Genomic DNA, 55,780 nt, shown 5'->3' with positions numbered 1-55,780 from the left:
AAAAGTCAAATTATTAAACGTGACTCCAGTTTCCGGCGTGACCATCATCAGCAACGGGGCCCGGAGCGCGAGGAGTCCAAGCGTTCCCTTCGAGACCGAGCGCCCCTCGCGGCGTGCCGGGGTCCGTGAGACGGGCGACAGCGCCACCTGGCGGCCACCGCGGCCCCGTGGTGGTCACTGCTACGCGGGGTTTTCTCCCGGTCCCTCCGGGTTTTCTCAACTCCACATTAAAAAGCAACGCCACGCTACTGCTTGCTACACGATGGTGGTAAGCCACTTCGTTGAGCTATCATTTGTGATCGCCAGGTCGTTTCTGAAAAAAAAGAGCTATTTAGGTCAGTGGGGCCTTAACCTGGTAAAATAAAAAAATATTTATGGGGCCGTCCATAAATGACGTCACGCGATTTTGGAAGATGTTTGACCCCCCCTTCCTTCGTCACACGACGTCACAAAAAGTCAGACCCACCCCCCGCCAAATATGACGTCACAAATATCTGCCCACCCCACCAAATATATATATAAAACATGCTTCAAATCGCTTTAAACTATTGTCATTGTAGTGCATATTTAATGTGGCGCTGCACTCTGATGTTGTAGGAGAAAATATTTTTCTAAAAGTCTATTAAATTAAGTAGAACGTGTTGTCTATATTTATTTAAAGTTGCGCATTTTGATGTGACGTCACATTTCTCAACCCCCCCCCTAGGTGCGTGACGTCATTTATGGACGGCCCCTAATGTATTTTTCATCTTAATTGTATACTACTGAAAATAAATTAATAAAGGTGTCCAGTTTGGATGGGGGGCGGGGCATTGCCTCCCCCCGTGCCCCCACCAACTCCTCCCCAAACTCGGCCCATGACTAAATGTCAGTGCCGGATTATCCCCGCGCTAAATGCTTTCAAGCTATCAATTCCGGTTCAGTGATTCTGCACTTGCTATATTACTATAGTACTATACCGCCTTCAACTTTTATGAACGACTGGGTGTTAAAAGTCAGCGATCTGTCGTATTATCTGGCTGTATAGCAAATAAAAATATACAATTACTTTACTATGAAAGTAAAAAATTAGTTTTTTTTATATTTAAGTGTGTTTTTAGGGCCCCTTTATAACATATGCTACAGGCCCCGCATGAGCTTAATCCGACACTGCTAAATGTGCGAGTGCTTTCGTCGATTAATTCAACGAGACCCGCAGACTGAGACGAGACTGGCTCGAAATGTTGACTCACTCTCTTATCCTAAACCACAATACCACGACGGACAGAAAGTTCTGCCTCGTTGTGAAGTCTGTCCGTTTTGTGTGTGTTTAGTGATGTTCACTCGCGAATGTTGTCATCGTATGATTTGTATTATTTACGGGAGTAGTAACACATTAAATTTCGATTTAAAGGTTTCGTGACTGCAGGGATTCATCTTCTTGGTTCTTTCTGTCGAGAAGACCTGTTCTCCACCTGAGGACGGCTGCTTGCGTTGTGGCCGAAACGTCGTGAGAATTATTTTATTATGTTTTCTTTTTATTATTTTATTATTTCCATTCTACGTGACTTTACCGAAAGAACCAAGAAGATAGTAACACATTCTCGCGCGCATCGCGAGAGTCAGAGGGCGCTTTAATCTCCACGTGTTTAATGATCAATGAGACACGCACCCGGGTCTTTTATTGTAACCGTGTGAGAGAACGCCTGTGATTACTATCACGCGTGCCAACGTGAATACCACGTGCAAGTGCTGTTGGCGAGCACCCATGAAGGCCGGCACGGCACACGAGGGGGTGGGTGGCCAGCACCACGCCCGACCGCCTTTGTCTCCCTAGCGGCGATGTTTACACACGCACCAGGTACTCATTTGAGGCTGAGTCGACCTAGGGGAGGCCCAGGACCGGTTCAGATTATCGTCACTGGTGTTTGCCGTGAGCGAGGAATCGAACCCAGGTCGCCAAGTTCGTAGTGCAGCGCGCTAACCGCTCCACCACCGCTCCCCACAACTCCCCCACGCCACGATTTTCCGGCCATACTTCACGACGCTGCTCCGTGCGGGTTGTTGCTTGAAGGCGGCCGGGCACAGAGGAGGTGACAGCACAGAAGTGCAGTACAACACGAAGCGACTGTGGCACTGCAGCGCGCGCCTCCACCGGCGGGGTGGTCGACAGCTGTCCCCCCACTCGTGACGGGTGAGGCCACGTGCGGTCGGAGAGAGATCTCTGTGGTGGTGGTGGTGGTGGTGCAACCCGTCAGAGTGAAATACACCGTGCCCATGTGAACGTGATTATGTCCCCACCCCATCTGAGATGAGTGCCACATGCATGCACGGAATGCTGCTGCTGCTGTCGGTGTGCGAGGGTGAGCAGCGCACTGCAGAAGCCGACGCTTCGATTTCGGGTCGGCGCGGCAGCTGCAACGATGGGGAGGTTCATTAAAACCTCGGCAGAGTTAAATGGGCCTCACCACCACCATCATCACCACCACCACCATCATCACCACCATCACCACCATCACCACCACCATCATCACAACCATCACCACCACCATCACCACCATCACCACCACCATCACCACCACCATCACCACCACCATCACCACCACCATCATCACCACCACCACTACGATCACCACCACCACTACGATCACCACCACCACCATCACCACCACCACCATCACCGCCATCACCACCACCATCACCACCACCACCATCACCACCACCATCACCACCACTACCATCACCACCACCACCATCATCACCACCATCACCACCACCACCACCATCATCACCACCATCACCACCACCATCACCACAACCACCACCATCACCACCACCACCACCATCACTACCATCACCACCACCACCATCACCACCATCACCACCACCACCACCACCATCACCACCACCATCATCACCACCACCATCATGACCACCACCACTACGATCACCACCACCACAACGATCACCTCCACCACTACGATCACCACCACCATCACCACCATCACCACCACCACCATCACCACCACCACCACCACCACCATCACCACCATCACTACCATCACCACCACCATCACCACCATCACCACCACCATCATCACCACCACCACCATCACCACCACCACCACCACCACCATCACCACCATCATTACCATCACCACCACCATCACCACCACCATCATCACCACCACCACTACGATCACCACCACCACTACAATCACCACCACCACCATCACCACCACCACCATCACCGCCATCACCACCACCATCACCACCATCACCACCACCATCACCACCACTACCATCACCACCACCACCATCATCACCACCATCACCACCACCATCACCACCACCATCACCACCACCACCATCACCACCATCACCACCACCATCACCAACACCATCACCACCACCATCACCACCATCACCACCACCACCACCATCACCACCATCACCATCAACACCACCCCCATCACCACCACCACAATGTATTCGATCGGCAGATCGCGAGTGGTGAGGTCAAGTATGGGACCCCCCCCCCACCCACCACCTCACCACCTTCCAAGACATTTGACCAGCGTGGAATAGTAGGCCAAATACGATCTCGTGGAGCTACTCCAGAGCTCCCTCTAGCGGGAGGTCCTCCCGCGAGGAGTGGCGTGAAGAAAAAAACCACAACCCACTTGCTGCACTGCCACGTCCAGTCCACGTTGCTGTAATGCCATCGAGGGCGACGTGACCGAGGGCGATATCGGAACGTCAAACTAAAGTTCGACTCATTCACCGATTGACGGCGGGGCGGGGTTTGAAGAGTCGAGCCATCAAATCTCGGCGTGAGCCGAGGAGGCGCAGCCGCTGCGGTGGTGGTGACAGTGCCGGATCATCCGCGTAGCACAAGTAGCTACAAATGCAGCTACATAAGTAGCTACTTATGTAGCTCCATGTGTAGCTACGGGCCCAGCACTTTCAAGGGCGTCCAAAGCTAAATGTTTTCAAGCTATCAATACCGGTTCAGTGATTCTGCACTTGCTCTATTACTATAGTACTATACCGCCTTCAACTTTTATGAACGACTGGGTGATTAAGGTTAGCGAATTGTCGTATTATCTGGCTGTATAGCAAATTTAAAAAATCAATTACTTTACTGTGCAAGTTCAACATTTGTATTTTAATATTTAATCTTTACGTGTTATTTTTTTAGAACATTTGCTACAGGCCCCGCACTCGCTTCATCCGGCACTGGTGGGCGATGTTGACGAAGACATTTTGTGTGCGCGTTCCCTTCACTCCCAATCCACTCCGTTTGCGTGGCTGCACGTGGCACTGATCACCGTCGTCATCAATGGCAGCTGCAGGTGGTGGTGGTGCCCCGATGAGGAAGGTGGAGGGAGCGGTGGCGCGTCGATGATTGATTAAACATCGATCCTTACGCATTGATGGATCGTGCGTCGATTCATGCGCGCGCACAATCGGTGAATTACCTTTCACGCGAATTCTTTTAAGGTTTGACCCTCAGGCAAATTGGAAGGAACGAGACGAAGGACAAGGAACGAGACAGACAGCGCCAATGAGACACGGACACATCGAGACTGAGCAAACGATGCGGACAGTGGTGCACCCATCAGACTGAATCCACAAACCATGCGACGACAAAACTGTTGATTCATCAAATCGATATCTTGGCTCCAAGCCGTCCAAGCCATTTAGAATTCCTTAAATGCGCGGGAGTGGCTGGCGCTGGCTGTGAGCAGTCAAATCGTTCCGTGCCAAGGGATCGGAGCACGTGGCATGGGAGATGGAGAGGGATAGGGGGGCGGGGCACGACCCGTGGGTGGGAGCGGGATTGGGGGGGGAGAGGTGGGGGTGGAGGTGGGGGTGGAGGTGGGGGGTGGAGGGAGGGAGAGGTGGGGGAGGGGGGACCGCTCCGCCCTATATAAACCCGCGTGCGCGCCACGCTTAGCCCAGCGTCTCTTTAGTGCTCTCTGCTGTCGCGTATTCATTCCTCCCGCTCACACACCGATCGACTCGCTCAAGTCAGAATGGCGGACGCTGCTCTGGTCGGCACGTGGGATCTCAAGGACAGCAAGAACTTCGACGAGTACATGAAGAAGCTCGGTAAGGCGCGGACACGCGCACGAAGCTCAACACGTGGGCGGCTGCGGCGGCATCCACGCGTGAGCCCCCACCCACCCGCTCTCCCCGTCTGGCTTCAGCCATGCGGCTGTCGCTGCGTGTCTCGGATTCTGCGTTGCGGTGTCTCCCCTTAGGGGCTGCCCGTCTCCGTGTAGATCCAGCCCCCCCCCCCCCGCTCGTCTCTCTGTACCGATCTCCGTGTGCCTTCGGTGTCTGTCTCTTCCCCAGGTATTATTTTATGCGTTCACAGCTGCCGTGTCTCGTCTGTCCGCGATATCGAGATCGGTGTTCTTCACACATTTACAGAGTGGTGGTGGTGGTCGGGGGGGTGGAGAGCACGTTCGCCGATGAGACGTCCTGTGCGAGGCCACCACACGCCTTGACACCGTTGGGGTTTGACGGCACGCTGGGGGTCTTCACGTTTGTTGCGCGTTTGTCGCGCGCCGCACTCGGGGCCACCAGGGGCCGCAATTGGCCCGCGGGCCTTGCACCTGAAGAACGCGCTGGCCGTGGGTCCGTCCACGTCTGTCGGTCCGCGCGTTGTGGATTCCTTCCGTCCTTTCACTCTGTTCAAGCGATCCGCATTCTTCCCCCCCCCCCACCCTATCGATATATCTTCTGTAATCTCCTCGTTCTGCCTTGGCCCGTTGCCTCTGCTGTGCGTGCGCTTCCCAGGCGCCCCCCCCCTCCCGTTGTACCGAGACGGCTTCACGAGTCCTTCACATGAGGACTCTCATTTATTTATTTAATTGTGACCGTTCGAGAACCCTGGGAAGGGTCCACTCGAGCGCACCCGCCACGCTGTTGTTGTCACGCTTATTTTAGCACCCAAGGTCGCCACCCTTAAGCGCAACTGCCACGTTTTGACTTTCGTCATTAGTGAAAGTCGAAGTCACGGCCCAATGCGATTTTTTTTTCTTTCCGAGAACAGAATTCCTCGTGTGTAGACTGGTGGAAACTGCAACCGGCCACGCTTGGCTTGGGTTTCTCGCAGAGTTTTATTTCCCCTCGGTTCGCCGATGACCTGATTGTTGTAGGTGGCGCGTGTGACCTTGGCAGCCACAGCTATTGGGAGGCATCCACTGGATGTGTGCCGGGTGAGGGGGGGGGACACTCTCGTGACCCCCTCCCAGATCACGATGGCACTTTTTTTAAAAGTTCTAGACTGTCAAACTGTCGACTTTTTTTTAATATAGAGCAGTACTTTAATTTATCACGAAATATTCGCCAGCATCGTCGGTAAGGCTGGCAGAGATGCCCATGGTAGGGAATCTACTGGATGTGGTGTGCCGGGTGCTAAACCTACTACATCCGGGTCATCGACCCGGATAAAGTACTTTAGTTTGGTATGTATGCATAACTTTAGGGACACCGAGAATCAGGTCTGGGGTTTGTGCTTTTTCCGGAGCGTCTTCGTAATCCAGAGACTGCCGTAAAGCTTGCGAAGGGATTCCAGAACTTTCCTGTCTGCTGACGATACTACGACTTGCCAAAGCTGCCCTCCATCAAGCGAACTTCAGATCTTCCTCGTAGTGGCCAGTCTCCCAGCAGTGGTGCGAGCGTAATTGCGGGGCTGCACCTTTAACTCTTTATACGTATTTGCTAACCATCGCTCCCCCTCCCCACCCACCCCCTCTCCAGACGTGAGCTTCGCCACCAGGAAGATCGGTGGCGTGACCAAGCCCACGGCCGTCATCAGCATCGACGGGGACAAGGTGACTGTGGAGTCGCACAGCACCTTCAAGAACACCAAGATCACGGGCAAGCTGGGAGAGGAGTTCGACGAGGTCACCGCGGACGACAGGAAGTGCAAGGTGAGGAGGAGCAGGGGAGGGTAGTGGGGAAGCCGGGAGGATTGCGTGGTGGTGCTGGGTGGCTCTGGTCACCTGCCACCTCAAGAACAAGTGTTTGAATCCCGGTGTTGGCCGCCCGTTTTTTTTTATACCGGTGCGTAAGTGCGGCGCGTTGAGTCTCAGCCCGTCACCAAATGACTGCACACGCACGAGAGACCCACCCCTACAAGTTTGCGGTTGCACTCGTTGCAGCTCTTGAGACGGTTTGTACATCGCGGTGACCTTTCACGTGGCGCTCGCAGTGCGGGTGGGAAAGCGTTGCCCCTTTGACGGGGTGGGCCAAGGTCGCTTCGATGGATGTGATGTCCGTGGTAGCTCTCTCTCTGTTGCTTTGGGCCGCTATCTAACACGCCAATGTGTTGCACTGCTCTGCGAGAACTTTCTCCTAAAATGTTGTCAGTATTGACAACACAATTTTAGGAACAAACCTGTGAACCATTTTCAGAAAGGTGGGTGGGGGGGAGATGACGTGGCAATTGCTACCCCCCCCCCCTCCGTGAGTGACTCCTGTAATCATTCCGCATCCTCCCAGAGGCTGAATTTGGCGGCTGTTCCAGCTACGGTGCCTGGACACGTTTTGAGCTTAAAAAAAAAAATTCCGAGCTTCCTTGAGCGACTCCGACACTAAAGCCACGCTGCCTCGGTTTATTGCGGATGGGGCCGTGGTGGCTCTAACATCTCTCGCGCTCCCACCCCACCGTCTGGTGGTTACGCAGGAGCCCTGGCTGTCGCATAGTGGAGAATATAACACTCAAAGATCTAATGCGAAGACGACTTTAATGTAAAAAAAACACATGGAGTATGACTATTGGATAATAACCGCACTGAAACATGATTCCATGCCTCCGTTAAAAAACCTCTCTTGCTAATCCCTGCCCCCCAGCTACGACCAGGCCTATCCCAATCTCTCTCCAACCACTCCCACCTGTCATCACCATAACTACACCTTTATTACTCTATTTAATTATCTTATGCACACTGTTTACATTAGTTGTAAAGTGGCGTGCCTTTGGCGCTATATAAATCAAAGTGGACAAGTTGCCCAACTTTTGGGCTTGAACCCGGTAAATTGGAGTTTGCAAATGGGCAAATGCCTGTTTCTTCTCTTCTTGCCAAATGTTTGGTCCTGGAGGTGATTTTTGTTCTGACTTTGTTGGCTGACTATGGCCTTTTGGCAGCCAACCCTGAGTGAAGCACAAGTCTTTTGTAAGCCCGAATTGATTTTTGGTAATCATCCAGAACATCCTTATTGACTATTGAGACCACTCCTAGAAGTGCCCTCTAATGTCGTCACATTTGCCCAATTTATTTATTTTAAAAAAAATTGGAGGGGAGTAACTGGGATGACCTGGTGTAACATCTCCCATGGTTGCATTTCTTTTTTTATCGGCATGGATGGCTTTAAACCCCATTTTTACTGCACGCCCACCATGCAGCCTTTGTAAGCCACCAAACCCGGCTGGCTCTTGAGGTGTGTTGGCGCTTGTTGTTGACCTTGCGTTGTGTGCCATTGCTTCATGTGGTGTGGTGGTTTACCGGAGTGGGTGGCTGACTGGGGGGGTGGAGGGAGGGGGGCGCTGCGGCTGAGTGTTAAATCCACTGCTGGAGGTTTAACACGTATGCTTTCGTTACCAATATTAGCGCACTGATGTGCTGAAGTCGTAACTAATTGACACTGTTTACGTGACCAAGCCTTCCTATAATTGGCTATGTCGGGTGGTGGGTTAACGACCATGTTTTATATTTATGCGACCTTACACCTTATTTTTTTTTTACTATGGCCACTGCTGTAGTTTTTGGTATTGACCGCTAACCGCGTGGTGGCATGTGCCCTCGCGCGCCGTGCACAGACCACGCTGACGGTGGACGGGAAGAAGCTGGTGCAGCTGCAGAAGTGGGATGGCAAGCAGACGACCCTCGTGCGGGAGGTGGTGGATGGCAAACTCGTCGTGGTAAGGGCCCCCTCGTCCATGGGAGGGGGATGGGAACTCTGGGCTTGCCAAGTACACGGGCTTGGACACGTGCGTTGCCTAACGTGATCGTCACTGCGGTGTCGTCACAACCCTATAGAGTTTCGGCGCCGACGTCGTTGAGACCATTATAACCTTTTTCTCTCATTCGGCAAGCTTGAGGCTCGTGTGAGAGCCCAGGATGGGGACTACACGGGAGTACAGCCAGGCTCTTAAATTATCGAATGTTTTGCTGGAATCTCTGCTTAGAACTGGTCTAAGTGGCACACTTAAATATCCATTTGAGTGGTATACTGGATTTAAAATATTTTCCAGCGTTGCCAATTCATAATTGATTTTCACCCACCATGTACTTGGCTATGTTTGTGGCTTTAAAGGCCCATCACTGCCAAACTACATTGTCATGTGTTTTCTTGTTTTGGCTTGCCAGTAAACTGACCAATTCTTGCAGACAAATGCATCCAACTGGCTAGGAATTGGCACTATTTTAAGCATCATTGCTACAATCCAGACTGTCGAATCATGTGGGACTGGCTTTCCCGATTTTCAATTATGGCTCTCCAATATTGGCAGTGAACCTGGGTGTTGGAGTCGAGCCGCCACTCAGACGGACCTGGCCGGCCCCAAATCCCACCTGGCTGCGGCTTTGAATTTCAAACTCTTCACTGCGACTTGGGGCCCACCTGGGCTCCTGGCTGCCCTGCCGCCTGCCGCAACTCTGAAACGAAACTCCGGTTAGCGGCGCTTCTCGTGCCAAGGGTAACCTAATGCGCTCCGTAAATAGTCGTCAACGTGTGCCCAGCGTCCGCTACGTGCGGAGGGCAGCGTCTGCACGCAACGCCGACGAAGCTACTCGGCGGTGCACCGTGTGTTGGTAAAGGTGCAGCCTTTGCAATTGCGTGCATGTGCATAGGTTGCAGAAACGGTTAACCCCCCCCTCCCCTTCCAATTCTATATGGTCAAGGTTGGTTGCTTTTTGTATCTCCTAAATAATACAAGATGTTCATTTAAATGTTTTTTTTAAAGATAAGAGGCATGTATGAGGAGGATGGTTGGTGGGGGGGAGATTACATTAAAAAGCGCCACACGGATGGACTTTAGAATCTATTACCGCACTTGACCCCCCCCCCCCCTTGCAACCCACATCCTTAGCTCTTGTTGCGGTCCACGATCCAGCCTGCTGGGCTTGACATCCGGAGATGCCTCTGCAGTTGGGGGGGATGCGTGTGGGCCGCGTCCGTCGCTATCCCGTGCGTGTGGTTAATGCGTCTCCCCCGTGTCGTTGCAGACGTGCACCATGGACGACGTGGTCTGCGTGAGGACGTACGAGAAGGCGGCGTGAGGGAGGGGGGTGTTCCCTGTGAACCCAGAAGCCACTTCCTGCCCCCTCCCGCGACTTGTTCCGTTAAAAACGATTTCCTCCTCCCACACTGCTGCTTAAATCGACAATGATGAGCAAACGGTTTAAAATTCACTTTTTCCCACCGAGCGAACTTGCGGTGTGATTTTGCCAGTCCCAATTGCTCTTTTGGCGTTGGGTGGCCCATATCGTGGTTTATTACCAAAGAGACCCGTTGCCACACGGTTTGAAATGAATAATTATTCACCCGCCTGCTCTGTTCAATAAAACTTTCCGCTGCCAAACTCCTCTCCAGTGTGTCCGTGACTCGGTGTGTGGAGAGCAAGGTGGAGCACAAATTGCACTTGTTCCTGTGACACCGTTTTTGGCCGAGTAATTCCTGTCTTCTGGACATTGGTGACATTGTCACGTTCCTGGGCTTGCCTTGGGTTGACTGGGCCTTTTAAATGAGTACGTGCTGGGGTGTGTGAAATTAGCACTGGGGGAGGCGAAAGCTGGCTGTGATGCTGGTGGCATCTTGCATGCCGTGTTGACAAGTGCCCTAGCAGCACTTGTCCCCACACAAAGCTACAGTGGGGGGAGGGGGGGGGTGATCTTTGGAGTTTGTACACAAGTGTATGGCTCTGCCATCGACCAAGAACGTGTGGCCCGAGGTTGAGACCAGGTAAAGTTCAAAGGTGATGGGAACTCGTGGCAGCCAAAAACGTGCTTTTTCGTGAACAAAAACCGTTAGCCTTGGCCAGACCAGTGCATACATAATTGAAAGCGTGACCGATTTCATGGTTTCAACCAGCGCAAGGAGTCCAAGTGTGACCGTTCCAACGTTGCCCAATTTAGCACCGGCCACGTCATCTCAAGGCACGGGTCGACTGCGCCTTGAACGGTGCGTGTGGTGTGACGTGCGCACGACATCGCCATGCGGGGGGGGGGGGAGACGTGGGTGGCCGGGCCTTGAGTGCACGTCGTCCCACTCTTGTGCCGAGTTTCTGTTTACGCGATTGCACACGAGGGGTGGTAGCGCAGTACGTACGTTGGGCGGCGTTCCTGGATTCTGTTCACACGCACAAACTTTCCTCTTGAAGAAAAAAGGGGGGGGCCATCGAAGCCGAGCTTGTGCTGCTACTCCCAAGGTCGACTGCCTTTAATGGGCAAACCCGGCGCGTGGGCTCGCCACCCCAGAACTGCTGAGTCCGGGACTTGTGGGTATGAAATGTGGCCGTCCCTAGCAGGCACATTGCCCCCTTGTTGAGACTACGTGCACGCGTGTGTGTGCACGTTGGGTCTGTGCATTGTTTACAGGAGCGCATCGCGATCGGATACTTTTTTTGCCCCCCCCCCCCCTCCATGAGTGAACGTGGACGAACGAGCTCGTGACTGCTCCTTTGTGTTCATTTGCACGTGGGCGCATGGCCCGGGGAACGAATTCATCACGCGGCCTTCCCCATTCACGGCGAAAATATAAACATTGACATATCGGATGTTTCTGAAGAGAATTACAGGAGGAAGGGCGTGGGGGGGGGCGTCTGAGGACGTCCCTGGGAACGCGAGAAGCTCGGGAAGTCGCTCCACTTAGCGCCACGCGCTCACGTCCTATGGACATGATAATTGGACCCACGAACGCATCCCTAATTATGTATTCGCCTGGCAAAAAAAAACTTGTGTTACTCTTAACCAGTAATCCGATGTGCCAGCAACCGTGATAAAATGCTACTTTAAGTATAAGTTGGTTTGATTAGAAATACTTTTTGATTAGTTAAGCGTTTCGGTCTGTTACTAAGTAGCTGCTTAAATTGTAACTATATACCTATTTTATTTAATGTGGTACTCGGAAAAGATATTTTTTTTAATGAAATTGTCACCAGGCCCCGTGGTGTAAACGAGTGCCCGTCTCCAAATCTCACGAATCCACGCTAATCTCTTCTTGAACCTATCCAGTTGTGCCCCGAAGAAGGGCCATCGGCCGAAACGTCCTTTGATGGCCGCAGTGTAGGTGACGGATCGTGTTGAGTTGCGTTGTCATCGGCAGTGACGGCGAGGATGTGTATCTCATCGCAACTTCCCCTTGAGCCACGTGCGGGGGGGGGGGGGTCGCTCTTCCCATCGCCCCTTCCACGTCGCGTGACCGCGTCGCGCTGCCCCCCCCCCCCGGCTCTCGACCGCCCACTCAAAAACAACAACAACAACAAACAACAAAACTCGGGCCGTGTTCATCTGGAGGGCAGCAGCGGAAACCATGAGACCCAGAGCTTCATGTCTCACTAAATATTTGCTGGGTCGCTGGGTAGATCTAAATAGATACGTGTATAGATATCGATACATACATATTGGAGTATGTGGGGGGTGACAGGTAGTAGACACAGCCGTAGCGAGAGGTATGTTGGATGTGGTGTGCCGGGTTCGGGAATTATTTGGCGCGTTTGCCGACCAGGGCACAGAGGCGGCTGAAGTGAGGCCTCCTGGTGCTAGAATCGTGTTAATGGGAACGTGACCTCGGTCTCCCCTCCCGGAACGGCTCGGGTCGTGAGGGCACAGAGGGAAGACCGACGCACTCGCTCGAGAGTGGCCAGGGAACGAACTCTGACCACGTGCGCGGCGAGTCGGGCATCGCGGGCGTGACCCAGGGCACCCTGCGATCCGGCGCTTCTGGAGGCGAGGGTTGGTGGGTCACGTAAAGACGCACGTTCAACTCCAAACAGGCGCGGTGGTGCGAGGTGATAGCAGCGGTGAGACGGGCAGCGCTGCAAGCCGATCGAATCGGTCTGTGCGCAGATTTGAGTGTCGCGCGCTTGCGTGTGCTGGGTTCTCTCCGGTTTCCTGCTGCATGGAGACGAACTCTCGCTGGTGGGATTTGTCTCGACGCCCCATTGTAAACGGAGTGCCCTGAGGGTCCCCACGTACGACGTGGATAGACGCTGGTTTATCCAGGATGTTTCTGTTGCGCGTCGTCGCTTTAAGATGTTCTCTGTTCATATTTTGTTTGTTGCGGTTGCACCCGACTCAAGAGCCGTATGGCTCACAGGGCTATACCTAAAAAAAATTACTTGAAAACTTGAAACTAACACTTCCCCTAGCTGGTGAGGCCATCGTGCTTATTTGGCGTCGCGTCTCGAGACTTGAATGTCCATTCGGATCGCTCGCAAAGCCGTGCAGGTGGATGCCCCGCCGAGGTTCGCACAGACGGGCTCGCCACGAACCCCACCGCCGTCATCTGGCCAACACCCGCGCGTAGCTCGTCGGGTTTTGGAACTTTCGTAAATCTTTCGTTGATTCGCCGACCCCTGTCTCCAAAGCGCGCTGGACCACAGACGGGGGCCACCACGCCTTTGGACCGTAACAACAACAACGAGGCGAGATAACCCGCAGTGGTTATCACATTGCACCGTGAACCCTGACACCTGAGATCGAGTCCCCCCGGGCTGATAATGTCAGTGGCGAGTGATCTCCGTGACCGGTTACGAGCGCCCAGCACTCTCGACCCGGACTGCACCACCCGATGGCGTGAGATCTCGGATAAGCCAAGCGTCGTTGAGTCTGCGAGGAGAGTGGATGGGCGGCTACTGCGCTCACGACCGCACTCCATCGTGCTGCGCGCCGTCGCCTGCCTACCGTAGTCGACGGATCATCAGCGCCGCGTGAAAGTAACACGCGGAACCCAGCTGGTGTCTCGTGACAGTCAAGTTTTACAGATCTGGCGACGCGCATGCACGCACGCACCTACCGGATTATAAGACGCACCCTTAACTTTAACTTTAATAATAAACTGGCAGCCCACACGTCCTCTTGAACGTGACCGTCCGTCCCTCCAGCCAGTACAACTTCTTTTTGAAATATAGTATAGTATGAAAGGGCGGAAGATGCGTCTTGTAATTCGGAAAATATGAAACGTCAGTCGAGGGCATTGTAGCAAAATGCAATGTTGTACTGTACTCTAGCTCAAACGTCTATGCTCCCCGCGGCGTGGGCAGGTGACGGACCCTCTCATCCAGCCGTGGATTGCCCAAGCAACAGGCGAAGCGAAAACAAACAGAATCACGAGCTCTGTGTGGGGAGACGTTAAAGATCTTGTTGAGTCATGCAGTCTGGGTTGCGGGAGGATGTGGGTTTGACTGACGGTGGCTGCAGCTCGTGTGTGGGTGAGCTTCGGGGGAGTCAATGTCGCCTCTCACGAGTCTCTTGCGTGTCCTCGTGTCAACTCGCCCCTCTGTGTACACTTCGCCCGGAGCCTGCCGATTTATGAGACTCAACAACGGGAAGTTTTGCTTTCCGTGCGAGCGTGTGAGTTAAGTTTGTGCGTGCACGCACGCGAAACTTTAGCCGACGTTGTTTGTACCATCAAGGGATTACGTGGGGATCCTTACCTCTGTTATTAATTTATGCGCGTGTGTGTTTGTCTGTTTGTCTGTGAGGTCAACACCAGTGACGAATATCTAAAGCAGTCCTGGGCCACCGCTAGGTGGACTCGGCCTCAAATGAGCACCTGATGCCATGTGTAAATATCTCCTCCAGGGAGACAAAGGCGTCCGGGCGTGGTGCAGGCCACCCACCCCCTCATGTTCTGTGCTGGCATTCATAGGTGCTCGCTAACAGGGCTTGAAAATAATAGTTTGTTAAAGTCTCCACGGGGAATCTTTGTCTGTGGGGAGCTTTGCAGTGGATGGGTGAGATCAGTTCGTGTGGAGCCAGTGGATGAGCTGAATTATGAGCCGTCCCTAGGGTACGGCTCATCGGTGCGCCAGCCCCGGGCCCCGCGATTTGGGGGGCCCCGCGCTTCGAAGTAATACTTCCCGTTTAGTTTGAAGGCATCGGGAGCCCAACCCCCCCCCCCCCCCCCCCCCATTAACGGCCCTGGCTAAGTGGATCGTCACTTCGCGAGATCGCGAGGAATGGCGCGCACTTGCAGAGACCTTCACCGAGCAGTGGATCGAGCATGGACAACGACGACGATGCTGATGATGATGATCACAAGCCATGATTGCGGGCCACCGGGCCACTACAGTCCAGCGCACCTTCGTGCTCTGACAAGTTGAACAAAGGACTTCAGCACCACTCCAACGGCCTCGCTGTTTGGTCTTGCAAACAGAGCGGGAGTGGCTGGCCGATTGCGTCTTAGACATTGCTCAGAGTAACCCGCTACCCCCCCTCTAAAAGAGCCAACACGGCACGAAAAAAAAGATAACAAAAAGACAAAAGCGTCTTATCTCGCGGCTACACACGAGGAGCGGTGTGTCCAAGGCTGCCCAACAGATACCAGTTTTATGCCGAGTCGATGATAAACCAGAACTTGTTAATTGACTTTCATTGCACGCTCCAGTGACGTCGCTCCTGATAAGTGAGATTTCCCTGATAATGTGGAATCTCACACTCGCATCTCTGCGGTGTGACGCGCAGAGCGGCTGAACCGTTGAGATGTTTCGTTATTCAAGGCGCTCTCAGATGCCCATGCATTTAAAGGCCCACCAATATATGCAAACCATTTTTTTACCTTTAGATCCATGTGAGTCGATGCATCTCTGTGTGAGTCTATGGGTGTGTGTGTGAGTTTATGCGTCTCTATGTGAGTATGCATCTCTGTGTGAGTCTACGGGTCTCTGTGTGAGGCTTTAACCTGCTCCTTGTGCCGCATGCGGACAGCTCCCAATGGGGTCCCCTCGGCTAACTGAACGCCGTAATCGTGTTATCCCCTCGCATCAATCGGTGTTCTCCGAGCCACTGCTGTTGGAGCGCCGCGGTGTGGAGATGTCATCTGCCTCGCCTGGTATGCAGAAGGTTGTGGGTTTGATCCCGACCCTGACGCCTGCTCTATATTTAGAGTTTGTGTGCCACTCTCCACGTGGTCGCATGGATTTTTCTTCGGGTCCTCCGTTTTTCCCCTCCACGTTTAGGAGCGCGCGTTTAGAGTACTTGCCTGCTATAAATATCCACGCGATAAGCCACTTCGTTAAGCTATCATTTGTGAAAGCCAGGTCGCTTCTGCAAAAAGCGATACAGCTCAGTGTGCCTTTCCTGGTCAAATAAAACATAGTTTAAATCGTTTATAGTAACACCTCCTACAATAAAACAAAAAACCACGTATAATGTTGACAAGCATCCAAGCATAGCAAGAAGCTTCTCAAAGGCAGCCTCTCAAGACTAGGTGAGGCTTTTCTGGTGTGAACACCAGAATGCAGGTGGCCGTTGGGCATTGTGTGTATCGGTTGGCCTCCCTCTGCCGGCAGAACCGGTTTGCTTTGGAGAGTCAAGCGGCGAGTTGTGACCAAAGGTGAGGCAGCTTTATGAGTCGGGCGTGGTGGCGGTGCGCGCCTGTCACCCCATGACTTTGGTAGGCAAGGGTTGGTGGGTTAGGCTCAGATTTGTGCAACTCACAAAGCTTCCGGGCTGCGAGATGGGCAGGGAATGGCAGTCCATCAAGTGGATTCGTAGAACCGTCTGTGCGGACTTCTGAGTATTGTCACATTTAGAATCAACATCACGCGTTTCGAGTAGTTGTCTGCTGTACATTTTTGCACGTGATAAGCCACTTCGTTGAGCTATCATTTGTGGCCAGGTTGCTTCTGAAAAAGAGCTACATAACTCAGTGGGTCTTACCTGGCAAAATAAAAACGTAGTTTAGTTTTGGTTATTACACCCGCAGTAATATTTAGGACGGCCCCTGGATTCCAACCGTGAAGCTGCAATAAGCGGCGAACGCGCTAACCGCTGGGCCAGATGGCATGGGTCCGCACCCGGGGTTGTATTTTCATTCCTTGGCGATGCGTGCCTTGTGAACGTGACCTCCACTCGCTCTCACGGCCTTCGGAGGCTGTGTGCTGTGGACGTGCGGTGTTTACTGTCGTTCTGCGCTTTTGTGTTTCTGTGTTGTTCAGTGTTCTCGCATGCAAGTCCACAAGCAGACCACCCTGAATGTGCACGAGATCTCAGAAGCGAAGCAGATTTGAGCCTGGCTCGTGCTTTCCTGGGCGACTGCCTGGGTAGTGACATAGTGGGTCCGAGGCATGGAGTGGGCACCCCCTCCCTGTTCACCCCCCCCCCTTTCTAAGGTGTAGGCTGGAGCTGGGCTCCCCCTCCAGCCCGTGGGTCTCCCCACCAGGACCGTGGGCCCCAACGCAGTTGCACCGCCTGTACACTCGATAGTTGCACCACTGACGTCTAGGAATACCGCGTGTTGTAGACCTGGGCTGTGCAGTGGCCAGTATAGCAGTGGATCCTTGAACCTATCTGTGTGGAGCTTTGAGTGTTGCCACTTCTTACGCGTGGGCTTTCTAGAGCATAACTGATTCCTCCTGCACCGGGAGAATGGCCAAACCCTTCAACAACAACAAAAACAACTCAACGCATTCGTCAGTGACACTGCCTTAAAGGGAAATCAAACATGAATGAGGGCTATTGCTCGAAATGTCACCGATTGTATAGTTTTAGGCCACCCACGGCGTTATCGACGAAGGTGTTGAGCGTGTTGATTTTGCGTGTGCACCACCGCTGCAGGAGCAGCAGCATCGCCAAACGAGCCCTACAAGAGGCCCTTGCATGCTGCACGTAGTAGGGGACACACTTTCCCACACACTCCGCGATGAGATTGACGTTTGTCGTGTGCCGGTCAAAGCAATGTTTTCCCAGAGCTGGAAATTCGCCAAACTAAAGGGAAAAATCAACACAACTAGTAAGGGCTGTGTCGGTGGTGGCGGGTCTTAACGACACATTTATATATTTACGCGATCTAACCCAAAACAAACTCTAGTATGGATAATATTGGTCGCGAAAGCCTCTACTCGGTGTTAAAGTGTCCACAAGTCTCTGACGTTTTTACAGCCCGAGACAGCTTAAGAGCCGCATAACGCGGCGCGCGAGGCAAACATTGTTCACTTGCACAGATGTGGTCAGAGCACTCCACTTGACCTGGCATCCATAAGTTACCACTTTGTGGGAAGATACCTGTCGGTCGAATGGTCCTTGCCATGGGAATGTGGAATTTCCACCACTGGCTTTGGGCCGTCGACAAAGATAAGCAACAACACCATCGCTCATTTGGGCAGCGAGTCTCAAATTGCCATTTGAGTTTGTTCGGTCATTGTGCTCGATGTCGTCAGGGAAAAGGCCATTCCGATTCGTCGTCTATTTACCCACGTGGGTTTAAGACGTGAATGCACGATCTGTCTCCCGTCTGTCCGGTTGTCTGTGACGGGGGTGGCACGATCATTATCGCAAAGATGTCTCGCTACGAACTACATCTTCGCTTAAAGTCGTGTTGCTATCGAGAACGTAGCGCCGTGAAAACGGGGCATGTTTCTGCAAGGGTTGGGTGCTTGGAGACAAACCTCTGAGCTTAAAAGGACCCGCCTCGGCATCCCGGCCCTGCCTTGGAACGCGAGCCCTCCCTGGCAGACGGGCTGCCTTCTGGGTACCTGGTGGGGTCACGGCAGTGATGATCGCTGAGTGAACACTTTCGAGGCGAGACGCGTGTTGCTGAGCGTAAGAGAACCCATGCACACGCGTGTGATTTTTCCTCCTCGTCTACTGCTACGAGGATGTACGAATACGTGAAGATCCTTGGAGTAATTACGATGTAACCTTGAGCAGTGGGAATTTAGTAGAAACTATGAACAGAGGATAACCCCGGTATTCATTTAGAGTATTTATTAAAAGAAAACCATCCACAACCTTGACATCGATATTGCAGATGTGGGCTGCTGCTGCTGCGGCTGCCGCGATGTAACGTGAAGCACACAAGACTTGTAATCCAGATGTCGCCAGTTCGACTCCATCTCCGCGTGCGGAAGTTTAAACAAATGGTGCAAGTATCTTAGATCCCCACACCTCTGTCCACTCAGAGGTATGAGTGGGCTCGGCGCAGTTAGTCAATCGGCGGGTCGTGCGTGGTGGGGTAAAGTGTGGGTAACTCCCATCTCTTCCAAGATGTCGAGGCAGCGTGGAAGAGTGAGCCAAATGACCTTCTAGAGCACCCCCTTCCGCCAGCAGTGGCATGAGCGGGCAATTGCAGAGTTGCGCCTTTACCTTTTGCCAGAGATGTACCCCACGACACAAACGTCCTGTGGGCTCCAAGCCCTTGCCCCCAGATTAAATTCGTCCCTGTCTACAGGGAAGTGTGAGCGAAAAAAGCGAAACGAAATCTCAGTGTGAGTACGAGTTCACGTTTGCATGCCAAAATATTTTCCCACGGTAAACAAAATAAGAATACATTTAATAGAAAAAATTGGACGTGTCCTCTGAGTGCAGCTGTTGCTGCTGCTGCGGGGTCGCTGAAGGGCCCTGGCAAGTCGGGGTGGGCCCGTACAAGCCAGAGTGGGCCCCCACAGGCCAGTGAGCCCTGACAGGTCGGGGTTGGCCCCTGGCAGGCCAGAGTGGGCCCTGGCAGGTCGGGGGTTGGCCCCTGTAGGTCGACATGGGGTAAAGTTTCGAGGAAATGGTCGTTCTTCATTTGCCCGAGACATAAGCCCAATATGTATTTGTTGAATTATTGATAATACATTACAAGTCGTGACCACGGTGTGGATAATGGTGTGAGCTGAGCTATTTAAATGTTCCATGACGAGCTAGAGCCTTCTCCCACACTATTTGCCAGAATAGTGCCTTCGCTATTCTGGCAAATCGCCCGAAGATGCTGGATGTAATTTCCAGCGAAACGTCATACTCAAATTGTAAATGTTGTGGATTCAATTTTCAAAACACCGGTGAGCTAAAGTAGTGAAATATTTGTCTTTGGTCAACGTGACACATTTTTTACTGATTGGCCGTGTTGGGTGGTGGAGGGTTGCGACACATTTCTAATAACGCGATCTCACCCAAAAAACCTTTATTATGAACCACCACCTGGCTCACTCGATAACGCCTGCGGCCACACCGAACCAAATGTGCTGAGTCCAGCGGTTGTCAGATGTGTGGGACTCAATGCAACACAATGTGGATATATATATCATGTTAAAATGCGGCCACATCCCAAGACGCCGTAGAGAAACCATGTTGTGTGGTGTATACAGATACTGTATAAATACATACATAAAATAACCGATGACCAAATCACCGCGAGTTTGCCCGATCTCGTTATATCTCGGAAGCCAAGCAGTTTTAAGACTGAATAACGCTTGGCCCCTTCTCTAGGTCGACTCAGCCTTAAGTGAATACTTAGTGTGGTATTTAAACATCAACGATTGGGATACAAAGGCGGGTATGGTGCACAGATAAGTTTAAGGCGGGACAGTAAGACGGAACTGTGCCCAGCTCTTCGGCGTGGTGTGCCCTTCGGCATGATGTTAGCCGTTCTTCGGCAAGATGTCCGACGTTTCGCCGCACGGGCTGAGAGATGAATTCAGCTTCTGAAGATCCCAGCACGTGCGGCGAAACGTCGGACATCATACCGAACAAACTCCATCCGTGTGGAGGACTTGGGTCTACCAGACTGACTCTCTCACCTCTTCCACACTGTGTTCTTCTCACCACGTTGCAAGGTCATTAACACCTCTAGGCCAGAATAAACTTGCTCAATTCAACAAACGTGCCGCAACTCTTATTCGTTACAACTTCAATAACCGTGCTGTGTGATGCTGGCCGCTTCATGTTTTGGGCCTTTCGGGACAGTGATCGGCATCTGTGCAACAAACAAAAAATAATCTTGCGATAAAACTGCGAAAGCTCATCGCAGCAAGGAGTGCTCAGTTATACTGGTAGGAACCTCCTGGTTACACCAGCCCACAGGGGATTATTGTGCCTGTCCGTCCGTCGTGGAGGGAGGGGCTGGGTGGGGAGGGAGGGGCTGGGTGGGGAGGGTAGGGAGGGGCTGGGTGGGGAGGGTGGGGCTGGGTGGGGAGGGTGGGGAGGGGCTGGGTGGGGAGGGGCTGGGTGGGAAGGGTGGGGAGGGGCTGGGTGGGAAGGGTGGGGAGGGGCTGGGTGGGAAGGGTCGGGAGGGGCTGGGTGGGGCTGGGTGGGGATGGGAGGGGTGGGGCTGGGTGGGGAGGGGCTGGTCACCCCGTGTTGCCCTTATAAAACTCAACGTTTAACCTACTCGCCGGCTTGTGCCGCCCTCACAGTCGGCCATATTTGCGCAATACACCACGCCGCCGTTGACCCTGGCCATTGACCGAGCAACCCAACGTTCCCACCAGCTCCCTCCGCAGCAGGAATGTGTTTGCCTCCCCATGTAATTGACTGGCCAGACGGCTTCGGGTAAACGCCGCCTTCATTCCGACTCGACACCTGTTTCTAGCCCGAGGCCAGAGCGATTTCCTGTTTCATTTACGGCACAGATGTCTCTGCAGGCGGACACAATGCTCAGTCACTGTGTAACAAAAGCATATTTGATTTTTGTTTCTGGGTAGTAAGTGTTATTTTCCAATTGCTTATGCCTCAAAAGTACAGGAAATGGCGATTATTCCCCACAAACGTTGCTTTTGTGACCAGGACAGTGATATTTTGAAATGTACCTATTTTTTATGAGAAAACGTGTGCTTTTGTGTCATTCCTTCACGTAAAGTCACAAAGGCTACATTTATGGGGACTAATAGCCATTTTCTATGCTTTTGAGGCATAAGCAATTAGAAAATAACACTTACTACCTAGGAACATAAATCGTGTTACATAGTATAATTATTATAAGGCACAGTGTGCAAATCCGCAACGAGACTCGTACTTATTACAGAATAACAATTACATTAAAAACGACAGGAATGTTTTTGTACGTGAAACTTTACGCTGAGATAGAAGGTCCCAATGTTTCGGCTGGCTGGCCTTCTTCAGGAAATGTCTATGCTGAGCTGCCCACACTGGACATCTGTGAAAAACGAGCTTCATCGCTCATCAGATTCCTCCAGTCCAAATATTTATGAAGGTGAAGCCCTGCAAGTGCAGCGGTCTCACGCCACTGCTGGCATGCATATGGGCCAATCGTTCATTCCCACACCTCATTAGAGAACGTTATAATCTAGTAATAGCATATCACTGCAATAGATACATATTAAGCCAAGACCTAAATACACATGCGCATGTCTTGTGCGCGTTTTTAAACCATTGTGAAGTAGATATATATATAGTTCGGTGGGTTGAGGCTTTTTGTCCTGGTGCTCATGCGGTTGTATTTAGCTGCAGTAACCCGAAGCATGGACATCGACTGGGGCACGCTCGGCTGCACCTCACCCCGATTGTGGCTCATGCCATCATTTCTGTGAGCACCAAGACAAAGTAACGCCACTTAGCCCACCCTCGCCGACAGAAACATAGGCAGGGTGTAAACTGGTAACTTTAATTTGTGTTGGCTGTAACTTGTATAGGGCAGGCAACGTGAACAATATTGCTCTGTCTATTCATAAATGATCTCAGCTGTTTCCCCCCTCTCCGCCACCACACAAAAATAAACACAACGCGCGTACGCTTGTTTAGACTGTAAATTGATTTTGGTGGGTAAACGTAATTGGGAGTCTCGTGTAATTGAAATGACACTGCCCAGCAGAGGAACGAGTTTGTCACCACATTACCACGAACACCAATTAATGCCGCTGCCTCCTGCCACAGGAATGTGGAATGTCCACAATTCGCCACGATATCACCAACGAAGCGCTTCTCGATTTAAAGCTTTCGTGACTGCAGGGATTCATCTTCTTGGTTCTTTCGGTAAAGTCACGTAGAATGGAAATAATAAAATTATAAAAATAAAACATAATAAAATAATTCTCACGTTTCGGCCACAACGCAAGCAGCCGTCGTGAGAATTATTTTATGTTTTATTTTTATTATTTCCATTCTACGTGACTTTATCGAAAGAACCAAGAAGATGAAGCACCTCTCCTTGCTTGCGCACTCACACGCTTTAGCGTAGGCGCAACCCTGCAACTACTTGCTCACGTCACTGCTGGTGGAAAGACCTCCATTAGACGGGAGTTCTAGAGAGCCCTTACTGAGGGCATTTTGGCCTACTCTTCTACACTTGCCAGACGTCTTGCCGGTCGATTGCGGTGTACCAATTGACACGACTGGGCGGACAGATGCGAGGGAATTTCATCCGTCGCGACCTGCTCGTGCTACGTGTTCCACAGCACAAAATACGTCATCGTAATTCCATTCACTGTCATCCGGACTATCCTGGAGGTGTCTCGCGCAAACCTTTTTATTTCATGACCGGGACTCAAGTCCCCCCCCCCCCCCACAACTCACGTCAGACGCCCCTTGGTTGAGTTTGCACGCGAGACTGCCTGGGAAGAAAACCATTTTCTCAAAACTTTACTCCATGTCGACCTTCCAGGGGGCAAACGCTGAAATTAGAAATTTCGATCGGAGCATTTGGGGGACACGTGCCCCCCCCCCCCCCCCACACTGGCTCCGCCAGTGTGCCGAGGCCCACTTTGACCTCTGACCTGTGGGGGCCACCCCCCCCCCCCCACCGTTGTTCTCCGGTCGGCTCACTCAGTATCCCAGCGCCCGCTGGACTTGGAAGGGCCCTCCCAAGTCCGTGGCCCCAGCTTCACCGCCGCTGCTGCAGCCAGGCAGCTCGGGGGCTGTGGCACAACAGACCGTGCCAGAGCTGCAGCGGTGTGTGTGTGTGTTCTGTAAAAAGGCTTCATAGAGGCTGGGTGATGTTGAAATCGATGCTTCCAAAATTACTTTTTGGAAACAAAATCTACACGTGACGAAAGCACCCACGTAAATGTTTTTTTTTTTAAATCGAGGCATGCTAAGGATCTAGATTAATGACGGAATAACAGCCAATGCAGTGGATACGCCCCGCAGTGATAGGCCATGGAGATGGACCGATGAAAAAAGCATCACGAGTTCGTGACGGATGACATCTTGGGGAGGCCTTTCTACAGCAGTGACGTGGCCGAGCGCTTTCCTCTTGTTACAAAGGTTTGTAGCTTGAGCCCGGTGAGCGCCCTGGTTGTTGCCGCAGGTGCATTTAACAACAAGAATGCACGACGCCTGTTTCAGAGTCGCCGTTAAAACATCCCGCGATTTTATTTGGAACATTGGTAGGCCACGTGTGCCAGGTGTCACGGTCCAAATTTACGAAATTTCAATATTAACTGCAAATTACGTGAATACCTAATTTGTCAAAATATCACGCAGTGGATAGATGAGGACTGATAAAGACGGTTAAGGGTTGTATTTGTTTTATTTATTTGTTCAGGGTTGTGTGATTGTGTTAAAGAAATCTAGCGAGCGACGTGGTTGTTGTTGGGTGGGCCGGGGACCATTGTCCCAGCGAGCTCAAAATCTGCCCAGTGTACCGAAAATACCAACGAGCGTGCATCCACACTCGCACACACACACTGGGATAATTGATGTGGTATTAACGACACCTCCGATGTAGAATTCCGCTTTATCACCATTGTTGTTTCAAGCTTCAGCAGCACATTATCGCCGATTAAAGCCCGCGGCAGGGCCACCGTGGCACAATGCGCCGCTGTTTAACGCCGCCCTCAGCGCAACGCACTTCAATGCATTTACATATCCACGCAAGCGCTCGTTTGACTTGTGACCAAAATTCTCGTGGCCTGGACGGCGTTCAATAGAACGCGACTCTGAACGGTCATTAATTGGCGCTGCCACGTGGTTGTTCTTTTGTCAAAGTGGAAATTTCGGCACGTTTGCTTGTATTTTGTTCCCCCCCCCCCCCCCCAAAGATAAACAATAACGCGGTTATAATAAACGATGCATTAAATATGCATAATGCGCATTCCACAGACCCGTGATGTAAGGTTTGGACAATGCACAAAATACACAAAAGCATTTTATTACGTATCACCATTTCGTTATGGATCGCGTCTGCATTTTTCATTTTTGTAAAAGTGTAGTTTGCCCTCCGCAGCGCTCTCGCATCTATAGGGAGTATTCTAATTAAGATTCCACAGTTAAACCCAGAGGAAACGGGCTTGCACATTAGGCTTGGCCTTCCATATGGCACAACATCAAAATGAAAAATGTTCCATACTTAATAGCACTATTAAACAAAAAAAAAGATGAGAGTTTACATAATGCTTTTGCTTTGTGCTGTGCTTATAATTCCAATCGCGCAAATGTTAATGTTGCGCGTCTGCACACACAAAGTCTGGAATGACGCCGAGATTAATATCACGAAAAAATCCCAGCAACGTTTCGGTTTAAAAGCATGCGGACGTGTGGGCGTAATGTGGTGAAGAAGTCAATCTGGGAAGAGATTTTCGTGACGTAATGCTCGTTGCTGCTGCTGCTGCCGCCGCTCAACTCGGGCTCAATGTTACTCGCAACGCGCCTCGCCAAACCCGCGCAGCGACGGTTCGCTACGACCACGCCGTCCTGCCCGTTCCCTGGACACGCTCCGTGGGGGACGTCACACACGTCTGTGGTATTGGTGACGGGCTTAGACCCCCCCCCATCTCAATTCTTAGCCCCCGCGCGCGGATAACGCGAAGTGGCCGCGATCAAACAACCCCCACGGCAGGCAGGGGACACGGCGTGGGGGAGGGCCTTCACCCAGTGGCGGACTGACAGTGGGGACCGAACGTTATTTATAAGGGCGAAGTAAAAACCAGAAAAACGCGGTGCGAGCGAGCGGGCTCATTTACGGGACGATCGCCGTTTGCGTCCACTCTTGTCGGCCCTCTCCTTTGAGTGTTTCTTCTTGTGAGACTTCTTCTTTTTCTTTTCCACTTTGCGTTTTTTGCGTTTGTGCCTGCGCTCATCCTGGTCGGAGTCGCTGTCGTCCTCCGACGACGATGACGAGGACGATGAGGAGGAGGAGGACGAAGTCTCCTTGGACCTCTTCTTTTTCTTCTTTTTCAGTTTCTTATCCTTATCCTGAGAGGGGGGTCACCAGAACAGAGATGATTAACGAACGCTGGGAGCAGAAAACGAACTGCAGCACACGCTGCCTATTGTTGCGTCCCTACGGAGCATCTTAATTCACACCCACGGCGCTGTGGCAGATGATTAAGGCCTGGGGAAGGTCTTTGTCCGCTATTGAATGAATCATAGCTGATGATGAAATTCCGGATGAATTGCATACCGGGTGTTTAAGCGTGTAAAATATATTCGTATGAACTACGTGCAACAATTATATACATTTTGAAACAATACGCATGGCAATTTGGCTGTACAGCTTGAATTGACATGAGAATTCCTCCATTAAAAATGTATATCTTGGAGAAACACAAAGTGATATTACACACCGTGCGGAGAACTCACGCTCCCACTATTACAAGTTTAACAAGGCCCATACTCTGTGTGTACATTTCATGATAAGCGCTTCCATCCCTGTGCTCTTATCATAATTAAAAGAGCAGCACCCCGAGTATGAAATGTACACACGCACCCATTGTCTCATAGCCAGTCATGGCAACGCAATTGTAAAAAGTTACCAGATGTGTGTGTGCATGCATTTGGTTCACGAACGCTGGAACTCAGTTTGACCCGGGAGAAAAAGTTAAATTGGCAACAGTGAGCTTTTTAAAGGGGTAACACACAATCACGTCTGCATCGTGTTACATGTTTCACGCACAGTAGCTTAATCAGAGTACATGTGTTGACATTTACGAACAACTGTGGACATTGACATCATGTGTGTCAATAGACGGGTCTTGAATCGATTGCAAAACTTGTCTGAAATTAAATCGTACAGCGGAAATGTTAGGATCGAGTAAGAAGTGGGTCAAGTCGCCACCGGCTGACACTTGGGGCTCTCACATCCATAGCCTCAATGTGAAATTCACATGACATCAACAACTTTGTAGAGGTAACCTTTAGTGTGTGGTATGGGTCAGAGGGGCAACTCTCTATAAAATAATGCTGTGGCCTTTGAAGGCAGATGGCTGCAGAGAATGCTGAGAATTGCATAGCTGCATAGGGGAGATGACCTGAAAGTTAGGGATAGAATATGGGGGTAAAAGCTTAGTAGGTTTAATCGCAGCAAGGAAGTTTTGACGGAGGGGGGGGGGCATGTGCAGCATGGAGGAAGGCAGGTTACCGACCGAGACAGGATTGGAGTGGCACCCAGTGGTCAGTGACCAGGGGAAAGATCTAAAGCCAGATGTATGCAAGAGCAGCCCACAGATGTCAGGTGTGGACTGCCCAGCTCCCACAGGATCTGGCAGCAGGAAGTGATGGTGAGGTGTGCTGGTATTAATGGTGTTGGCCGTGTTGAGCTTTTTAATTTCACCCCGATGTCTTCTCAGGTTCCCAAAGGAGATGCCACTGAATGAGGGGGGGGGGGGGGACGGGGAGGCCCCCATAGAATCACCACAGGCACTGAAGCTATTTCATGTCTAAATGTGAAGCCATGCAATTGCTTGCGAGCGCCACTCCGAGTGGAAGGGCCCCCCCCCCCCAGCAGAGGCAACTCTGGACACCCCCTCTAGAGGGTATTTGGCCTACTCTTCCACAGCGGTCAGATGTCTTGAAAGTGGTGGGAGTAGCCACACTTTACCCACTACGTGTGACCTGCCAATCGACCGTCGTGTACCCATTTGTACTGCTGGATGGGGTGGATTTGACAACACTTGCACCATTGTTGCAACTGCGAGTCCAGCGTGCTAACCACCACAACGTGGCAGCATGCGTCTCTCATTTGAGATGTAAATGGCTATAATTGGCAGTCGGTCTGCTTGTTACAGCACAGCTGCAGTGCTCCGTGACCCGATACAAGGCGGGATGGCCTAGGCAGCCCTCCTCCCATTAACACAGCTGCCGGGCTAATCTTAAAACGTGATAATTTAATCACCACTCACTCGCCTGTCGACTAAACGGCCTTGCACCTGCCACTGGATGGCAAATGTGTTGCAATGCACCAATTGATGGCTCAGACGTGCATAAAATAGACAATGGCCCGGGTGTTTAGAACAAAGACCGATAGCTTAGATGCAAAGAACAGATGGGGGTCTGAAAAATCTGGGTCAAACTGTTGTCTTGAAAATTGCTCTTCAGTGGCCATGTGTCATTGTGTGTAAATTGGTATATTAGATCCCCTTTGTCTGGACCAGGCTGGTGAAAAATTAACACAATCATTCAACTCCTAATACAGCTCTACAACAAAAACTAATATCCCCGAGAGGACATTCGTTGCAGAGATGGAGCGAATAAAACCAGCTCGTGTAGAGGGATCGTTGCATCGCAGAAGCACGTGAGATGGGGAGGCCTTCATCCAGCAGTGGATTGATCAGAGCTGATGAAGATGATGAAAAAATTGACCAGTCCTTTGCTTGTGATGAGTTAGCATCCACACCACACGTTATCGTACTTACTGTTATGTACCCGTGACCAGCAATGGATGTACTTAACGGGTCTAGACACGTGCACATACACGACATTACGTATCGGCTTCATTTTAAAAAGCCGCCAGTCTGACGTGTTATCTTCAAGGCAAATTGTTATTTTTTTGACAGAAAGCATTTCACGACCAAACCGAGATGTTGAGTCTTTGCATTTTTATCTGATGAGCCATGTAAAAAGCAAACAATTTGCATGGCCTACGCGATGGGTCATTGCAACCTCCCCTCTCTCGGTGGGCGTTTGAGAGACAGATAAGACCGGCCACAGTAACGGAACATACGTGCCTTCATTTCTCCGCCTGCTTAGCGGAGACGAACCGACCTGCCCTCTCGCCAGCCAAGGGAAATGTATTTATGAACCGCACGCTCCCATAATAACAAAAAAAAAGCTCCGAGGGAAGATATCATCGTCGTCGGGCACGGCCAATCCGCTGCTGGATGAAGGTCTCCCGTAGCCGCGTTGGTCAGGGGGGTTTGTTTGACCATCCGTCGCTATGCTGGCGAGGTGCGGGTGGGTGAAGGCGCGGGCGGGCGTCACGGACGGGCATCACGGACGTGCGAGCGTGGACGTACGTTACAACAAAGGACCCTGTCGCACTGTCCTCGGCTGTCCACCACATAGTCCCACATCCTACAACAGCTGTTATGACCGGTGGTCAGCCATACAAGCACCGTCAAGGCTGCCGAGCCCTTAGCTTCCGAGGTCTGACGAGACGGAGTGCATTGCCGGTGATTTGGTCGTAGGCATATACACGCTTTTTGATCACTTTGCTTATCACATTAACAAAAAAATGTCTTTATAAGCGAGAGCCTCGCCGACTCTCAAGGCTGGTTTTCAGGAGGGTCTTGAATTGGTATGTTAGGCCGATTCCGTTTAGCAAAGAGTTTTTTTTTGTTATAAGAAGGAACATTCAAATAGCTGAGATTTGGTTGCGATTGTAAGCTTTATTATTCACATGTGTCTAAGATTTCTCACACCGGTTGTCACGCAGGCCTGATTTAAGCCAACTTAAGAATAAGTTGCGGACGTTTTGCCATTTGTGCGTATGAAATGGAGCCGCACAAATTTAAATGGGAGGGAGCTTGCGCGCGCGAGCTCACTGCTCGGTCAGTGCATTCCGCGCTGTCTACACACGGCTTTTTTGGATGAATGAAATCGCGGTCGCCCTCACCCTTTGCCCACCCGCGTTTTCCATCCACTTCCCGAAATGGCTCGGACAGTGGAACAAACGAGAATCGACGCTTAAATACCCTGGCCGGGATCCGAATGCTGCTTCGGCAAAGTGTGGCAGTGCGCTCGTAACTCTCACCCGTCCCCCACCGTTCGCTTTGCCTGTCACGTGACACAGCCAATGAGGCTACGGGCTCAGGATCATGCCACATTCGCCGGGCTGTTACAATTGGCACAAGGGTCACATTGGCACTGCGTCGAGAAGCACGCTGTATTTCGAAACCAGTGCCCCAAGACCCAATGCTCATGTTATCAATCGTCACTGCAAGAGGCCCTCACAGTGACACAAGTGACCGACACACTGTCACACGTGTCCTGCACACCAGAAACACTGACACACACTCACCAGACACACTACCACATATACACCAGTACGCACAATGCAGTCCACGCACACCGTACACGTAAACACACCTGTTATACACAACGTCATACACCGGGGGAGAGATGTTTCCGAGGGCCCAATAGGACTTTCATATACGTTGTACATTGACACACACACACACAGGGCCCACTTTCAGCGACACGAGTGACTGAGCACGCAAAACAAAAATCGAAAAATGCAGTTCCAATACATTTCCCCGTCGAGTACCCGATTAGCGCAGCTAAGGTGCTCATTGCAACGACGGATACATGTCAGTGGGAGTGACAGGCCTCATGTGTCAATGGGCCAAGAGAATGAAGTTGTGGGCTAAATTGGGCCGGCGGGGCCATAGGTTCCTGACGCCTGGGCTAAGGCCACCCCGAATAGGCAACAATGCTGACTGCACAATGCCACAAAAAGCAAAACATTGCGGAATCGCCCTTTCACGGCAAGGATATAATTAAATTAGCAACGCCGGTTAACGTTTGGTCACTTAAGACAACAATGGATCGCCGCGGGCTCTGGAGACGTATAACTTTATTTCATTCAAGCCGCAACTACCAATTGCTTTGGCTCAAGTGCGCTTATGATTTATGGCAGTGAGGCGACACTCGAAATGAGAAACACTGGCACGTGAAATAACTTGCATTTATTCATACTAACAAGCAGCCAAATGCATTGTCTTCAGCTACGAAGACGGACAGGCTCCCATCGCTCGTGTATTGACGTGCGATGCAGAAATCCGCATTCGCAACGTAGGCGGCAAGGGCTGTGCGTTGGGCCAAGAAGTGGCAAGCTTACGCCAGATGCCTCTTGACATTGACACCAAGGGGTACGTTTCCAAGGGAGCTTGCGAACCAACAAAGTGAATCCGCTCAGTTGCCAATCGGTGAAACTATCGTAGACATTACTCCTTTGACAACGTAAATGGGCTAACTTTCATCAAACACACACGCGCACGCATCAGCCTACGTTTGGATTTACAAGCCCATAAAAGATGACTGGAGGGGAGCAGCGGTGCAGCGGTTCGTTAATTGCGCTCTGAATCTGGCGATCTCCGTTCGATTCCCAACCATCGCTACTACCATCAGTGGTAAAACAACCCCCCTGACTGACAGGGCATGGAGAGGCCCTCATCCAGCAGTATATTCTCAAAGGGCTGTAAATTATAAATATTACGAAAATTCTACCTTTGGAATCTTAACATCCGATGGTGTCTGAGCATATTATTCTGAATAAAGAGTGCAACAGGTGACGTAAAAATGTAACATTAACAGGGCTATAGAAGGGAGACCAGTAGCCAGGAGCATAACATGCAATAAGTGGCATATCCATTTGTGTTCGCCACCTAACGCAGTTTAATAAGAGAAAAGGATTTACTCAAGCAGCCACAGGTGTTTGTGTCGGTGTGAAACCGTGAACAGCAATCCATTCACGAGGTCTCCGTTGATAGCAGCAATCAATAGTCCAAAGGCACTGATAAAGTGGCCAAGGCGGTGTTGTTTTACAAGCGTGCATGTGTATCGCTCCCATTGGACACGGGTGAGCCCGTGCAATTAGGAAACCTGTTTGCATGCTCTTTAGCTTGTTTGCCCTTGCCAAATAAAAAAAAATACTGCATACAAGGAACTAGCAAAGGGTTAAGTAAACCTAGCGAGGCCTTAACTGAGCATTCAGCGAAAACTGGAAGGTGAATAAAGTGTTGAGAACGCAGGTTTTCAAGACTCGGGCACTCTCAACGCGAGGCAGGAGCAAGTGGCGTGCATCGCGAAAACGGGGGCGAGAGACGGATGTCGGGCAGCGCGCGGCTGGACCGTGTCAGAAACGAAGAGACGAGCGAGAAGGCAGCAAGAGCTGTGGTGCCCATCTCAGCGAAGCGAAAGAAAATCGACCACGAAAGCGTCGAGCTGGAAACCGAGAGGGAGGCATAGGAAGAGGTGGATCTAAGTCAGTGCTTCCTAACCTTTATTGCAGCCTGCATCACTCCCCTTCCCTTTGCTTCTCAGAGAGGGCATCTCGCATCCCCAGGGGGTGTGTGCGTGCACCCCAGGTTAAGAACCACCGATCTAAGTGGTGAGCGAGGACGTGAAGGGCCATGGAGTGGATGTGGAGATGATGGGCCCGGGGCAGGATTGAGAGGAGAGAGGGGACCGGGAAGGCAAACCTCGCACGAGTGCGGAAAATTCCAGGAACAAGGAGGTTGTCATGGTGGAGTTACTTCTTCTGCCGTGTGGCGGAGAGTCGATCGGCAACACTGATGTGTCCATGGTGAGGTGAGCCGGTGGACGGCTTGAGAGGTGGCCTGGTGAATTGTCTGAACCGCTGACGGTGAACAATCATAGCGGTCAGTGGAGTTAATCTGTGGTCCGTAGTTCGAGACTGGTGACCACAGCGGGGGGGTTACTGTAACTGTACAAACGTGTCTCGTGACACAAACCACTTGTACCAAACGAGAGCCTGTGACAAGACACCGCCCCCACAGCCCAACGCACAAGCACAAGTTATTTCTGGACATAAAGGACATCATTGTGGTCTATGCCAAGAAAGAGTAGGGCACGTGCGCCAGTGCCAGGGGTTAAAACAATACTCCTGTGTTGGCGGTTAGCACCGTGCACTTTAGTGGGCATCTCCGACAGTTATTGCTTAAGTGGTTACTCATGCCTGGAAGTGAAAAAAACGTAGATTTCGTTTTAACGAAAGTCTACGATGTAATACGTCGAGACCAACGCTGCGACGTGCTGGGGGGGGGGGGCGCGGTTCGAGCTGTCGTGAAAGCGGGTCGTTGTCACTTCAACGTTGCACCGTGTGCTAAATTGCTATAATACTCCTCGGGGTGAGGTTGACCTTGCACTACGCAAATTCACTTTTGGGTAAAAAGCAATTTTGTTTTTTGGCACAACTCCCAACACTCTTTGCGAATGCGTTTGCTGGTGAAAATTGGATACATGTGCACGTAAAGGCCTGTTTCTATCCTCTGCTGGATGAGGGCCTCTTCATTCAGCCGTTGGGGGTCGTACGGGTTAATTGATCAAACTTCACCACGCTGGTCCGTGTGAGTTAGTTAAGATGGGAAGCGTAGATTTGGGGGCACGGAAGCTCAGTACAACAATGGATTTTGTCATACTGCCCTCTGCTGCCACTGGGTAGCCCTGCAGCCTATAACACCTATTACACATGGTGGCCACCAATCCAAGGACTATCCAGGCTCAACCCTGCTTGGCTTCCGACATCTGACGGCATTGGGCACGTTCCCAGTGGGCTGTTAATTTGTTTATCGTGAGATGAAAAAGTTTCTACGTGGAATTCTTGCATTGGCCATTGCACCACCTTGTCTGAGAAGGGGCACGTAGGATGGGAGAACCTCTTAGAATAACACTTCTATCACACTCGTGAGACCTGTTTTATTGTCCTGGCAAAGAGCATGTGTTCCACAGTGCTCAAACTAAAACATTTCATTCTCAGGGGTGCAATTAAATATTAAGTGAGTACTCATTCTATGATTGTCCAGTGTTGCTAACTCCTTCAAGTACAGTCACCAAACAAACCTCAAGAGTACTCTTTGGTTCTTTCGGTAAAGTCACGTAGGTAGAAAAAATAATAGATCAGAGGTGAAGACGATTGCTTGTGCAGCGATCGAAACGTCGTGATCTATTGTTTTTTCTACCTACGTGACTTTACCGAAAGAACCAAAGAGTATGGATTCCTGCAGTCACGAAAGCTTCAAATCAAGAAAAGGTCATCAAATGTCACCAGATAGACATCTAACGTCATGAAAATCGCCAATGAACAATCAACCTAGTATCACACAGAGGAAACTGACACAAGATAATCAATACATACATGGAATCACTCCTAAATGTGCATAAAAGTCACCAGACGTGTCACTAGTCGCTTTGAACAACTTTTATCGCTTTGAAAATATTTTTTGTCGCAAGGAAACCCAAAAAAGTCACAAGATATAGGGACGTAAATCGCTGAGAATCGGCAGACAACACCGCAGCACCGACAGTGATGTCTGCTCAGCGTTCTGACACAGGATGAGACCCGAGCCACCTTGGGCAAGGGCAAATGTTAATAAATCCGTTGACGCTGGGCAGTGAAAGGCGCCCACACAGCTGATGGCGCCGTGCGTTTGGCAGAGCGAGGCCGAGCGGCGCATCGCAAGTCGGTGGGAAAGGGCCTTCGCGTGCGCTTCCAGATGCCGCACACGCCCCGGCCACTTGCCCGCAGGCATCACGGCGGTCTGAAGCGCCGCGCTTTATTTGCGCCCAAGGGTTTAGGAAAGTCGCACAGCTGGCGAAAGAGCCGGGACCACCTGCCACACATATGCGACGTTGGCGCCGCCACTGCCGCCGGTGATGAACTACCGCGCGGGAGAGTGAGGGGGGAGTGGGGAGAATGGGGGGGGAGGTGGGGAGAGTGGGGGGGGAGTGGGGACGCGGTGCCCTTTTGCCGAGTGCCCCGTATGGAATCCCGACCAAGGGCACAAGCGAGCACGGGCGCAACGCGACACCAGCGCCACGCGCTTGCTTGTCGCGGCCCACGAGAGTAAGAACGCCTCGCCATGATGACTGCCCCCATTAAAAAAGTTAACGATTGACAACTAAGCCTGGGGGGCGTTATGCACTAAACCTATCCGTCTGCCTATCTGCAGACGGATACACAGAGCTGGCGCATAATCTCATTTGAGACTCATTTTTAGCTCTTTTTGTTATGAAGTAAGCCTGAGTTCTACGTACGTTAGAGTTCTCTGGTGGCCCTGTAGGACAGATGTGGCCAGCAAAGGTTCATCGAGTGTAGCCGCCACGGTATGGCTCTTCAAAACATAAACAAATCAATTTGGTGAAGGAGATGGAGATCAGAGAGCTGCAGACAAGGTATAAAGATGAGTGAGATGAAAACAAGATTAACAAGAGAGATGAGAGGGCTGTAGACAAGAGGTACGCAATAGTGGTCACATGTACAGTCGTTATGACGTTTCAGTGCCATGTGATGTCATAACGTCTGTACACACGACACCGTGATGATGCGTCGCCTGCCAACACACGCTTGTCGTATTACGTGGCCCACTGCAAAATATAGTTGGAAAGACCATACCGCGTACAATGGCACATACGTAAAACACAACCATCCACACTCCTGATGAGAGAAAACGGGTCAAGTGCTGCAGGCGGGCATGTGCTTGTTGAGTGGGTTCGTTCCTCAACGCTGAAGTGTCCCTGAGCGAGGCCTCATCACTCCACGGAAAGCCTCTCAAGCTCCCCATTGTGTGTGGGAGATCAAATAAAAACTGTGGGAAGATCATGCCTCTTGAAGGTTTGGCTCACCGAGGATGTGGCACTGATCACAGTGACACGCTGCCACCTATTGGAAATTTTTATTTTCTACCACGAGAGAAAAAGGTGCATGTTCAGCCCTCTTGTCAATCCACTGCTGGATGACGGCCTCCCCGACAGTGTGTGGTGCGTTGGAGTAATTTGACTCCTTCGACATGGCATAACAGTTTGCATACTGAAGCCTGTGTTGATGATTGGGCAAACAGGTTAGGTGTTCATCAGGGCCATCTCAGTCACATTGTGTCGCTGGTGGCATGGCCTTGTTGGCATGGGCTTTGGTGCAATTACGTTGCCGGCACGCGACAGCGACTCCGCTGGCGTGCTGCTGGTGCCGTATATGAAGGCAACGGCCAATCGACCTCACCCCTCCCTCCCTCTCACCTTCTTTCTCTTCTTGATGGGCCCCGGCGCCAGGCTTGGGGTTGCGGCCGGCGCTTTTCTCGGGTTGCTGATGGGCATGGCATTGGCGCTGTCGAGCGGGACTCCACGCGGCACGCTAACGGGCTTGGCGCTCGTGGCCCTGACGTCGCCCACGTCGTCAGGGATCAGGTCGTACTTTGTGCCGCCGGGCACCGAGAAGCAGTCCTTGGCGAAGTGACCTGCAGGGGTTGGGGTGGGTCATGGGAATTTCCCACGATCGTTAATGCAATCGGCATGTTTTACTTCATAGTATCAGATCTGTGGGTTTAATTTAGTCATTCTCTCATTGAATAAAGCAGTCAAACGTTTAGTCACCCTTTGTTATTAATTGCTGATGTGAAAGGCGCACAATTTCAGGTCAACCAATCGGTAAACTCAGCCAATATTTCGTGTACATATATTTAGCCAGTCATTTTTGTTGGTCTCCTTTCGTGCACTCCAGTCTCTTCTGCCACTACTAAATTATCTAATTCTAAGTCGTGAATTTCATCTGGTCAGAGACACGTCACGCTTTGTCTTTGGTGGGCGACGGTATCATCGTCAAACGGTATCATCGTCAAACTTGATGATTTTCATCCTCTCGGTCATTAATTGATTCAAATCAAATACGCTACCCCGATGAAGGTTTTCATCACGGCTCCTCGTCTGCTGATCAAGCACACAGCTTGCCAGCGAAAGTTGCAAATGTATTTAATGTAATCTGCCAGGGTCGGTGAGGTAGCTTCGGCTCTTAAATTGGGAGGCGGGTGTCGAATTTAAGACTGAGGCTTAATTTAGCCCCGGCCCAGTCTGGGCGATCTGTCGCGCCTTGGGGGATGGGAGAGATAATCGTTCGCGTTCAAATGGCCGAGAGGGGTGAACAAGGTCGTACGATCGATGTAGCTACTCGGGTTCCCTCGCTTGTCCGTCCGGTAACAGCACGCGTGTGCACAGCGCCCTCTACTGGTGAATCGAGTGGCTTTGGACACACTTTTGTCAGAGGTCGCAACCGGGTACCCGATACCCGTACCCTACCCGATACCCGGCTACCCGTACCCAGCCGGGTACGGGTACCCGTTTGCGACCCTGGTGCGGCCGGGTACGGGTACGGGTAGGCCGTGAGTCACTGGTGAGTAACTGTTTGTCACTCATTTCCCAACGTCTTGTCTCTTCTCACAATTCAAGTTCCTAGAATCAACCCACCCGCGCCTGCAACATGGCTTCATCCCAGAGGCCGAGTACGGGTACGGGTACCCGTTTGCAACCCTGGTGCGGCCGGGTACGGGTAAGGAATCAAAACCCGTTTGCGACCTTTGACTTCTGTACAGTTCCACGTTCTCACAGGTTCATGGAAAATTAAAAAACACCAAGTATGTGTGTGTGCGTATTTATATTCCAGGCTGTAAATGATCCCTGTGTGATCATGCTACCACCTGGTTATAACATCATGGGTAATTTCGATACATGCCAATTCCATACAGGTCAACAGAGGTTGATTCAACGGATACGGATACATCACAATGCAGTCTGGATTTGCGTAGCATCTAAATGTGATCGCATATAATGATGCCATGCTAAAAAGGTGTGAATATTTATTTTAGGGATAGGAAGAGGGAAAAAAAGATGTTCTGAGCCTCGACTTGGCCAGGGGCATGGAGTCGACAGCACGGAGGGCTGGGGGTACGGACCGAGTTGCATCGTGGCGTCAAGTTGCGCCTGTCACAAGCACTGAAGCGATGTCACCATCACCGAGAGAGATGAAGAAGAGAGTGGCGAATGGCAGCTGTTGTCATTGTCGTGGCTGTGTTTGTAGTGGGGGTGGTGGGGAGGAAACAGTAACCTTTGCAGCCACACTTGGTGCACGTGGTGCTGAGCACGGCTCCCAGCTGTATACGGTCGGCAGAGAAGTCCCGGAACTTCCTCTTTCTCCTCTCATCCTGCCTGCAATGAATGTTAGCCTCTCAGCACATCCATACAGCCGCCAGCCACTTAACAGAAATCAAAACTAGAATAATAATAATAGGCACGTGAAGATGCGTCAGCGATTAAAACCAATTGTCGCTCACAATAAAAAAAATGGTTATCCATTTATAGATACCGATTTCTAATGATCATCTCTCTTCTCAACTGGTGATTGATTACAACACAGTCCGCTAATCACTGCGCCATCGGTCCACCCGCTAAGATTCATCGTTTAAATCATATGAGCAACAATTAAATTATGGAATTTAGATGTAAGAGCATAGATTAGTGAGTAAAATCATGACCTGGATTTACAACTAGAAAAATAATATCAAATTGCTGGGTGGGGCACGATTTGTTACATGCCCAAAATAGATTATCATGAAAAAGGTTTTGACAATGGTTTGGATTTGCTCACTTCCACCAGATATTTACAATGTTGTGCATTTGGTCTCCAACACACAAGCGCTGTGCTGTACCAGTAACGAATTGGCACGTTCTGTTTACGTGACAAACCTTACTAATAGGCTGTGTGGGGTGGTGGCGTCTTTAGTGACACATTTATATATTTACGCGATCTAACCCAAAAAAACCTGTATTATGGATATTGGTTGCGAAAGCCTACGTATTTAACTCGATGTTAAACGTTAGTATAAGCTTGAAACCATAAACGGAGTTCGACACAAGTCTTGGTTTCTTCAAATTCTAAATTATTTCAATTGCAAACTTACTTTAAGCTAGAGTGTTTCACTACTCAAATAAGTCATGTAATGGACACTCACCTCTGTTGGCATTCCTCAGCCAACGCTGGAAACTACACATTCCCTGTAAGTAGCATTGCAGTCAATTACAACGTTGCATCATTAAAGGAATATAATTTCAGTGTTCAAGCGAGATGACTCACTCTAACCCCAAGTTGGATGGATCCAGATCCTTCCCAGTGCCCTGGTTCACCACCTTCATCGACAGGGCGATTTTCATCCCCTTTCCATCATCTTTATCCTGAAATTATAGTCGAAAAAATACGCATTATACATTGTCGTGACTGGCGTGACATCTAGTGGCTGCAAGGATGATGTGCACTCATCGTGCAATTCTCAACTGCACGCAAATAATAAAAACCACTCCAATCCTTAACTGGCTGCTCACCCAATCCGGACAAATTTCATGGTAGCAGCACTCAGTCTTCAAGATTCTCCATTGACTCACCCACGCCTATTTTTCTCGTCTCATCTCGCTCTACTACACTCCAGACATTCTCCATTCCAACATGTAAAACTTTCCATCGAAAACTCCCAGTCAACCTTCGCTCACTGGCAGATCACTCACTCTGCTCTGCTGCGGTCATATTTTGGAACTCCCTTCCACCAGACATCCGTGCTGTCGACTCCCTGCCCTTGTTCAGTTCCAGGATCAAGACTTTCCTTTTCCCCTTATGACTGATTGACTCTCTATACAAATAAATATACCCACTGTCCGTGTGCGTCATCGAGAGATGCGGTTGCAGCACGATGATTAGGAAGCACGCTCCATGTCACGTGAATCACACACCGACACATACACAAGATGTCTGAATTTAAATTGATCATGTGTCATGCTGGGCTATCATTTAACAATCATCCGGAACGTGCAGCTTGTAATGACTTAATTCGTATTCGAACGCAGAAGACTGCTAAACATGGCAAGGCGGACTACGCCGAGTCGCGAGGACTGCAGTTTCAGAAGCCCTGCTGTAGAAGTAGCGTGAGAAGAGGGGAAACTGGACCCTCACCTCCAGCGAGATAACCTTGCACCAGACCTTTTCCCCAACGTCCACAACCTCCGCCGGGTTTTCCACGCGGGTGCTGCACATGTGGGACACGTGCACCAGGCCTGCAGATGGTCATGCCGGTGAGTGTGGCGTAAGCCTTTGCAATTTAATGGTACGGCCAGACAAAGCCCCCCTCGTTGTTTAGTTTGAATCAATCCACTGCTGGGTGAAGACCCCCTCAAGCTGTGTCAGTCATGGGAGTTGTTTGGCCATATTTCATTCTTCATCATGCTGGTGAGTGCAGGTTGGTGTGGGGGAGTCAGGAGATGCCCAGGACCAGATCAGATATCACTCACCACTCAACATTAGCTCTGGCCAGGAATTAAGCTCAGGTGACAAGATTCAGAGCAGAGTGCGCTTACCAATGCACCACCACTTAAAAAAAAGTACCCTCCAGTTTTTACACGATGCATGTAAGAAAAAATGTGGGGGTCAAATGCGACAAACTTCGACTGTTGAGTAATTTCAATAAATACTGTACAATCTTGAATGCTAAATAATGGGGTATGCATTAACTACATCCTTATGTAATGTACAGGTAACTCGGGAGTCCAAGTCATCTCATGTAAGGCCCTCAAGGAAATATTTATTTTTACACTCTACACACAACTTACCCCGCGTACAGCCTGCTGCCAGTCTCAACCCTGTTCTCAGCGCCCACTCCGTGTGCCCCACACCTCTATCACCTACCCCCATGTCTCCCAGTCCCCTACTCCCTGATGAGGCCTTCTCTTCCCACCAAAGGCCCATAACCCGGATTACCATTAAACCCATTAGCCCCATCAACTTTGTTTATGGCACCACACCCCCGGGGCCCTGTTCCTGGGGCCCTGTAAGCCACGGGTGCCCAACAACCCCCTCTGATGCTATACATTGCCAGCGCCTACATTTTAACTACATTGTTCCTTTGAACCACTGCACATACAACTATAAAAAACGTACCATGTTTTCTGAGTCCTGGTAGTTTCACAAATGCTCCATACTCCCTGACGGAAGCGACCTACGGAAAAACAACTTTCAGCATGACAAAACCATTACTGTATCACTTGGTCACTTTACTCATAATGTCCAATAATGTGGAAAGGGACGCCTCACTGCATCTCAAGACTCGTTTCCACGAAGGCCCTGTTATTATGGGCTGCTTGGCCAATTTTGTTTTATTATAGATAATATATCATAAGTTCCTTGTCAATCCACTGCTGGATGAAGGCCTCCCCGCGCTGTGCCGGTCATGGAGGTTGTTTGACCATACTTCACTAAATTGGTCAATGCGGGTTGAAGGAAGTCCAGAACTAGTTCTGATATCACTCGCTCCAGATTTTAACCGTGGCCAGGAATCAAACTGAGGTCTCTGGATGTACATCCCATCGTGCTAACTACTGGGGCAACGATCCAGCCCTGTTTTTTTTCTTTTTTCGCGTTGTGCTAATGTGAAGAAACCAGAATACTGTACAGTATAGTACATATACAAAATTCACGCACTGCAGGAGATAACAAAGTTAGGCAGAGACAGCTTCACAAACTCCTCTTCTGTACTGCCATCTCCTGGCCACTTCAAAGCGCAGTGGGTGTTGGGAGTTGACAAATTTGCAAATGATCCACTACTATCCCCTTACCTCAGGAGCGCCGCGCACGTGCGTGAGTGCAGTGAATACGAACGTGCGTGTGTGTACCTCTCCCTGAATGATGGAGTAGAGTTCAGGAAGCGCCTCCATGCTGATGCCTCTTCGCACTCACTGCGGTCACGCTGCACTCTGCAACACAACACAGACACGCACACGATGCACTCTCCTGCACAACAGACACGCTGCACTCTGCAACACAACACAGACACGCACACGATGCACTCTCCTGCACAACAGACACGCTGCACTCTGCAACACAACACAGACACGCACACGATGCACTCTCCTGCACAACAGACACGCTGCACTCTGCAACACAACACAGACACGCACACGATGCACTCTCCTGCACAACAGACACGCTGCACTCTGCAACACAACACAGACACGCACACGATGCACTCTCCTGCACAACAGACACGCTGCACTCTGCAACACAACACAGACACGCACACGATGCACTCTCCTGCACAACACAGACACGCTGCACTCTGCAACACAACACAGACACGCACACGATGCACTCTCCTGCACAACAGACACGCTGCACTCTGCAACACAACACAGACACGCACACGATGCACTCTCCTGCACAACAGACACGCTGCACTCTGCAACACAACACAGACACGCACACGATGCACTCTCCTGCACAACAGACACGCTGCACTCTGCAACACAACACAGACACGCACACGATGCACTCTCCTGCACAACAGACACGCTGCACTCTGCAGCACAACACAAACACGCACACGATGCACTCTCCTGCACAACAGACACGCTGCACTCTGCAACACAACACAGACACGCACACGATGCACTCTCCTGCACAACAGACACGCTGCACTCTGCAACACAACACAGACACGCACACGATGCACTCTCCTGCACAACAGACACGCTGCACTCTGCAGCACAACACAAACACGCACACGATGCACTCTCCTGCACAACAGACACGCTGCACTCTGCAACACAACACAGACACGCACACGATGCACTCTCCTGCACAACAGACACGCTGCACTCTGCAACACAACACAGACACGCACACGATGCACTCTCCTGCACAACAGACACGCTGCACTCTGCAACACAACACAGACACGCACACGATGCACTCTCCTGCACAACAGACACGCTGCACTCTGCAGAACAACACAGACACGCACACGATGCACTATCCTGCACAACAGACACGCTGCACTCTGCAGAACAACACAGACACGCACACGATGCACTCTCCTGCACAACAGACACGCTGCACTCTGCAACACAACACAGACACGCACACGATGCACTCTCCTGCACAACAGACACGCTGCACTCTGCAAGACAACACAGACACGCACACGATGCACTCTCCTGCACAACAGACACGCTGCACTCTGCAACACAACACAGACACGCACACGATGCACTCTCCTGCACAACAGACACGCTGCACTCTGCAACACAACACAGACACGCACACGATGCACTCTCCTGCACAACAGACACGCTGCACTCTGCAACACAACACAGACACGCACACGATGCACTCTCCTGCACAAGACACACTGCACTCTGCAACACAACACAAACACGCACACGATGCACTCTCCTGCACAACAGACACGCTGCACTCTGCAGCACAACACAAACACGCACACGATGCACTCTCCTGCACAACAGACACGCTGCACTCTGCAACACAGACACGCACACGATGCACTCTCCTGCACAAGACACACTGCACTCTGCAGAACAACACAGACACGCACACGATGCACTCTCCTGCACAAGACACACTGCACTCTGCAACACAACACAAACACGCACACGATGCACTCTCCTGCACAAGACACACTGCACTCTGCAGAACAACACAGACACGCACACGCTGCACAGACCACGTGTCGCCGTCCTGTAACGATCCGGAAGAGAAACAATTCGCCTCTCGTACAGCAAGGCAACCCTTTGGTCCACGGAAGGGGATATCACAGAGCCACCTCTGAGATCCCTCGAAGCCTCTAAAGTGATCTCTGGTCCACAGAGTATAAGCCAGCATGTTCCCAATCGCTCTAGGCTAGCCCCAACTCTGACCTAAGCTTAAATCTAACCGTAGCCTAGCCCTAACCATACCTAGCCATAACTCTGATCCTAAACGTAACCGGTGAGCCCGGACTATCCCCACGCTGATGCAAACGTCCACACCCATCCAGCACTGCCGGCCGAGGGCCTTCCCACGCCGCGCGGGCCACGTGGGAGTTATTTAGACATACTTCGCCACGCGCTGGCCAGTGCGGCTGCTGGAGGCGTACGAGCACAGACGCGAGAGCGCACAAGTGCAGTACAACGGTGGACTCCGCCACGCAGCAGCCTGAGACACGCGGCGAGCGAGCGAGCGAGACGGCCTCCCGTCCCAGCGCAGCCTCCTCCGTCGAGGGCTCGACGCCGCGAGACGTCTGCCAGCGTGGGCGCATCGCAGAGAGACGCCGAGATCGCTCCAAGGCTACGATAACGCGCGAGTTCGCACGCTGACCCCGGCGGTGCTGACCTTAGCCCCTGACCCTCCAGCCGTGACCCCGCGTGACCTGACCACTCGGTCACGTGGCCGCGTTACCGTGGCCGTGCGCGCGCCTCCTCCTCTTCCCCCCCCCCACAGCGACTCACGGCGACCTCTGACCTCCCTCGCCACTCGCGGCCTCGGACCAATCGCGAGTCGCGATGCTGTAAGCGCGCGAGAGAGATACAAAAAAAACCGCCGTCGCATCCAATCAGAGCGCGGCGCGCACGCGACGTCACCACGGCCGCCTCGACCAATTGCTACGCGCGTCTCTGCCGACCAATCGTGACCCGCCTCTCGCACTCGCCGTAGGCCCAGGCCTTTCGCGGTTCTCACGCGGCGCTTTCGTCCCCTCGGCGGCGTCGTCGTTCCGATTTAAACTTCAACGCCGCTCACATTCGGCGTCGGGCGTCAGCTCCTCGGCGCGATCCTCCTAGCGTCGCTGGGGCTCCCGCGTGGGGGGCCACAGAAGTTTGCGATGATCGAACAGAAGCGCAAGGCGCAGGACATGGCGCTCGTGTCGGTGGCGAAGCGCGCGCGGGGAGACGCGGCGAAGGGGGCAGCCCCGGGGCAGGGGCAGCAGCTGCTGGCCGTGGTGAGCAGAGCCCTCAGCCACCAGCAACACCCCTCAGACACCAACACTCATACACCAACAACACCCCTCAAACACCAACACCAGCCTTCATTCACTAGCCCTCATTCCCTATCACTCATATACAGTCCTAGCTGTGATTAGCACTAGTCCTGATGCACCATCACTAGCCCTCATACACCATCACCAGCCCTCATTCCCTATCACTCATATACAGTACTAGCTGTGACTAGCACTAGCCCTCATACACCATCACGAGTCCTCATACACCAGCACCACCCCTCATACACCAGCACTAGCCCTCATTCCATATCACTCATATACTAGCTGTGACTAGCACTAGCGCTGATGCACTATCACTAGCCCTCAGACACCAGCCTTGATACATTAATACTCGCCCAAATACACAACCAGTAACTCCGATACACTAACACTAGAAATAGTAATAATAACACTAGCCCTGCACTACCATTTATGATATATCTACACGAACCCCGGTGATTGTAATAGCCTAGAACTAGCAATAGCTCAGCACCCGTATTAGCACGAGCCAATAAATAACACGAGTGTAGAACCACATGTAACGTGGTGTTGTTGGTACAGTCATTGGTGACTGGGATTGAGACCATTTATGAAACTCACTTGAGAACCCGGTTTAGCCAGGATCTCACGGGCTCTGACCTCTGAGCCACCTGACCATCTCAAGATCTTAGTGTTGCCAACTCAGCGCTCTGACCCTTGTGCCACCTGGCTACGTCTTCAGATCGTTGCCCAAGGGCAGATCCATGGCACAAGTTCCCGTTACTCCTCTAATTACAAAACAACAATCTTGACAAGACCACGGTCCATACGAGGGTTGGTCAACAACTCCGGCATTATATGGTTGGCTTCCTCTATGCAAACCCATGATCTCTTTGGTTCCAGATCAGCGCTCTGACCTCTTGGGCCACCCGGTCACCGCTACAACCCCAGGATCTCGGTGGACCGGTTTGAGTGCTGTAAAGCATTATTTGCTGTCTGAGCCACTGCAAGGGTTGTGGTTTGTTCTGACACCCAGATGTTCCTGTGACTTTCCCCTGTGGGTGGCAGGGCCCTCCCAGGTCCTCGAGTCTGTTGGCGCCCATCATGCTGCTCACCGGGCACGAGGGCGAGGTCTACTGCTGCAAATTCCACCCCAATGGCAACACCCTCGTCTCTGCCGGCTTCGACAGGACCATTCGTGAGTCCCTGGCCAGTGTACAGGCTGGTGCTGTTGTTCTTCTCATACAGCCAGTAAGCACAAGTTCGCTATATAGCCATGTGGTCAGTCACAAATCATCTTATGGTAAACATTTGTCATTTATTGTGATTACTTGGACATTTTTATTCATTTACTCCCAAATTTGATCCTATCTGCGATGTCATGAGAAAAATACATTCGGATTGCTCTTAGAGTATTGCAGTCATGCGCTTTCGAGAACGATTCACGGATGTGGATATCGCAAAGCTGCTTCTGAGCACTCTTCAAATTACCATAACCCCACAGTAGGGGCCTTAGCTTTCCCATCCATCCTGCCATAGCAAATACAGTTTGCTGCCTAAGAGTATATTAAGTGCAGAAACATTTTTATGGGATGCGTTTTTTTTATACAGTAATTGTTGACTGGGCTGAGACCATCAACTCACCGCCATTGACAATCCAGATGAATCGTAGGTGGCTGCTTGGATTCTAACCCATGACCTCAGCAATGCCAGCTCAGTGCTCTGACCTCTGAACCTTCCGGCCATTTCTTGAATCCCAGATGTTAAACACCTGCGCTATGCATCTGGTAGAGACTGCTTAACGTGCACGCTGTGGTTGCATTAAGTTTTTTCTGTTTTGATGTTTTCCCGCAGTCATGTGGAACGTGTATGGGGACTGTGACAACTACGCCCACCTTAAGGGACACACTGGAGCGATCCTGGATATACACTACAGCACAGATGGCAGGTACAGTCATTTCTGTTGCGGCCAATGTGACTTCATTTGTGCCAAAAATCCACACGGGCATCACTGGCGAATCAGTAACATGCAATTACTTCCAGTATGGCGCTGAAAATAGTACTCTAATAAGAATGTTGGGTTTGTGAGCCTGTGTGTGCAGGCTTTTGTGAGTTATTCCCTGATACACATGAATATCAGGGTATAGCTGCTGCATTCCACAGGCCAAAACACTCCATATGTAAACCCTGCCTTCACCAGCGTGAAGTATGGTCAAGTAACCCCCATGACCTGTACAGACATGAGGAGGCCCTCATCCAACAGTGGATTGACAAACAGGCTGTACATGTATAAACACATTTGTATAAGTCGTAGATAGTTGATTCCCACACTCGTAACTTCATGTGTGTTTCTCGAGCTTTACGCTAGATTTTAACAGATCAAATCGATCCGTCATTACACGTCCACAACAAAACCTTCACTATTTTGATTCCAATCGCCGCCGCTCCATTGGAGTGAACCGCCACTAACGTCGGACAAATTCCGTTCAGCACCATCTTCACGTCGTCAACGGACAAGACGGTCGGGCTGTGGGACAGCGAGACGGGCGAGCGCATCAAGAGGCTCAAAGGCCACACTTCGTTTGTGAACGCGTGCTTCCCGGCGCGCCGTGGGCCCCAGATGGTCTGCACAGCCAGCGACGACGGCACAGTAAAGGTACGGAACGCTCGCGGCAACGGAATTACTTGCACTCGTGAGCAGTGCAGCCTTACGAAAACATTTTATTTTAGCCGGTAAGGCCCACTGAGCTGTATAGCTATTTATCAGAAGGGACGTGGCCACAAATGATAGCGCAACAAAGTGGCTTATCGTGTGGAAATTTATACCAGCCAAATAGTCTAAAGGGACGTTTATAATAATGCCGTGGTCTGCACTCGCACGTGAACCCCACCCTCTCCTTGCTATGCTGCTATGAACAGGAGCTGAAATAACAATAATTGACGCGTTGAATGCCTGTACACCATGTGACAATTTAATTTATTTTGCAACGTCATGTGGTGAGGAATGTATTAATGACACAAATCTGGCCAGATCATTGTGGTCTGTCCCAACATTTTTTTTATCCGAATGACTTTCATCTCTTAAAATATGGAATGATCATTTTGATGAAGCTTATTGAACATGTAACATTCCTAGTTATGATGATCTGAATTAATTCTTTGGTGAATAAAACATTAATGCTATTACAATGTCATGTTTGCGTAAAATGCTTTCTGGATCCAGGCATTTTCACAAATTATTCTCCAAATGATGCAACAAAACGATATTCAACATTAAAAAAACGATAACTTCACGCTTTAAAAATGATATCGTGTTGTTGTGTCAAGAATTCTGTTAATAACTTTGAGCCGTGTGTCTTTGCCTGTGCACCCCTAACCCACAGCTGTGGGATACACGGAAGAAGGGGTCGGTTCACTCGTTCCAGAACACCTACCAGTGCCTCTCTGTCACGTTCAACGACACCAGCGACCAGATCCTCTCCGGCGGCATTGACAATGTCATCAAGGCAAGGGCACACTGAACATGTCAACACCACTACTTCACTTTTTGAGATGGTGGTACTTTCTCAACATTAATACATTTCTGCTATCTACAAAAAAAACCTCATTGAGTCTCAAGGCTCTTCTATTTCACGATAAGCCAACATTGTGATAGACAATGAAACAAATTATGTACCGTTTTCAGTAAAGTATAGCCATCATTTCCTACAGCCGCCTTGTGGATTAGCCCCTCTGATCACTGTGGGTATCTCATTGCCCTGCTGGTGAGTTGGTAGTCTAACACAGGGCTGCGTGCATGATACACGCAGTATGATGACGTTACGTTTTGGGAGCTTCGGATTCAGTTCCTGAAGATGGTTTCAGCACGTGGGGCTAAACGTCAGACACCATGGCCAAACTATAAACGTAACTTTATATTTTATCAGGTAAGGCTCACTGACCTATGTAGCTCTTTTTCAGAAGCTACCTGGCCACAAATGATAGTTCAACGAAGTGGCTTATCACCTGTAAATTGTTAGCAGCCAAATACTCTAAACGACACGCGGTACGACCCAAAAACTCGTGGGAGAACTGTATTGTGAATGTGTGCACGGCGCGTGGTAGGTGTGGGACCTGCGTCAAAACAAGCTGATCTACACGATGAAGGGGCACAACGACTCCGTGACTGGACTGAGCTTGAGCCCCGACGGCTCCTACCTCCTCTCCAATGCCATGGACAACTCGGGTATAACAACAACAACACCACCAACAAAAACACACGACAACCCCCAACAACACACAACAGCAGCGTGCTTTTGTGTAACCTTGTCGGCTGAATAACAGCTACATGTCAGTCACACTTTTGGATGTTGGCCTCCCCACCATACATTTTGTGAGGTTATTTGACCGTACCTTACCACGCTGGTCAGTGTGGGTTAGGGAAACCGGGGAGCCCAAGACCAGCTCACCCGTCGCTCACCACTGAAGTTAGCCATGGCAGGGAATCAAACTCGGATCGCCAGGTACATTGGGCAGTGTGCTACCCACTGCACCACCGCTCTCCCGCATGGGATTACATTTAACAGCATATAATTGGCGTATGATTGATTGATTCTCAGAAGACAATTTTAATAAATGATTCGATAAAAAATAGACGTGAAAATCAACATAATTAGGTTTTGAACCTGTGTGCGATTAAGTAACTTCACAATAATTATAAATGGTTGAATTATTTTTCATGTGAAATGATTTGCAGTGAGGATTTGGGACATACGACCCTTTGCCCCCATGGAGCGGTGCGTGAAGATTTTTCAAGGCAACGTGCACAACTTTGAGAAGGTAATTGCTTTATTTGCATCTCGCTTAGTTCATGCACAATAATGATGAGTTAACATTTTTTTGTTAAAGTTATATTCAAAACAACGCGGATCAAAACATTGAAAAGTGTGCAAAGAAGCAAGGAGAGCTTCAGTCATGCATCGTGCATATTCAGCGAAGGACCGTTGCGCCAAACGTGTGACCTCTTGCGCCAGCATTTGCATAAACTGATGTTGCTGCCATACACCGGCGTGTCTCGAGTGATTTGTTTGATCCACGGATATCACGGGGAAGGGGGGGGCGCCATTCCTTTTAGCGTCGCAGTTCTCTCCGAACGTCGACCGTCAAACTGAAGTGCGCGAGGAGAGATGCATGCTGGGAACTGCAAGAGACAGAACGAGGAACGCATGGATCAGATAAATGCAAATCGCGTAGATTTTGTCGACTGTTAAGAAAACTTAAGTGGCCCTGGACGGGGACTCGTTGCTCGAAGGGATGATGGCCAGTCGACGAGACTGGTGATGGAACGGCAGACAAAGGAGGGAACACAGCCGTGGATGATGTCCACCTTGGGGATGGCGCAGCGAGATGGACCGTAGCAGCGCTCAATTGGGAGGGCTGGCAACAACTTTGAGGTTGGGGAGGGGGAGGTGTTCATTCAGCAGTGAGTAGAACATGGACGATGATAGAATGTATGTGTGTTGAACTTCTTTTGCACCCTACCTGTCTATCTGTGATAATCGGAGGTGTGGGCAAAGGACAACAAACAAAGCACAAAAAGCAGCTCTATAGAAATGAGTTTTCAATCTAGATTTAAAAGTGCATAGCTCCAGTGGCTTCCTCATTGAAGTTAATCGTGCATGATACGGTTGTTTGTGCCATTTCAGAACCTGCTGAAGTGTTCTTGGTCCCACGATGGCAGTAAAGTGTCTGCGGGTTCTGCAGACAGGTAAACTCTCAACCCCGTCACGCCCCGATTATCCCGGGATGATAATGGGGAGTGGAGGCGGCCCCTGCAAAGTGACAGCACAGATGATGCAAAACGTGTAAATTATAAAAACACAAATATTTTGTTTACCTACATAGAATGGGTAAGTTACAATTCCGTTTGTGTCATCTCTATTTATTCTAAAGGTAACCGGTTAAGTTGCCACAAGATGTTTGCGGTCACGTTGCCAAATGAGTTTGACCTTCGATGAGTGAGCAGTTGCTAATAATAGAACCAGCGCCGGTAAAGATATTTTTTCTGTAAGGATGTGTAATACGCATATAGTAGGGGGCGATGTTGATTTGTGTATTTTTCCAGTCAAGTGATTTGCAGAGAATTTATTGAATGTAGTCAAAATTAGACAATTCCGCGGGCACACGTGGCCTCGTATTTTTATAATAGCATCACGCGCTCTTTTCACATCCCCTCTAAAGCGTACGTACGGCACACAGGTTAGGTTATGATATTCTTGAATCGTCTTTGGCACGATTCTGTGCTTGCGCCTGACTGCTGGTGCGTTGTCATTGCGCAGGTTTGTGTATATTTGGGACACGACGTCACGCCGCATCCTCTACAAGCTGCCTGGACACGCCGGTTCCGTCAACGACGTCGCTTTCCACCCCGAGGAGCCCATCGGTAAGATCTCTCTTCGCGCAAAGATCGAGTCGTTCGCGTTATCTATAATCAGTTATCTATAATCAGTTGCTAAAAAAAAAACTCAACGGTTTGCCGTACATATCAAAATGTATAACAGTAAAAATAACGCTGCAACCCGTGTGTGTGTGTGCTGGAGCGTGTGCCACTCGGTGACCGAGCGGAACGGACTTACGATTTGAGCGTTCTCGCACACGCCAATCGGTTCAGTCGTCCGAAGTGTCTTCCGTTTCATCATCATGCGACCTCCTTTGTCAGTACCAAAATATAATAGTAGGGTTTTTCCCCTTTTTCTCGCAACAAAACTGAAACCTTTTTACAAGGATTCATGTCTGCATTAACCACAATACTTGCAGTTCAAATGCAAACAAAAAACACACTGATAATATATGCATTGTCCTTGAAACTGATTGGTCCACACCGAGGAACGGCTTTCTTTGAAAGCCATAGTGTGTTTTTTCTTTGCATTTAACTGCAAGTATTGTGGTTAATGCAGTTACATGAATCCTTGTAAAAAGGTTTCAGTTTTGTTGCCAGAAAAAGGGGAAAACCCCTATTGTTAGTGTGTCTTCCGTTGTTGATTCCGTGACTTTTGCAATCGGCGTTGGATTCTGAAAACGATTCTCAGAAAACCGATGCCCGGCCAACAATCCCGGTTGTCAGGCGTGGCATGCGTAAGAACAATGACCGTCATGGTAGCTGTGATAATAGTGACAAGGCAGCAGACGTACAGAGCCAATTCATCAACGCTTTCAGTCTGAGGTGAAAAGTGATTTAATGTAGGCGATGATGATGATGATGTCTTGTACGCGCTGCGGGTTGAGAGTGTTGCCGTTGTCTCTGTATTTCAGTTCTGTCGTGCGCCAATGACAAGCGTCTCTACCTTGGGGAAATCCAGTGACGGCCGTGGCTGGGCAAGAACCCCTTCCCCAATGATTCCTTGCAGGATGAGTTGAACTCCCGTTTGATAGATAAAACGACCTTTCCAGGTGTGCTGGTGTTTCACTCAGGTGTGGCGAGACACCGGTAAACATCCTCCCTTGCATTGAGCAGGCTACTCATGTTCTACAATTGCACACATTTCTAGCCGCGTGACAGAGGGCTCAATCCTGAGTGTCAGTTTCTTGTCAACAGCTTTAGCGACGTTCCCCCTTGGTTTTACTTTGGCATCCATTACAAACCAACAACTGAGGTTGCCACAAGATGGCGATTCTCCGATCTGTTGTACGACATTTGTGGGAATCTCATACCACGAATATTGCATCAGGAGAAATTATATCGCGGCAACCCGATCAAGAACTAAGGAAAACTCACTTTAATTTTATTTGTTTTGCGATGTGGTGCTGTATACAACGTTGAATTCCAGTGAGTGGCGCGGGATTTGTAAGATTGTAAACCTATTTTTTAAATAAACAATGTTCTTTTATACCAAATGCTGTGCACGTGAACACACATCGAAGGCAGAGGGAGTATCGGCGCGGCCGCATTCCGTGGGGAACCGGAAACTGAGCGGCGCTCGTGTTTCCGTTGCCCGCTTTGTCGTTGCATCGGCGCACGCAGTTAACTCTCGATTATCCACGGGTGGACTGTTCGGGTCGCGGCTTAACTGCGCTCGGGTAAAAAAACAAAGTCTCGTCAAACGCGTGCAGCGACGCGCTTCACTCGTCGCGGCTCCGAGTACAACCACCTCCTCGCCGTCGACTCGTCGGCAAATGCAAGCGATTGCTTTCAGATTCGATCAATTCAGTCGGCGTTTTTAACGTCCCGTTTCACGCACGTAAACAGCACCTTCTTACAGCCTAATTTTCGTGATTTGCGTTCGTGTTTAAGTTTTTTAACTGGCCCACTCCTCTTCCCCCTCCCCCACACCTCCCCCCAGTGTTGTGGATAATTGAGAGTTGCCTGCATTGTGCATGCGAGTGTGCCTTGCCGACGGTGAGCCGGCGACTTGGCCACAAAGACTTGACGTGTTGGTGTAGAAATAAACGCTTATCTCCGTCTCAGGCTTGCGGTGCTGTGTGTTTAATGTTTAACGCTCACGACCAACCCACACTGACCCACACGGTGAAGTATGGTCCGACAACCGCTCTGACCGGTGTGGCATGGGGTGAGTCCAGAGGCAACGTGGGTAGAAGTTCAGACTGACCGTGCCCCACAAGCCAAACCAATCTCCGTTGGGGCTAACATTTTTGGAAACCATACAAAACGATTTTTATTGTGGTACGGCGCGGCGGTGTTCGTAACGAATGCGGTGCCTTTAATGTGCGCGCCGTGAGCCGCTGTCGTGGTCGGAGAGTGCATGGGCCACACGTGAAACCCGATCTGTGCCGGGCTTTGGCCGCCAGAGGGCGCCACGTGTCCGAGGCGGCGCTGCTACAACGCGCAGCACTCGCAAGCAAGCTTCATCAATACACTCCAGCCTCTATGCTCGATTCCTGACCAAGGCAAGTTAGAAGCCTGGGTCTAATTGTACAAAAACACTTTAGAATATCCCCCCCCCCAACCTCCCCCTTTAGTGTGTCGCAAAAGCTTGATGACACAGTGCCATTTGTCAAATTCCTGCACTCGCACTGACCAGCGTGAAGTATGGTCAAGCAATCCCAGTGATCGACATGGGGTCTTCAATAATTAATAGTAATAATAGATTCGTGAATAACGGAGCATATGAATTGGACACACAACGGGTGATATTCGCCTGTGTTATAGGCACGTCATCATTACGACGTTAATGCATTCTACCTTGGGGAAACCACAATGAGTCTCGAGACTACTTTGGGTACGAGCAGATAGCACTTAAGGGATCTACAGGTCTACTTGCTGTACTGCCATCTCCTGTCCACCTTGCAGTCCACAACAAGTTTGACAAATCTCCACGTGATTCACCAACCCACGCCTCCAAAGCGCTGCATGAAAGGCATGCCGACCGGACTCGGGTTACATCCCAACTGGGCCAACACTCCAGGCCTATGTAATCATGAGTGTTGTGCATACGAGTGAAAATCAGGACCTTGAGAAAAACGACGCATTGGAGACGAAACTAAAGTTATGCAGAGACAGCTTCGCAAACCCCGTGTGTTGCACTGCAAACTCCTGGCCATTTTAAAGCGCAGTGGGGATGGGAGTTTATTTTTTTACAGATCTCAATGTGATTTACCTACCCAACATCTCAGGGCGAAGAGAGTGTTCCTGAGTGATGGCTCAGTGGAGGTTCATGTGTTGCCGCCACCAAGCTCAGAGCGGACAGGTTCGCGCCTCGGTCTGTGGCCACCCAGAGCTCAGCCGTGGGATCGCCTCCTGCTCCCCTGATTCATGAATGGGCGGCCCTCAGTACTGTCATCATGTCACTGTGCTGTAGTCTAGTGGTGAGCACACGAGGCTATGACACACTAGGTCTTGGATTCAAAACCAACCTTTATTTTTTATTTTTTGCAAAGTGTCATTAAATACACATTAAAGGCCAAAAGGATATATTTTTTTCATAATCAAAGAAATAGTGTTTATTTTTCTATTTTTATTTTAAATACAACTGAAATCAACGACGCTGAAGATGGCAATGATTTAATAACCAGACATCCCACAACAATTCACGTGCTCGTGTGGTCTAGTGGTTAGCACAGCTGCCCCTAAAGCTTATCTACACGGGTTCGATCCTAGTGCAATCCTTTTACTAAATTACTTAGAAATGGTGATGACGTATTCACCTTCATACAGCCATGCGGCGCAGTGCAGTCACTACACGGCATGGAGCCCCACATACCTGCGGGAAGACACGGTGGCTCAAGGTGATGCTGCAGCAGCACAAGAGGTGTGCGGTTCAAGCCCCGGACGGAGTGGAAGACTGCAGAATAAATAAGGTGAGTGACAAACAAAATGAGTCCCTATGTGAATGTACTAACATGTGTTGTGTCTGTATTACAGGTAGAGATGCAGGCAGGGGGATGGTGGTAGGTGATGGAGATGGAACCCCATGGTGCATGCAAGAGGCGAAGAGAGAGGGTGGAGTGAAGAGAGGGTGGAGTGAAACTGTGCAGCATGATTTTTTTGCTGGACGCCAATAACAATGTCGACCACGAGGGGGCGCTGTTCCGCCGCTAGGGGGCGCTGTTCCGCCGCTAGGGGGCGCTGTTCCGCCGCTAGGGGGCGCTGTTCCGCCGCTAGGGGGCGCTGTTTCATTAAAATTCCCATTCGAAATTCTAATTTGCATAAAATTACCGGCATTTCAAGGTTTTTTTCAACAAACGTAAGCTGCGAGCAATGGTATTGCAAAAATCGCCGTGAAATCCGTCACACGAGGCTAGGAAGGCGCCGTGAGACCGGTGACACAGCATGGCCACTGTTCTGCTTCGATTTGCCATCAAATAACGCTGCTTTCACCGCCCAGGAAACTGCTTTTTACAACTAAACATCATTTTAAAAGGCAAAATTTCGCTCACAGAACGCTGTGAAACATTGGCCAAATCAACTGCATCTATTTATTTAAATCGTTAAAACTGATAAAACAGATCAGGGATGCATTTTCTTGGTTCTTTCGGTAAAGTCACGTAGAAGGGAAGTAATAAAATAATAAAAATAAAACATAATAAAATAATATAATTCTCACGACGTTTCGGCCACAACGGGCCACAACCGCAAGCAGCAGGTGAGGACGGCTGCTTGCGTTGTGGCCGAAACGTCGTGAGAATTATATTATTCTATTATGTTTTATTTTTATTATTTTATTACTTCCCTTCTACGTGACTTTACCGAAAGAACCAAGAAGATGAATCCCTGCAGTCACAAAAGCTTTAAATCGTAAAACAGATCAGGGATGGTGAAGTATGGTAAAATAACCCACACAGGGCCGAGGGGAGGCCCTCATCCAGCAGTGGAGTGAGAAACGGGCGGTCCGTTGCAGGAACCGTAAAACCAGTAGAAGC

At 50.5% G+C, this 55,780-nt stretch overlaps 3 protein-coding genes across 5 annotated transcripts; 2 read left to right on the top strand and 1 right to left on the bottom strand.

The window, feature by feature from the left end:
• Positions 1 to 4,887: 4,887 nt before the first annotated feature.
• Positions 4,888 to 10,579, top strand: FABP3 (fatty acid binding protein 3). Its single transcript, XM_078604493.1, has 4 exons — positions 4,888 to 5,094; positions 6,754 to 6,926; positions 8,816 to 8,917; positions 10,224 to 10,579. Exons 1-4 carry the CDS (start codon positions 5,019 to 5,021, stop codon positions 10,275 to 10,277), a joined length of 405 nt encoding a protein of 134 aa, XP_078460619.1. The 5' UTR covers positions 4,888 to 5,018; the 3' UTR covers positions 10,278 to 10,579.
• Positions 10,580 to 24,386: 13,807 nt separating this feature from the next.
• Positions 24,387 to 43,970, bottom strand: ZCCHC17 (zinc finger CCHC-type containing 17). Of its 3 annotated transcripts, none has more exons than XM_078604491.1 (8): positions 43,870 to 43,970; positions 41,310 to 41,390; positions 40,579 to 40,636; positions 39,598 to 39,698; positions 38,731 to 38,828; positions 37,705 to 37,805; positions 35,847 to 36,064; positions 24,387 to 26,069 (listed from the first exon to the last, which is right to left on the bottom strand). In XM_078604491.1, the coding sequence occupies exons 2-8, from the start codon at positions 41,349 to 41,351 to the stop codon at positions 25,830 to 25,832; spliced, it is 858 nt and encodes a 285-aa protein (XP_078460617.1). In that variant the 5' UTR covers positions 41,352 to 41,390; positions 43,870 to 43,970; the 3' UTR covers positions 24,387 to 25,829. The 3 variants fall into 3 exon arrangements, with proteins under 3 accessions (XP_078460617.1, XP_078460616.1, XP_078460618.1); XM_078604490.1 differs by having other exon boundaries at positions 43,804 to 43,937; XM_078604492.1 differs by lacking the exon at positions 43,870 to 43,970 and adding an exon at positions 43,529 to 43,719.
• A 133-nt stretch (positions 43,971 to 44,103) lies between these two features.
• On the top strand, positions 44,104 to 52,868 carry SNRNP40 (small nuclear ribonucleoprotein U5 subunit 40). Its single transcript, XM_078604489.1, has 10 exons — positions 44,104 to 44,407; positions 45,494 to 45,623; positions 46,280 to 46,373; positions 46,916 to 47,081; positions 47,809 to 47,931; positions 48,530 to 48,650; positions 49,161 to 49,243; positions 50,110 to 50,171; positions 50,743 to 50,846; positions 51,716 to 52,868. The coding sequence occupies exons 1-10, from the start codon at positions 44,291 to 44,293 to the stop codon at positions 51,763 to 51,765; spliced, it is 1,050 nt and encodes a 349-aa protein (XP_078460615.1). The 5' UTR covers positions 44,104 to 44,290; the 3' UTR covers positions 51,766 to 52,868.
• The last annotated feature ends 2,912 nt before the right edge of the window (positions 52,869 to 55,780 follow it).

The sequence above is a fragment of the Lampetra planeri genome, chromosome 22 (genome assembly GCF_965212315.1).
Source record: "Lampetra planeri chromosome 22, kcLamPlan1.2.h2, whole genome shotgun sequence".
Taxonomy (NCBI): domain Eukaryota; kingdom Metazoa; phylum Chordata; class Hyperoartia; order Petromyzontiformes; family Petromyzontidae; genus Lampetra; species Lampetra planeri.
Note: the sequence above shows the minus strand (reverse complement) of the source record. Positions and strands in the feature narration are given on the sequence as shown.

Coding starts and splice junctions, on each gene's coding strand:
- ZCCHC17 (XM_078604491.1), bottom strand. CDS start 41,351: ATGGAGGCGCTTCCTGAACTCTACTCCATCATTCAGGGAGAG. Junction 39,699..40,578: donor ACCAGGACTCAGAAAACATG/GTACGTTTTTTA, acceptor GACCATCTGCAG/GCCTGGTGCACGTGTCCCAC. Junction 26,070..35,846: donor CCATCAAGAAGAGAAAGAAG/GTGAGAGGGAGG, acceptor CCCCCCTCTCAG/GATAAGGATAAGAAACTGAA.
- FABP3 (XM_078604493.1), top strand. CDS start 5,019: ATGGCGGACGCTGCTCTGGTCGGCACGTGGGATCTCAAGGACAGCAAG. Junction 5,095..6,753: donor CGAGTACATGAAGAAGCTCG/GTAAGGCGCGGA, acceptor CCCCCTCTCCAG/ACGTGAGCTTCGCCACCAGG. Junction 6,927..8,815: donor CGGACGACAGGAAGTGCAAG/GTGAGGAGGAGC, acceptor CGCCGTGCACAG/ACCACGCTGACGGTGGACGG.
- SNRNP40 (XM_078604489.1), top strand. CDS start 44,291: ATGATCGAACAGAAGCGCAAGGCGCAGGACATGGCGCTCGTGTCGGTG. Junction 50,172..50,742: donor TCTGCGGGTTCTGCAGACAG/GTAAACTCTCAA, acceptor GTCATTGCGCAG/GTTTGTGTATATTTGGGACA. Junction 50,847..51,715: donor CCACCCCGAGGAGCCCATCG/GTAAGATCTCTC, acceptor TCTGTATTTCAG/TTCTGTCGTGCGCCAATGAC.